The sequence below is a fragment of the Rosa chinensis genome, chromosome 4 (genome assembly GCF_002994745.2).
Source record: "Rosa chinensis cultivar Old Blush chromosome 4, RchiOBHm-V2, whole genome shotgun sequence".
Taxonomy (NCBI): domain Eukaryota; kingdom Viridiplantae; phylum Streptophyta; class Magnoliopsida; order Rosales; family Rosaceae; genus Rosa; species Rosa chinensis.
Genome location: NC_037091.1, coordinates 44,908,434 through 44,980,522, shown reverse-complemented (window position 1 = coordinate 44,980,522; position 72,089 = coordinate 44,908,434). Strand labels below are relative to the sequence as shown.

The window sequence follows — 72,089 nt, the reverse complement described above, 5'->3', positions numbered from 1 at the left end:
CCGCCCTAACCAGGAAGGAAACCGCAAGTTTGGTGTGGATACACGTGGTGGTAATGCCACACGTGGGAGAGGGGGTCGTGGTATCCCTAGCCATAATGGTGGCACCATGGGTCGTGGTGGTAGCACCAACCCTCCTAGGGAACGCCCGCAACGTGCACAACGTGCACCTCAATTAAAGGGAGGCAACCGCAATGATGAGTGTCATCGATGTGGATCAATTGAGCATTGGTTCAAGCAATGCAAGGCAAGTGAGGAACTAGCTGCAAGATACAGGGCATATAGGGACCTGAGAGAGCAAGAAGTGTACCTTGCAGAAGAAGAAGAAGATGGTGGAGATGTCAATCTCACCATAGAGGAATTCAAAGCTGAAGATGAAGTGCACAAGGATGCATCAAACTTTGATTAGATTAGTCCTTTTATTTTTCCAAGAACTTTTGTAATGGCAATTTGCCTTAGTCAATAAATGACAATTGTATTAACTCTTTCTTATGTGGCGGACCCAATAAAATGTGATGTCTAGGAAAGTCATTGAGATTATTGGTACTTAAGAGAGCCTTGCTCCACCAACATCTCTCTCTACTTTCTTGGTCATATTTGATTGGAGTTACCAAACGGATAGAGTGACTACAATGTGTCTTACTTTGATTTTATTTTGGATTAGATTTTGGAAACTTTGATGTAATCATTGGCTATTAATAAAGTGTCAATTCTTTTACTTAATGTCTTGGACATACCTTAATTCGAACTTTATTATATAAGAGCCATTGGTTTTCATGTGGAAACACATTATGAGAATGGACAGAGTTCCTTTGCATCACCTCTAATGACTACGGACATAAACGAGTATTAGAGAAACTTATGTGTCGCTCTAGTGGGTTGTATGCAACCACTATTTGAGTTATTGAATCCAACTATGTCATGAGAGATGACTTATGGGATTTTGACACATATAGGCTTTGACATGATGATCTGTGTATAAAAGACTTTACACGGACATCCATTTTCAGAACGAAGAAAAGTAAGAACCAAGAATTGGTTCGAGGAGCTGCACATGGGCCTCATGGCGCCATGATTGTGCAAAGACCGGCCATACATGACCGGCGCCGCCTACCCCCTACGGCAAATACATGGCATTGACGCCATAAACTCCTCTCTCTACTTCTCAAGTCTATTATGACATTATGGCTTAACCAAAAGCTTCATTGGTTGATTATAAAGCCCATGTTTCATTCTGTAAAGCCTGTTATTTAGGATTGAGACCATTCTATGCAAAGGAGATTGAGGAAATACTTCCATTCTCACAAAGAATCTAAGGGAATTCTATGGATTTGATTAACCAACTTGCGGACAGTATAGATGTTTTATGGTGTTGGTTGATACGCAAACACGCTGGTCATGTGTTGTGCCACTATCCACTCGTAATGCTGCTTATGCTACACTCTTAGCACATAACATATGGCTACGGGCTCACTACCCAGATCATCCCATTCAGTCAATTTGACTTGATAATGCTAGAGAGTTTACGTCGACAATTTTCGATGACTATTGCATATCATTGGGTATTGATATCAAGTATCATATTCCCATGTACACACCCAATGGGTCTCGCGGAAAAGCCACCATTAAAACGACTACGATGGTAGCCCGGACATTGGTAATGTGCACCAATATTTCCTCTTGGGTTATGCAATATCGCATGCAGCTATGCTAATTCGTCTATGACTCATAGCAACCACTCAACTTTTATTTGCGTTACAGCTAGTGACTGGGTTTGAGTTTAATATCTCGTATTTATGCATATTTGAGTGTGCGGTTCATGTGCCAATTGCGTCGCCACAGCGCATCAACATGAGTCATTGCAACGAATGCATATATATATTTGTTGGACATGAGTCTCCAACTATAAGTCCGCTATTTAGAACCCTTGACAGGCGATCTCTATTTCGCTGGATTTGTGAATTGTCACTTTGATGAGACAGTCTTCCCGTCGTTAGGGAGAGATTATAACGTCAATGTTCAACAGGAACGACAGGAATTGTCGTGGTCTGTCCCCAATATGTCTCATCTTGATCCCCTAAAAGTGACGAGATCACATATACCTGCTGCAAACATGCCTGCAAGGATTGATATCCCCACAAGAGGACATGGTGCCACCTAGAGAAGATGGGTACTGCACCACTACCATGGATGGTAGTATGGTGACGCCACAAAGGTGGCATAATGGCGTCATAGGCCATGGGTTCCGCTAGAGAGAGTAGGAGACCCATAGGTTCAATGGATTCTCGCCCTAAGAAGCGAGCGAGTTTGGCACAACTTGATCCATTGATCATTGATACTCAAAATCCGTCTCATGAGAATATTTTGGATTGTGGTTATGTCCAAGAGACATCGTTAGGGGACGCCTCAATGTTAGAACCAATTCCTGAGAATATAGAGATCTCTACGAACTACACTAGTGTACATGAGGACGTGGAATTATTGAGACCAATGACATCGAACCTTACTCCGTTGAAGAATGCCAACGTAGAGAAAATTGGCCTAAATGGAAAGATGCGATCCAGGTTGAATTGGATTCACTAACGAAGAGGAATGATTTCGGGCCTGAGATGCCAACACCTCCTAACATAAAACCTATTGACATTAATAGGTCTTCGTTAGATAGTGTGATGAGAAAAAGAGATGGCAATCTCACCTTATGGCGCAAGGTTTCTCACAACACCCTGGAATTGACTACGAGAAGACATATTCTCTCGTAATGGATGTCATTGCACTCCACTACCTTGTCAGTTTGGTAGTTTCCAAATAACTGAACATGCAGCTTACGAATGTGGTCACTACGTATCTTTATGGGGATCTAGATACGGAATATAATGAAGGTTCTTGTGGACTTTATTTACCCAAGTCAAGTGGCTCTAGACCACGGAGCGCATTTGCAACGAGGTTGAAATGCTCACTAAAATGACTACTTGATTGGGAAGAGATATGATGAACTATGCCCACGCGTTTCCATGACAAGTTCCGGATTTGCAATAGTCGTGGTTTATGTTGACAAACATAATTGGAACCCTTGAGAGTTAAGGGAAACCGCTGAACACCTGAAATCCAAGTTTGAGAGGAAGGACCTTGGGAAAACACGGTTCTGTCTAGATTCAGAACTTGTATACCGTGTCAATAGACATTTTTGATAAAGTCAAAGATGCACCATGGTCGTCCGTAGTCTTGGCCCTAAAAGGGATCCGTTTCGTCCCAGGGATGATGACGAAGACGTGTTAATAGCAGAAGTGCTTACTTATGTACAATAGGCGCATTATTGTACTTAGCACAATACAAGACCGGACACCTCAATTATTATGAACTTGTTGGCTAGACATAGCCCCGTGCCAACGCAACACCATTAGATTGGTATAAAGACAATCTTTCGATATTTGAGAGGTACGATTGATATGGGCTTGTTCTATCCCTACAGAGAAAAGAAATGACGGAAGTATGGGATCGGATCCCACAAGGCAAAATGCCACCTTCCGTGCTCCTCCTCTCCTTCATCAAAATGACAGCAAGCACTTCTAAATATTGAAGTGAACCATATCCAATTAGAGGATAATGTAGCGGACTTATTTACTAAGTCGTTACCAAAATCCACCTTCGAGAAACATGTGAAGAGCATTGGATTGAGAAAGTTATCCGAACTCCCATGATTGTAGCAATCAGGGGGAGATATTGACATCAGGGGGAGGCATGATGTCTACATGTTCGATCTCGAAGAGTGAAGGACGTGTTGTGCTCTTTTTGTCCTTCGACCAGGGTTATTTTTGTCCCACAGGATTTTTGTTACCTGGCAAGGTTTTTAACGAGGCAACAATCAAAGCGTCATCACCAAGTTTGAGCGGCACTAGGGGGAGTGTTGAAGGATGTCGAAATTATGTGTGCCTCTACAAACTAGGGTTTAGAGTTGTAATAGGAATATGTTCTAGGTATTCAATTGTAATCAGATTCTATTACCTTTTTGGGTACCTTGTAACTCCCTATTTAAAGGGCTCCTATTATCAATAATAGACACAATTCTATTCTCCTACAACAAATTTTGCTTTTGGAATTAAACAGCCTAACTCTCTAGGAGGCTAGAGAAAAGCATAACAAATCATTTGCAAATTGAAATTGGTAGCCAAAACAACATCCACGATAAACGGTATTTTTCTAAAACTCTTTGCAAACTGAAACCAGGATGTAAAGGAGGATCACAAGAGTCAATGGGATTGAGGAAAAAGTTGACAGAGTCTATATTAATTTCAAGCAACCTGAACCCATAATTCCAAGCCATAAGGAGGCCAATAAAGAGGCCCTAATCACTAGCTATCCAGAACCCAAGTATGCAGTAAGATTATTTCAAATGAAATTAAAAAGTTCACATCTTTATATGCAATATCAAAACTTGATAAAAGAAACAGTAGAGTAGAAAAAACAAAATAGAAAAGCATACAAGAAGGTCAGGTATCTCAAAGCCAAAAGTTCCTTTGCAAACACTCCTCGCTTGTTTAGAGCATAGACTCTCCTGAAATACAAAAAAGATGGGAACACTTATAGTACTTTCAGTAAAGGTTATGTTAAATTCAGTATTAGCGGCAAGTGAAGAACATACAGTTGGGTAATATGGCAGGTGGTGCCACTGGCATAAGTACAGTCGCAAATGATGGCTGGGTTATTAGGAGAGCTCTCAAATTCGGTTCCATTGATGGCTGATCCACCGCATGGCTCTCCACTGATATTCCACAGTGCCACCGCTTGAGTATCCCATTGTGAGAATATTGAGTTCAACACTAGAACTAAGGAAACAATAACAAGAACAAATTCATGTACAGATACAGAGACAGTTCAAGAGTCCCAAGACTCAATACTTTATGGGCTAAAAGAGTTGAAATTCATGTGTGAGAACCTTCAAATGCGTGTCTGGGTGATTCTTCTTCTTCTTTTTCTTCTTCTTCTTCTTCAGGTTCTCGTTCCATGCCTAAGCACAGATTGTCAGATTGGAGACCTCCACCGTCAAATCGACAAAGCAGATAGACTGAAGGTGACTTGCTTTCACTCTCTTTCTACGGAGCAAAACGGACCCTCGTTCTCAGTCTCTCTCGTCTCCACCTCTGTTAAAACCCACACAATTCACTCACCTTTAGAATTCTCAAAGCTTCAGAATATGTTGTCTTGTTCAGGGAACGCATATATCCCCAAATCTCCACCCATCTATAATTCAATTTTCGATTGATTACCGAAAACCCTAGAATTGAAAACCCCCACCATTTCAATTTACTATTTGAGAACCGATTGTGAATCAGTGATTTTCGCCAGTGCCTGAGATTTCTTTGACAGAATGGTGTCGGTCACCCCTGGGATGTTGTCTTTGTTCACAGAAGCAATCGATTTCCTCAATTCGAGAGAGAGATTGAGAGAAGCGTTCTTTGCCTTCTTTCAGTCTTCCGAGATCTGAGAGAGAGAGAGCTTGCTAGTGGAGGTGATGGCGCCGGCAAGGGGGCGGAGGAGGTTAATGAGAGAGAGAGATCGTAGTGGGAATGAGCAGAGGAGAGGGAATCAGTGGTTGGCCGTGGAAAGAGAGTGGGAAAGGAAGGAGGGGAGGGCTAGGGTTCGGGGATTAGCAAGAGAGAAAATGGGTCGCCAGTTTTCAATTGTGAAGTTAGAGATAAAGTGAGTTGGAAAAATAATAAGTGTGGGGGGAATGAAAATTTTGTTCCCCGCGTTCCTCAAAATTTTTAACTTAGTCCTTCAGCGCGTTTTTGAAAATTTTAAAATGAAAATATAAACGTTAGTCAACAGTAAAAAGCGATGTCAGTTATATGCATATAAATCGATTTTTGAGGAATCGATGTTAATGACGTTGTTTTACATCGCGTGTATTTCTCACCGATTTAATTGTCATGATGTCTATGAGCATAATTCTAGTAGTGAGAAGTTCCGCTAGCGGTGTTGCCCTTAGAGGAGACTGTCTTCCTTGCAAGATGAAAAGGGAGAAGTTCCGCTAGCGGTGTTGCACTTAGCGGAGACTGTCTCGCTTGCAAGATGAAAAGGGATAAGTTCCGCTAGCGGTGTTGCGCTTAGCAGAGACTGTCTCGCTTGTCAATTGATATGGCTGTTTACGACGGTTGAAATGGATAGACGTTTCGTCTGACAGAGTCCGATACATGCATGTATGCTATGTACTGGGTTAGCGTGTAGGTGCACATCATCTCCGCATGCCTGTCGCTTCGCCATTAATGCGAGTTAATATTGCTTTTGTAACCGAGGCAACGCCCCGGTAAACCCGGATAGTGGTTGCGATCGTGGGGCACGTGTATAGTTCCAGTGTGACGTCATTTTTTAGCGGACGGCTTGGATTTGCCTGATGTTGACATAAAAGAAGGGGAACTTAGAGAGATTTGGCACTTTGTGAAAACTTCAAACTTGAGTCGTCGCCTCCAAGCTTTGCTCTGTGAGAGTTTGAAGGAGTGAGTCTTGTAGCTGATCATTGGGGCGTTGATTTTTCGAGAGAGAGTACCATCCTAGAGTCAGAAGCAGGCGTTTTTCGAGCACACAAATCTCTCATACTTCAGGTTGGTGTTCTGACTTTAGCTTTTGTCTGTTGTTTTGGACTTCTGGATATGTTTGCGTCTGAATATGTTCTTGTTCTTTGTTGTGATAACGTGTTTAAGGGTCTAGAAAGGCTTGTGGGTAGGTTTTGGCCTTTTTGGCAGAGGGTTGATGGTTTTGAATTTGCTAGATGGTTGAATCTGGGTTTAGAGGGGTATACGTTGTTTCTTGTTTTGGTATTTTCTGGGTTTTCTTTGAACTTGTGTTCATGGTGTTCTTGGATAGAATCTGACATAGGTGTAGTTTAGATCCATTTGGAACTATCTGACGTGGGGTCAAGGGGTTGACCTTTTATTCATTGATTTTCTCCTAAAACTTCCTTCAAGAAAGTTGTAGAGTGCCACGATACGAGTTCGTGGATATGTGGAATGCAGAAATCGGAGTTCGTATTAAAAAGTTATGATCTGCGGAAGTTATTACTATTTCGGGAAATTTCTCTATAAATTGGATTTTTTGGAAAAAAAATATTCACTTTCCCATTTTGGAAAGTTTCTGGAAAATCTCTCCCTCTCTCTCTCAGCCAACCCTGATCCGGTCGAGAAACCCATTGACCTGACCTGGAATTATCTTCTAACTCCGGCTACCTCTGGCGGTTAAACCAACGCCAACCGACTCGAAATCTTCTTCTCTCCATCCCCTAGCCCGTGACTTGCTCCCAAATGCACTGGAGACGGTGGATGGAATGACAGAAGAAAGAGGTGGTGCCGACCTGGAGCGATCTCCCTCCTCCAACCACGGAGGGGCATGAAATTGGTCAAGTTTTGACGCTCTCCTCCTCCTGATCACAACCATACAAGCCTTGAATCTCAATTCAAAGTATGGTGGCCGAAATCACAAATTGAAGTTCCACGGTGGAGATTTTTCTGGCTTGTTCTAGCTTGATCTAGGCCGAGTCAGCCTTAGTCCTAGGTATGGAAGTTGTTCCTCTTATCAAACTCTTCATTTTGATAGTTGGATAAACCTGGTTTGGAGGTTGATCTGGCGACATGTGGAGCCCACATGTGGCTACTGGTGGAGGCGTGTGGCAGGGCGTCTGGCCTCCTTTAGGGCAATTGGTTGTCATTTTATCATCTACTCGTTGATACGAGCGTTTTCATATATGATTTGTAGCATTTGGGTTTTTCCGTAATTTCAATTAGCTCGGTTTTCGATTCATGAGGATCCGACCTTTGGATTGACTTGTCATTTTGACATATTGATCTTAGGAGTATTCAGGAGATTTTGGGTGGTCTCGGGTGCAGTTTTGTCTTGATTGGCGTTACTTTTGGGTTTTATTTCAAACAGGGGTTTCAAACTTTAATCGCTTTGTGTTTCGTGTACTGAGATGAGACCGTATGTGATTAGGTACTTGACAAAGTTGTCTTGAACGAGTATTTTGTGATTGTGTTATCTCAATTATGTGAGAAGACGCAGTGGGATTTAGAGGTGAGTAAATCTCACGAGGTTCATTTATGAACTGAGTTATGTTATTATTCAGAATTATTTGTTAAATTGTGAAATCATTTTCGAAAATAAATATTTGTTTTAAATTATATAAACTTGATCGTCTACGGTTCATAGATAAGTAAAATGAGGTTTTATGATAAAATAATTTTTCATGGGTTTTGTATTTGTGAACTATAGTTGGTATTAGTAACATTCTTCAACAGATGACTACGTGTGTGTGTGTGTGTATATATATATATTTACATGGACTATATTTGTTAATGTCTAAGATTCAACGGTGGCTAAATCTTGCTAACGCTGGTCCAAGTCCGGACCGCTACTGAAGGAGTTGTAGCGCTAGTGTCACCTGTCAAGTAAAATGCAAAGAGCATCAGAGGGAGACCGCGGTTGGTAGTTTTCTCTACTCTGATGCCTAAGTCATTCAATGTATTTATGTTAACAGAATAACGTTAGGTAAGTAATAAATGCGTAGTTAATGAGGAGAGAGGAATAGACCTTTTATAGGTGAGGGAGAGACTGATCTCTTTCTTGTCCTCGATGTGGGTTTGATGTGCTTCAATTCCCAGCTTCTGATGCTTCAGCGAAGTGATCTTGGCGTAACGCGTATGAGCATGGCTCATTGTAGCTAATTATGCTTGGGCAAATGCTCATGTAAGTACAATATTTATTGGTGTAGTTGTGTAATAAGGTGGAATTAACATGTTTTGTGAGTTCAATGTTGCTCTTGTTGTGATTTAATTTTCTAAGGAAATGAATGAATTTTGATTCTTTTGAATGGAAACAATTATATTATTGACATTTCGTATTTGAGAGTTTACTTGTTAAATTGTGCTGGTGGTATAAGGGGTGAAAACAATATATCAAAATTGATTTCTATATGGTTTTTGAGATGGGAGTTGAGCTTTGAAAACAATATTTGTTGCAGTCAATTATATTGTTTTGGAAAGTGTTGAGATTGTGTAACATTTTGAGTCTTGTGTGACTTTTTAAATGTTTTGTCTTTATATCGAGGGTCTTTATACCGAGGGCCACAGTAGTGACCGAGGGTGGGTTATCGGAACCATGCCCTTGGCATGGGTATGGTTAGGATTAAGTTAGACTCTAGTCTGTCTGCCATTGTATGTCATGGGAGGTAACAAGCAGGTTACTTGCGACTCATGAGTACGTGTTTTTAAAAGAAAGTTTGGGGTGTATTTTTTCTTTTAATTATCCGAGGAGGGACTTGATTTCATATTAACTTTAGAGTTGAAAATAATATGATTTTGTCATTTTAGTGATGTATGTTACCCTTAAGAGGTAAGGTTGTCGAGTTTTGAAAACAAATCATTTTATGTGATTATTTTAATGGAGTTAAAGGGGTGATTTCATGGCTTCAACGTGAGTTGTTTGAATTCCTTATTTATATTCTCTTTTCATTTCTATTGTTTGATTTTAATGTAATCTCCTGAACTAAACTTCATGCAGGGATTACTATGATTTATATTGTTTGATTTCCTTATTTATATTTCATTTTCATTTCTATTGTTTGATTTTAATGTAATCTCCTGAACTAAACTCCATGCAGGGATTAATGTGATTTCTATTGTTTGATTTTAATGTAATCTCCTGAACTAAGCTATAAGCAGAGATTACTATAATTTTGAATTGTGTGCCTTTTTGTGATCTCCTGAACTAATTTTCTATGCAGGGATTACTGGTTTTTATTTAGTTTTAATTTGTGAGTGCAGTTGTAGTTGAGACTCGTAGTGAGTTCAGAAATGTTTTATCATGTGATTGTGGTGATAAAGGTTTCCTGCTGAGAGGAAATAAGAGTGATTTCTTGGATTTTTTGTTGAGATTACCAATGATTTTTTTTTTGTCACGGTGGTGACTTGTGTTTTTCCTTAAAAAGAAAATGATTTCGATTTTGAAAAAAATCATTGTGTTGATTTGCTTTCTTGAGTCGAAAATGTGATTTTGTGGTTGTTTGAGTTTACTCACATGAGCTTGCAAAAGCTTACCTGGTTTGTTATTTTAAGCCGGTGCACTATTCCATAGTGTAGGGGTTATTGTGCAGGTCAGAGTAACGAGTAACTGTCGTTGAACCTGAGAATTTGTTGTTGTCGTAGCCTGGATATAGAAGTACGTTTGGTTTTAGTCTTTCACTGTGTAGTGAGTGTGGTGGGTGTGTTTACTCATTGAATTGTTATTCAGTTTAATTTGTAAACTCTTTTGTAATGTGATATATGACTCTAAAGAACGAGTCAGTATTGACATCGTGAGTCTGGTTTGTTTTGTTGCTTAGTTTAAATGAAAATTTTTCTGAGTGTTTTTTTGGACTTGTTAGGTTATTGCGTTTTGGATTTGAATTTTTTTATTAGAAATTCGGGGCTTGACAAAGGGATACACGGCCCGAATACGGACATAATGAAGTATCCTGCATACTGAACTCAGTATGTATAGGGAAGAGTCCCAGTAGACTACATATTAATACCCCGAAGGGCACCTTCTGTAGAAAGAAAGGTTGGGCCTATATATGGCCACTATTAAGGCTTGTAGTATTCGAGTTTACCGCGAATAGCCCAAGTAAGGACGGAGAATCCTTCTTAATCTCCTTTACTTGAAAGGCAAGCAATCCAACTAGGGTTCAGATTGCTCAAAGACACTTTCACCTCGACTCTTGAACTCCTATATAAGGATGCACAATGCCTCCTCTTGGGTAACGCACATCTTCTCCTCAACTCATAGTCTACTGCTTTGAGATTATACTGACTTGATTATCGAAGAGCTTTACCCGGTACCACACCGAGCCTAGACATTGTTTTGTAGGTTTTACAGCAGCATACCGAAGACCAGCCGCATACCGAGAATGGCTCCTAAGCCCTCAAGTTTGGTACATGTTATCTCCAACATATCAGATACAGAGATAATCCATAGAGTAGATTGATGTAAGTTGTCTACAATACGTAGGAAGCTCAGGAGGAATTGGTAGCGGTTAATTTTTTTTAATTTTTTTTCCGGCTTATTATTTATTATATTTTTTTCAGTACAAGCAGAAGTAAAGAGAGACGAATGAGCTTTGCTAGCGTTAGCCTGCATAACCCAGCTCTTTAGAAATTCTGACATGTTAAAGCCTGCAAAGGTGTTTGCCTCAAAATAGTCTCGGCCGAAATGAGGGCCGAGGGACTTGTGGTTGAATCGTCCTTCTAAATTGCGCAGGCGTGCCGACTCACGGCTGAATGGCCGACTGAGGTTCAGATCTAATTTGCGCTTGTATCCGACTACTTTCAAGTGATTGTAGGCCGAGGAAGGAACCCTCTCGGCCGTTAGGTTCTAGTGCCTCTGTTGCAAGGACTTCGATTAAGCATCAATCCTGACTGGGATCTTCTATCACGTTCACTTCTTGGGTAAATTCAAAGGTTCGGGTGACAAGCGATAGATCTATCGAGTGAAGGTACTCGCAAATCACGGTGAAGACGAAGGTGAAGTGGACTCGGTTGTCAAAACGTTGTGAGGTGATATGTGTGTGAACGGCGAATCGCATCAATCCAATCTGGACTGGCCGAAAGAGATCAATGGATGATAATTCTATGTTACAAACTACTCCTAAGTGCGAGAAGTAAAGTGCGGATAAATAAAGAACAAGAAAGTAAAGTGCTTGAATGTAACGACTGAAATAAAAGTAAGAAACTAAAAATGAAAACAAGTTATGAAAGTTGAATAGAAGGCAAAGTACCTATGAAAGAGTAAGAGAAAGGTTTGAGTAAAAGTTGTATATTGATTTGTTTGTGTGGTGCAGGACCCTTTACAATGAGTTACAATGTGCTATATATACAAGTCAGAAACCCTAGCTAGCTTGTCCTCCAAGACGTAGAAATAATGTAGGATTCTCCTTCCTTCTAGGATTGATTTGTCTCATAAAATCCTGCCCTGGCTGATATCTGAAATCTTCACAATCGAAATCCATAATTGATTCGAACTTTTTCCTTTTGAGAATTCCTTCCTTGAATGACTTCTCAGCCGAACTTGTCACTTGGGCTTGGCCGAGCTCTCCTAGTCCTCTTCTAGGCTTGTTTGTACATTCACCCATTTCTCATTTGGAACGCCTAATAGCTTGGCAGAGTGGCCCATTTTCTAACCAAAGTATCAAATTTCGGCCAGGTGGCCGAACGACGCACTCTTCTCAGTTATATGATTCACAAACTGTTACCTTGGCCAAACGGCACGTTCAATTCGAACAAATGACCTGTCGTTTGTTCAGCCGACTCTCCAAATAGCTTAAGATAGAAGTTGCTAAATTCAGGTCCAAACATTGCCCCCCCAGTCTCATGAGTCTCGGCTCTTAAACCGAGTGTTATGAGACTGAATAAGGCCGAAAACACGGCCAACTTGTGCTACTTTTCTTAAAGGCCATCAGGCAAGGCAAGAAAATCCAAACTTTTCAACCGAGTTATGCCAAGCTAGTAAACTTAACCAAACCACCCGTAACTAAAGGACTCGGCCGAGACGTCTGGATTTGAAATTTGGGCTGAGATGTCCAAATGGCAATTTCGGCCGAGACACCCAAGTTGCAAATTCGGCCGAAACAGCCCAATTGCAAATACAGCCAAGACCACCATCCTTGGCCAACGTATCTAAACTTCAAAACTTAGTTGAATTGACTAAGTCTTATTTCGGTGGAGTGTCAGAGTCCTTATAATTGTAGTTAATAAATATATATATATATATATATATATATATATATGTATGCACATATATATAAATATAAACATGTTATCATCCCCAGATTATATATTATTCTATTATATACTATATACATATGTATTTATATATATATATATATATATATATATGGGGCATGATTGGATAACATAGGCCAGCCGTCCCAGAAGAACTTCACTCATTTCGAGCATACTTCTATCTTGCAAGTTCAGATCTTTCTAAGCACCCTTAAAATTCAAAATTCCCTCACCACACAGAGCAGACAAACAATTCATGTCTCGACTGAAGGATCCACGAACCTGATCTAGGCAATCCAATGAGCCCAGACGAGATTTCTTCTTACGGTCCGTCTATTTTATGAACGAACCGTACGCCGGTGGTCTTGGCAGTGGTTCATGGTTTGGTTTCGGGCGTGCTGCAAGGCGGGTTACGGTCGGGGCAGGGCTCCGGTTTAGCTTCAAATTATTCACAATTCCCCCTTCTCCTGAGGTAAGCGGCTTTTATCACTTCTTGATTTTGCGAATATGCTCACTAGGGAGTTGAATTTACGGCAACAAGCTCTTTGCTCCTTTCCCATTTTTCTGCATATTTTCTTACTTTTGAACATCATGTTTACCTGCTATCTAAATTTAAAGATTTGAAGAGTCCAACCTTTAACCAGTGTTGATAGCTACATGTGAACTTCTCCAAATTAAGAATGATGTGTAATACTTGTAATGAATTGTGCTTCTGCTTGTATTTGATGAGTAATTAGCCCTGAGATTCACATATCTTGTACTGGGAATTTTAATCCCCAGATTATGGTTCATTTTGCTGGCGACTTCAAAACTTAGAATACTTTCTGTTGTGCTCTTGCAGAGGACTGATTGCTGTGTTACCATATCACTAAAGGTGCAGCCCTTAATTGAACTTACCAATTACCACTTGCCATTGTTGCATTGCTTATGTCCTTTTTGTTGACAATGAACAACGGGTACCCATCAGATTAGTGTTTTCTAATGATAGGAAGAGAAGCGTAAATCCATGAATCCTAACTCAAATTGACTGGCCAATGGTCTTGTGTCCAAAAGAGTAAACTAAAGTTGAATTTTGAACAAACTGCAGATTTTGGTCTCTGTGTCAACATAGAGTGAAATCTGTCATGCACTGATTGTGATGATTTTTTTTATTTTATTTTTTATTTTAGAACAGGTCCGGGGAAGCCTTTTGGTCACAAAACGAAGTGTCCTATGGCTGATGATGCTTCAGAACATGAGGACGGGTCAGAGGGTAGTGATGCCATAAAAATAAAATCGGCCGAATTCGCAACCAAGTTTATGAAGGCTTTTGATGCTTCCAAAGACACACTTCAGAGCCCCGTGGTTTGTCGGCTGACGAAAAATAAAGAGCCGCAAGGAGAATGTATACTAGGGCCGCATTACGGTGCGGGCATGCCATCGGCCGTAAAGAGGTTCTAGAAAGTTCGTTAGTTGATACATCTTGTCTCGCACATAGAGCTAGTTGGTCCACATGGAGTATTGAATTGAAGCTTCCTCAAGTTTGGCCGAAACTGACGCCTGAGTGGACGAAATGGGTGCCAAGGATGGAGCATTTCTTTGGCCAAGAGCAGAAAAAATATGGAATATATGATAGCATAAAGATGACTGAGCAGGAGATTCAAATGGACCGGCCTCTTCTTGCAGCTAGTTTATGCTTCTGGTCGTCTGCCACCAATACCATCAACCTGCCTCTTGGCCCAATGACCCCTACCTTGTTAGACATGGCTGCAATATTTGGGTTTCGGCCAAATGGTGTAGCGGTTTGTGCCACCGCCAAATTTCCGACTTCCTTCCACACTAGCTTGAAGCCCAAAGCGGTCAAAAATGACAAGAAGGCTAAAGATGAGGCAGATGCTAAGGCAAAAAAATTACTCAACTATAGCACCTTCTATGCCACACATGCAGTTAATGAAGAGGTGACAGAAAATAGGAGACAACCCCCCAAGCAACATGAGCACGCAGCTTTCCTCCTCTACTGGCTTTGTAAGTTTGTATTTTGTGCCAAATCCAATAAGTGCACTATAGAGTTTGCTGGTATTGCAGAAGCACTAAGTGCGGGTATGCCCCTAGCTCTTGGACCATTTGTTCTAGCTCGCCTCTACCGTACTCTGCGCAATGTGGTGATTGATAATATGAATTTGGACATCGGAGGACCATTATGGATGTTCCAAGTGTGGGTACAATTCTATTTTCATCAATTCGGTCACCATGCCCTCCATTTGCCCCTACCATGACGCTTGGCCGTCAGATTATCCCCCTTGGCATTCATTCACATTCGGCAGCGGAGTGCTTTGGTTTCTTCTTTTCAAAGAAAGGCATGTCCATGGATGAGTTTGCCATATGTTACAGCCGAGATCACCCTTCTTGTCTTGCGATTGACATATCAACACTATGGGAGAAGAAATTAGACTTGGATGTGATTCTATCATGGGGAAGTATTCTGATTCCTCGGGACTTGAACTACGGCCTCAAAGGTACAGTGGGTCAGTATGGTGTTGAGGTTTATCTTCCCAATTTCGTTGCACGTCAGCTTGGCTTCATACAGAGTTGTTCGGCCTTATTCTTGATGTCAAGAAACCACTTCTCGTCATGGAGAGATGGGTTCACACGAACTTCTCCGTGTTCGGCCGTTGGTAACTACTATGAGGAGCAATTTGGTAAGTTTGAGAGGTCCAGCCTAAAGCCTCGTTGTCCTAATCATAGAGCCACCCCACACTTCCAAGCTTGGTGGTCAACTTTTATCATGAAAAATCTTGGAAAGGACTTGGCTGGGACCCAACGTGCTGCATTACAAGGACTTCCGAACTTGCTAGGCCCCAAGGAAGGTAAGTTATTTTGGCTTGTTGTTCTATCTTGAGCCAACTTTTCCTTATATTGATCTCTTACCTCTTTGATCCAGGTAATGGTAAGAAGAAAGCATCGGATGGCAAGTCAAAATCAACCAAAGGATCCTCTAAACAAGGTAATCTTCAAACCAATCTTTCCGATTTCTGTTTACATATTTTCCTTCTAATGTGTTGCAACTCTTCAGGACAAACATCGAAGAAACGTGGCTCAACATTGGGGTATACTCAAAACGCCAAGAAAACAAAGAAATCATCCGATGTGATGGAGAATTCGGTCACAAACCCGACGGACACTATGGTTAGTGAGGACATATTTTTTTAGGCTAATATGGATGACGGCCACGATGCTTTGGCTGAAAACCAAAATACGTCTGAATTGAGGATATGGCCGAAACTGGTGACGCCTCGATCAATAGCGCGGACTCGGCTGATAGCGAAGGTTTTTCGGAAGAAGCTCAATCCAAAAGCAGCGATCAAGAGGTAAGTTCCTAATCTAGAGTTGTGTGCTTCTCTCTCAACTTGGTTATACGCTTTGTGCTTGGCTAAGAACCTTCCCTTTATTTTGATAGAGAGATGGCCGCATTGATCACTCTTTGCCCCCACTTGAAAACTCCATGATTGAGATTGACATGGACGTAAGCCTCCCTTACTCCTTTCTTGGATTTCATTTCTTGCTTGTCTGAGATTATTGACCTCTTTCATTTCACAGGACTTGGGTGAGAACCAACTTCACAACACATCGAGCATCGGCCAACAGCTTGCCATATCAAACAACTTTTCCAAGGATGTTGAAGACACCGATGCACGTGGCTGAGAAACACTACTTATCCATCAGACATTGGTTCAGATAAGATATTTCATCCTGCCTTGGTGTTTAATTTTCCAAAATCCTATACGAAACAACTTGAAACGTTGTTATCTATGTAGGTGGGAGAATCCCGAAGCAGTACAACCCTAGAATTGGCTCTTCTCAACCAAGCTGAACCACATCCCCCTATGTTCAGAACACTTACCTCTCCTCCTAATGATGGGATGTGTCAAAGTGAGCAAGCTATCGTTTGCACTCCATCTTCTGCCTAGCTTGTGGTGAGTGCCCTGGTAACTTCAAGTCTGGTTTGCCTTTAAACGAATTAATTCAGTTCCATTTTTTTTCTTAGGATCATACAACGGGTGATCTTGGTTTGGACCTACTTCAATAAATACTCTAGACAACACCACGAGTCCTGAAGAGGAAAAACTTGAAACAGCCGAAACCAAAAAGGCACTTGAGACGGTCAGACAATTTTTGGGCTATGATGTGAGAACAGTGACCGAGGCTAGTTTTCTCTCTTTCAAGGAGGCGGTTGAAGTACTTATTTCAGCCAAACATTTCTCTCAGGTAGAGGCTTATGAAGTTCATGCTCGTTTGGCTGTCGTAAATTTTAGTCTCTCTCCTTGTCTAGAAGCCCAAAAAGAGTTTGAAGCCAGCGAGAAGTTGAAAAGTGAGTACGATGACATTCGCCAATCCACCAATCTTGGCCAACTCCAGAAGTTGAAGACTTCTTTGGATGAGGGAAGGCAAAAAGTGCTTGATCTGAGGAAGCAGTTGGCCGAAGCTGAAAAGCAAGTCAAAGTCACTTCGGCTGCCATCCGAACCATTGTTCTCCAATAAGATCTCACCAAGTATAGCTTGATTCTGTCATCGGTCAAGTCGTATAACAAGAAGAGGGGCATCTTGAAGCGAAAGGTCGACCAAGGTATGCAAGACTTAGAAGATGTTAAAGAAGCTCTTCGGTCACTCTTGCCCACTAATTAGTTACTTTAGGATGTGATATTCATCTCGGCTTATATTTTGTACATGGCCTAGGCCCGTAACTCAGCCGGTTGACACGTTTTTGTAGAGTTTGGTCGACCTTCTTTGTATGACTCAAACGCTAATTTTGTGTATGTGACCGTTGATCACCCGGCCGTTATTTTGTCAATTGACTCGGCCTCTTTTGACTTCATATATTTCGGCCACCTAAGTCTTTTTGCTTGTCATGCACTTTAATTTTGAGCTTGACCAAATCAACATCTTGAACTCGGCTGAAACTCTTGTTCACTTCGACCGAGATGACCTCAGTCGTCTCGCCCAACACTTCTTGTTTAACTCAGCTAAAATAATTACTTAACTTCGGCCAACACTATGATGGTTGGTTCGGCCGATACCTCCTATTTAGCTTTGGCCAACGAAAAACTCTAGTCAACCAAATCAACAACTCGAGCTCGGCTGAAACTCTTGTTGACTTCGGTCGAGATTACCTCACTTCGGCCAAGATTACCTCAGTCGTCTCGGCCAACATTACTTGACTTCGGCCAACATAATTATGGTTGGTTCGGCCGATACCTCAACATTTTAACTTTGGCCAACGAAAAACTCAACATTTTAGTCAACCAAATCAACTACTCGAGCTTGGCTGAAACTCTTGTTCACTTCGGCCGAGATTACCTCAGTCGTCTCGGCCAAAATAATTACTTGACTTCGGCCAACACAATTATGGTCGGTTCGGCCGATACCTCTTATTTAGCTTTGGCCAACGAAAGTAAAGGTAAATTTCAAAAATATGAGTAAAGGGATGTAAAAAGACACTAAAATGTTGTTCATATAAAAACATCAAAATAACAAAGGCGGCCGAGTTTACAAACCCAAATACTCGGCCGATGTTCTATAGATAGTACATTACGATTCTTGCTCCCTCATCTCCCATGTCGTGGGGTAATATTTCTTAAGAAATTGCCTGTTGATAGGCATTGCATGCAGCTCTCCATCTTGATCCCTAAGTTGATATGCACCTTTTCCTAGCACTTGATCGATGATAAACAGGCCTTCCCACCTTGGCGACCATTTTCTGAAACGTCTATCTTTAGTTCCAATAGGCAAAATGACTTTCCAAACTAAATCTTCCTCAGCAAATGACTTAGACTTAACTTGCTTGTTGTATGCACGAGCCACAGCCTTTTTCTGTGCTTCCATTCGGTTGTAAGCATCCATTCGCTCTTGGTCGAGTTCTTCAAGTTCCTGAATCATTGCCTGAGTGTAGTCGTCAGCCACCATTTCATTTTGAGCAGCGAATCTAAGTGATTTCAGTTTCACCTCGACAGATAACATAGCATTGTGGCCATACGTTAGTGCAAAAGGCGTTGTTCTTGTGGCTGTAAGTTTGGACGTCCGAAAAGCCCACAATGTCTCGGATAGCAGATTGTGCCAATCTCTAGGATTCTCTTGAACCATCTTCTTGAGTATATTTATAATGCCTTTATTACTATCTTCGGCCTGACCATTTGCTTGGGCATAGTAAGGTGTCGAGTGAGTTAACTTGATACCCAGACTATCGGTGAGTTCATGCATTGCCTCGGCTATGAAAATCGAACCCCGATCGGCCGTTATGGTTTCAGGTATCCCAAACCTGTGTACAATGTTTTCCTCCACAAACTTGATCACTGTCTGACTTGAAATAGTAACGTATAGTTTGGCCTCTACCCATTTAGTGAAATAATCAGTGGCAATCAAAATCCATATGTGTTGTTTTGATGATGGTGGTCTAATACTCCCTATAATGTCTATGGCCCAACCTCGAAATGGCCATGGCTTAACAATTGGATGGAGGACGTCGGCCGGAACCTTTTGTACAGGTGCATGAATTTGACATTTCTTGCAGCTCTTTGCGAATTCAATGCAATCCTTTAGAATTGTTGGCCAGTAGAAGCCATGTCTTCGAATTAACCACCTCATTTTGATTCTGGCCTGGTGTGCACCACATATCCCCTCATGGACATCTCTCATGACTTCCAAAGTCTCTTGCCCCCTTATACAAAGAAGGAGTAGATCATCGGAGCTTTTGCGGTACACTGCTTCCTTGTATATAATGAAATGTCCAGCCAAGTACCGAGTCTTCCGATCATGATTACCTTGAGGATTTTTGTGGAACTTGATAATGGGGAGTCTCCAATCATCTGGCTCGACGTCGATAACAAAAACATCCTCTGAGACTCCTCTCTCTTCTAAAGCTGGGAGGGTTCGTTTGGCAATCTTGATGACTCGGGAGTCGTCTCCTTCGGGGATCCGTAACCCTGAGGCTAATTGGGCCATCTCATTGGCCTCCATGTTCTGTCCCCTTGGGAGGTGGGTGAAAGAGATCCGGTCGAACGTGTTGGCGAGCTGGTCGGCTAAAGCGTGATAGGATAAAAGTCCCCAGCTTGTGCATTTGAACTCCTTATTCATTTGGTTAATGACCAGTTGAGAATCCCCGAACACTAGAACTAGCCATGCTCCCATCTCTTGGAGAACCTCCAAACCAACAATAAGAGCCTCATATTCTGCCTGATTGTTTGTGCATGTAAAGTCTAATTGGAAGGCGAACTGAAACTTTTGTCCTTCAGGCGTTTCAACGACAACACCAGCTCCGGCTGAAAATTCAGTACTAGACCCATCAAAATACATGGTCCAGTGGTTATTGGTCATGGAAGCTACATATATGATCCCAATATCAACCTCCTCGTCTCCTTCAAACTCGGTCGAAGGGTGATGAGCAAGAAAATCGGCCAATGCTTGGCCCTTGACTGACTTTTGAGACACATATTGAAACGTGAACTCAGACAACGCCATGGTCCATTTTCCAATTCAGCCTCGTATGATGGGCCGAGTTAGCATGTACTTAACTAAATCAGTTTTGGATATGACTGGGACGACCGAGGGTAACATGTAGTGCCGAAGCCTGATTGCTGAAAAGAACAATGCAAGACAAAGCCTCTCAATAGGTGTTTACCGAGTTTCCACATCAGAGAGGATCCGGCTCAAGTAATGCACAGCACATTCCTTGCCATTGTCGTTGTCTTGTGCCAATAGGCTTCCTATTGAGTTATTCGATGCCGATATGTATAACTTCAAAGGCCTCCCACGTACTGGGGGTACCAAGACGGGTGGGTTTGATAAGTATCGTTTGAGTTGGTCAAATGCTGCCAGGTGCTCTGTTCTCCAAACAAACCTTGGCTTTATTTTTGTCAATTTCAATTCCCTTTTTATGAACTACGAAACCAAGGAACATACCAGTTGATACTCCAAAAAGACATTTGTCAAGATTAATTTTTAGTTTGTGAGCTCGCATCCGTACGAACGTCTGTCGAAGGTTGGCCAAATGATTTTGCACCTTGGCCGACTTTACCACAATGTCATCAATGTATACTTCGACTGTGTGGCCAATTAGGTCGTGAAAGATCATATTCATGGCCCTTTGATAGGTTGCTCCGGCGTTTTTGAGTCCAAATGTCATAACGAGTCACTCAAATGTTCCTATTGCGCCTGGGCATCTGAACGCCGTTTTGTGAACATCCTCCTTAGCTATAAAAATTTGGTTGTATCCAGCGTGCCTGTCCATGAAAGAAAGAATTTCATGTTTGGCCGCACCATCCACGAGCAAGTCGGCCACGGGCATTGGGTACTCATCCTTAGGTGTGGCCAAGTTTAGATTTCGAAAATCAACACATATGCGCATCTTGCCATTCTTTTTTCTTACTGGCACAATATTAGATAACCATTTAACATACCTAGCTGTTCGAATAAAACCGGCCTTTAATAAACGTTCCATTTCTTCTTTAATTTCAGGCAAAACCTCGGCGGCACATCGCCGAGGAGGTTGCTTGTAAGGCTTACAATTGGACTGTATAGGCAACCTATGTTCTACTATGTTTCTATCTAAACCTGGCATTTCATGGTAACTCCATGCAAAACAATCATGAAACTCAGTCAGCAAAGCCTTCAAATCTTCCTTCATCTTGGGTGGCAGGAGTTTGCTGATCCGGACTATCCGAGGCTCCTCGGTGGTCCCTAAATTTAGTTCTTCTAGTGGGTCTTGAGTTTCAGTAAGGTCGTCTTCCAACTCAGCCGGTGCAGGGCCGATGTCTTCTATCTTCAACTCATCCTTTGGTGCTTCTTCTGAGATAAATTCTAACAAATTCATGGCTGAATCATTCTGAAGAGAGTTTTCGGCCCAATGAGCCAACAATTTCCTTATTGTCGATTCAACTGCAGCCGATAGTGTCTCATTCTCTGGGCCACTATCCATGGATTATGGGATCAAACAGGTCCGCCAATGCTGGCCGCTCTGAGTCCTCGTGGACTTTCTCGGCGCCTAGGGCCAATGCTCTTCGCATTGTTATCCTTGTAATTCGGCCAGTACCATCTTCCCTCTAAATTTCTGAGCACCCAATTTCTTCCTCATAGTATTGGGCATCAATTGCGTTAGCCGAAGCTTTCAATGGTTGATAATCAGCTTCCACTACTTCCACAGCGTCCCCATTCCAGAATACCAAAAGCTGGTGCATGGACGAAGGGATGCACATACTCTGATGTATCCAATCTCTTCCTAGAATAGCATTATAGCAAGGCTTGGAATCTATGACGAAGAAACTGGTCATCATGCTCTTGTTACCTACTGTGACTTCCAAAGGGAGAATTCCCTTGGTTTGCTTCTTACCACCGGAGAAATCTCGGATGGCAATCTCGGAGGATACAATATCTTTGTCAGTCTTTTTCAACTTCTCGACAACCGAAATAGGAATAACATTTACAGCTGCTCCACCATCTACCAATACTCTTGATATCGGATATCCCTCAAAATGAGTCGTAATATACAATGGCTTGATATGCTTGGACATAGCTGGTGTTGGCTTTGGAAAGTAGGCTTTGGCCAAGTCTTGGACTGGAGCTGGGCATTCACTTTCTTCTCGGACATCTCCCTCCATCCCGTCCGACTGTCCTGGCTGAGCCTAAAACTCAAGTGGAAGCACATACACCATATCAATGGCGGTATCTTCTTTATCTTCGGTTCGAGCCGACCGTACGACCTTGACCTCATTCCCATTCCACAAAACAAGAAGTTGGTGTATTGAAGATGGGATACAAGTATTTTGGTGGATCCAATCACAACCCAGTATGGTGGTGCATGAGTTGTCAGTGGGGATGACAAAGAAACAAGTTGTTGAGCTTTTCCTTCCTACAGTTACCGTCAATGGCAATGCTCCTCTGACTTCAGCCTCTTCCCCTGTATAGTTGTAAATAGAAATATCAGTTGGAACAAAGCCGTACCTGGCAGGGTGGAGTTGACGTATAATGGAGCAAGGAAGGATGTTGACAGCTGATCCCCCATCCACTAAAATCCTCGAAAATCGGTATCCAGCTATATAAGCATCAATGAGGATGGGATCTTTGACTTGGGTCATGAACTCACTTGGCCGAGAAAAATATATTCCGGCCGAATCTCTTCCTTTCTGCACCTGGTCAGAAGCATTTTTTGTTGATGACCGAACGCTAATCATATTCACGTCCTGAGATGTTGGGACAATAGCTTCCTCGGCCTCCCTGGCAGAAGGTTGGATACTTGTCTCGGTCAAAGTGTTCATGGTGGTATGGGCCTGCAGATTGGAGGTTGGGACGTCAGGAACCTGATCGACATCATCGTAGTCAACCTGTTCCTCATAATCCCCTATGTCATCATAATAATCCCCCATATCTTCATCTAGTAGGTCCTCATTCTCCTCCAATAGGCCCTCATCGCCTTCTAATATGCCCCTATCACCCTGGCCATCGACTTCCTGATCCAAGTCATCTAAATGCTGGTCTTGTGTATCATTTGTGTTAGTGTCCTCTAACCATTTGGCCAGGTCTTAGTTTGCTTGAGCTTGTTGACGATTTTCTTCTTCTCGGACATGGTAGTCGAAGCGCTTCATCAGCTGTCTTTCCTGAGTAGTCATCCCATACATCTCGACCGCAGATTGGATCTTATGGAACTTCTTCAAATACTTCAAATCTCTGTCCGAGATCGGGATTTCCTCATCACCGACTTTAAGCTCTATGCCTTCTTGGACAGCCTGGTAAGCAATTTTTAAACCAAGGCTAGAATTCGAGTCCAACAAAAGGGTTGCTGACTTTGGGCATTCAGCGATCATATGTAACATATCCATCTCCTTGTTTGTTGGTCCGTACAATGCAAGAGCAGAATTCTTTCGGTGATACTCTTTCATTCTCCTAAGTCCCTTAGCTGAAAAGGGCGGGTTCAGGTCCTTGTAAAGTTTTACGAAAGACTCTTTATTGCCATTCGACTCAGAAATTTCTTTTTCCTCTTCACCCGATGCCGGTGTACCTGATGAAGACGTGGGTGAACACGGGGCGTGAAGAATTTCCCATCTTTCTCTATCCATCTTCTCCATGCATCCCTCAAATATGAATGCCAGTTTTTGTTCCTCAATTGTTAGGCCGAACAATTCTTCGGCCGAGTGCACACTAAAGTATTCTCTCAAATATTGTAGGTCGCCTTTCGAAATGGGAAGAGAATTATAATCAGCGTTTATTTCCTGATCTTCCAAATAAGCTTGATACTTGGCTCTCACGCCTCTTCTCACATCAGGCGCCCAGAGTTCTTCGCATATGTCGCAAACCCTACGCACTAAGTTTAAAAGCTTGTTTTCCTCCTTAGTCAAACCATACCAATCGATGGCCGAATGCAAAAGATGATAGTTTCGCACAGTTACAAGTCATTCGGCCGTAAAGGGTGGATCTCGACTCCTATCCACTACAACCAACGGTTTTGGGCAAGGGGCCTCTCTGAAGTGAACCTTCAATACCCCCTTCCTACTTGAGTCAATTTCCATGTCTTCAGTATCCCGAGTCGATTTATCCACAGGAGGATCATTGCTCTTTCTCTCGTATGTTCTAATCTTTCTCAGTGCCGTTTCATATCCGGATCTTTTAATGGATCGTGGAGGTGAAGTTCTGGTTGTCTCGCTCAGTCGGGCTTTCTTAGCTTCAGCTACTTGCCTTTGCTGTCTTCTCAACTGTGTTTTTGTCATGAGGGCAATCGGTTGGTCCCTTGAAACACGGCCATACCAACGGTTGTCAGAAACCAAAGGAGGCTTGAAAGTCCTTAGTGGCCGGGAGTTTCCATCACGGTTATAGCTATCACGACTACAACCCTCGTCTCTAGGATATCTCCCTTTGTCCCTTTCGTTTCGGCAGTAATATTCTTCATCATAAAATGGCCGATCAAAGTTCAGGCGCCTCCTAACTGGCTCCCTTTCGGAAAATCTTCTGTCCGGTTTATCAAGACGATGGAACACACCCTTCGGACTTCCCCTTGGACTGTGCGGACCATACTTGTCCGATGCATCTGGGGTCAATGGTCGCTTTGTGGTAACTTGAGACCTGAATCTCTGTTTGTTCACCTCGGCCTTACCTACTTCGGCCGAGATAATTACTTTACCCCGAGGTTCTACTCTGGAATGCACCTTTTCGGGTGTATTCCCTATTCTGGCTCCTGTTGGTGCACTCTCGGCTTTCTGAGCCGAATTAGAAGTTTTATCAACCTGCTCTGGCCTCTGGAGTTTCAAAACTCCTTCAAGCATGACTTCTTCCTGGCACCGAGTACATAAAACAGCTACTTTTGGTGGCTCAAGCTTGATACTCCCAATAGTGAGTCCTCCGACCGTTGGCTGGGCCAATGATTGGAGCCTACCAGTAGTCTTGCTAGCATCTGCCTTTTTGCTTGGAGCATCCCCATCCTTGGGGACTCTGACATATACCATGTTCACTTGAGCTTGGGGAAATGGGTTGGTGTCAACCTTCATTGCTGGCTTACTTTCAGGGAACTTGAGAGTTCTTGCGTCAATGAGATCCTGTATCATATCACGAAAAATAACACAGTTGTTAGTTGCATGCTTCCATGAATTATGATACTTGCAAAAAGTCTTCCCCTTGATCTCTTCGACCTTGGGGAGTATATGGCCGAAAGAAAGCTGAATCATTTTCTAGGCTAAGAGTTGATCAAAGATCAAATCGGCCTTAGCTATATTGAAAGTGTAAGTGCGTGCATTAGTTTTTGTCGTGTTTGTGCTTTGGGTTAGTGGTGGTTTGGTTTGCTTTTGGTCAACCTGTTCTAAAGATTTGCACACACGGGGCTGCTTAATCACCATTTCGGCCGAATCCACTTCAACCGAGTCTTCGTTTAAGTCCGCACCAAACCGGTCGACCGCATTAACGGCCTGATTCTTGTAATATGTACCCTTTGATGCTGCCCGCTTTTGAGCTTCCTCCCTTAAGATGGCATCATACCGGTCGATTCTTGTCTCGAGCTCGAATAGATCATTGAAGGTAACACCTTCAAAATGTTCTCTGAATTTGAAGCTCAAACCAGCTACCGCCATATCTACGAACTCTGATTCAGGCAGTCTTACTCGGCATCGTGCTCTAGCTAATTTGAAGCGGCTTAAGTATTCTTGTGCAGTCTCATGACTCATCTGCGACGTCTTGGCTAAGTCAGCCAACCTAATCTCTTGTTGTGCTCGATAATATTGGTCATGGAAAGCTCGTTCCATTTCCCTCCAATTATTGACTGAGTTGGGTGGGAGATTGATGAACCAAGTGAAGGGTGGTCCCGTGAGGGAGTGGACGAATAGCCTTAGCTTGTTGTCATCAGAGCTAGCTTCTCCGCACTGGGCCGTGAATCGGCCAATGTGTTCTATATTGGATTGATATGCATCTCCAGAGAACAATGTGAATGAGGGAATGAGATATCCTGCTGGGTACGGGATGGTAACAATATATGCAGGATACGGTTTAGCATAACTTGGTCTCTCCACCCGTCTTGGTAAGACTCCCATAAGATCTTCAACTAAATTTTGAAACTCATTTAGTCAAACCGGTCGGTCTTGACCTCCTCCTTGATGATTGTTCTGCTGATGATTTTGAGCCACATTGTTGTTTACTTGGTTCTACTGAGGGATAAATCCTTGGCCGAATCCTATTTCGAGTGGCATGCCATAAGGCGGATACAACATTCTTGGCTGCTGTTGCATATTTGGCATCCTTGGCTGCTGTTGCATATTCATTTGGTTTGTAGCAGCCATGTTGACTTGGTTTGGTTGGATTTGAGCCTGCATGTTATGCTGGTGTCCCACGTTTTCGTGTGCTCCATTATTCCCGTTAGCCATCAATTGTTGGTAGATGAGGAGCGGGGTGTTATTGAGATTTGCCATCTGGGTACTAGTGTTATTGTTGATGCTTGCTGCCAAATCTCGACCCAAACCATCCACTGAGAGCCTTAACTCATGGACAGTCCTCCTGGACTCGTCGGCCATCATTCGAGTTATCTCCTCGGCCGAAGGGTTGAAATTTGGATAAATCCCCCATTGGTTTTGTCTAGACTGTGATGAGTTTTGATGTGAAAGAACCATTTGTCCTGAAGGCATTCCAAATGGTGTCACAGACGTAGATTCGGTCTGAATGCTTGGTACGATCATGGCCATACTTGACATTCCTATGGTTAAGGTGTTGGTAGCCCCTAGGACGGCCTGGGTTGCGGCCGTAGTTCCATGACCAGTCGTGACCGTAGACGTGACCGGGGTTGAGGTACGTGATGGTGTCACACTACCTGACGTCCCTGGTCCACTACTCATGGCTGAAGTTGTTCTTGTATACTTTCGCTTCGGACACTCGGCCGAGGTATGGCCGACTTCGTTACACTTAAGACAAGTATTTACCCGGTATTTTGTGTATGGATTAGGGTGCATCCAAAAAATGACACCTTAGTGTTTTAGTCCCACTGGGCGTGCCAAAAGATGTTTACCTCAAAATCGTCTCGGCCGAAATGAGGGCCGAGGGACTTGTGGTTGAATTGTCCTTCTAAATTGCACGGGCGTGCCAACTCACCGCCGAATGGCCGACTGAGGTTCAGATCTGATTTGCGCTTGTATCTGACTACTTTCAAGTGATTGTAGGCCGAGGAAGGAACCCTCTCGGCCGTTAGGTTCTAGTGCCTCTGTTGCAAGGACTTCGATTAAGCATCAATCCTGACCGGGATCTTCTATCACGTTCACTTCTTGGGTAAATTCAAAGGTTCGGGTGACAAGCGATAGATCTATTGAGGGAAGGTACTCGCAAATCACGGTGAAGACGAAGGTGAAGTGGACTCGGTTGTCAAAACGTTGTGAGATGATATGTGTGTGAACGGCGAATCGCATCAATCCAATCCGGACTGGCCGAAAGAGATCAATGGATGATAATTCTATGTTACAAACTACTCCTAAGTGCGAAAAGTAAAGTGCGGATAAATAAAGAACAAGAAAGTAAAGTGCTTGAATGTAACGACTGAAATAAAAGTAAGAAACTAAAAATGAAAACAAGTTATGAAAATTGAATAGAAGGCAAAGTACCTATGAAAGAGTAAGAGAAAGGTTTGAGTAAAAGTTGTATATTGATTTGTTTGTGTGGTTCAGGACCCTTTACAATGAGTTACAATGTGCTATATATACAAGTCAGAAACCCTAGCTAGCTTGTCCTCCAAGACGTGGAAATAAAGTAGGATTCTCCTTCCTTCTAGGATTGATTTGTCTCATAAAATCCTGGCCTGGCTGATATCTGAAATCTTCACAATCGAAATCCATAATTGATTCAAACTTTTTCCTTTTGAGGATTCCTTCCTTGAATGACTTCTCGGCCGAACTTATCGCTTGGGCTTGGCCGAGCTCTCTAACTTGATGCATATGCTCTCACAAGCGTACGAATAGTATCAAGTAAAGGAAGTATTTGGACCTTAGTTTATCGTACCTCAGGGATTAGGTGTTGGACCTAACCAAGATAATTGGCGGTAGGATACTAAAAGCACACAAGAAAAAAAATAAAAGTAAAATAAAAACTATAAACAATCAAGGCACCAAGCCTTGACAATGCTCGGCTTAGCTCACACCAAGCTTATTCAAAGCCGCTAACTTGTAGCCTCAAGATGGGTATACACAAATGAGTCGATTGATTCAATGTTTGAGAGTTGATTTGAACTTAACAAAAAATAATAATAATAAAATGCAAAGCAATTAATAAAAATGCAAGGAAATTAAACTAGAAAAGTGTGAACAATATAATGAGAAAGTCGGGTGCTAGGGAGGTTCCTTCACCCAAATCTCATGTGCCGAAAGCTAATCTAATATAGATGCAAATTTCCTACTTTGGCGGTAGTCGAATCCAAGGCTGTTCAAGGCTCAAGGACCGAAATTCCCTTTCATGGTATTCCTACTCCGGTTCAAGGGTCGTAGGAACTCACTTGGCATGAATTAAAGCCAGTTCAAGGATCTCTAATTCACATCAAGAGGCCTAAAGATCGAAGAATTAGACTACTTAGCGACCCACCTGCGCATTCACGCAACGGGTGTAGATCACCATGCTTATAATCCCTCGAATACGAAATTGAAGGTTTCTAGCTTAGGAATTAGAGGGGGTCATGCATCTAACTCCATCCTAGACATGCTCGAAATGCACACCCTAGAGTTGACTAGGCTCCTAGACATGCATTTTAACCCAACAAAAATAGATATAAGCATCCATCATATGAAAATTGCATCATTAATTACATTAAAATAAGCATCTTTTACACAAGATTTGGACTAGGGCACACAACCCTAGCCCCCAACAACAAATCTACTCACTACCCATCATTAAACAAACATCAATATACATAATTTAAAGAGGAACAAAGTGAAGAGAAGTAGGAGTAACAAGAACAAGCCACAAATTTCTATAAAGCAATTATGGCTAGCCTTGATTTATGGCTCCCCACTTTTACCCAAATTTAATGGTGATGAAGTTCTTGATGCTTGGGCTTCCCCTTTGAAATTTGTGGAATTGATGAGAAGATGAGATCTTAGTGAGGTAGATCTTGGTGAGGAAGTGTGAATCTTGGTGAGGTGGATCTTGGTGAGGTGAAGTGAAAGATGAGAAGAATTGGAGGTGGGGTGGTTTCGGTTGATGAAGGAAAATGGGAATTTGAATCTGGTGGAGGATGGGTCTGATGGGATATATGGGGTGCGGCAGAATTGTGTATCCCTGGTAAGAGGATTGGGGTGAATGGATATATATGGGTCGTGTCTATAATCCTTCATTAATTAAAAACGTGGTCGTTTTGAAGCTAGATAGAGTAAGAGTTGATTAAAGATGGGTGGCTGGCGTCTTCCTAAGAGAGAGGACCAGGGGACGTGTCGTTCACTGGGAGTAGAGGAAGACTATATGATGGTGCGGCTGGGTAACTTAATTAAGCCAAAAAGAAATGAGGGTGCAGCTGGGTAACTTAATTAAGCCAAAAAGAAATGAGGGTGCAGTTGGGTAACTTAATTAAACCAAAAGGAAAAGTTGAAAACAGTGCGCAGCTCCCTTTTTGGTTAATTAAACCAAATTGGTTTAATTAATTGTTAAGCTGTACCATTCTTCAATTAAACTAAAATTAATTAGTTTAATTAATTCTGCTATAACTCCTCTCAATGTACTTGACTCAAGCTTGACTTTCGTCCTTTTGTCGGAAACCTCATTTTGCTCCAATTTGGCACAACTTCTTCCGAAATCCACAACTCCGCTTATTTACTACAATATAAATAAAAATACATTAATTACATAATAATTACTTTGGAGATTAGCTTAATTCTAGTGTTTAGAACGTAATTACGCGCATAAAAATGCGTGTAATCACACCCCCACACTTGAATTTTGCTTGTCCCTAAGCAAACTAAATGAAACATAATCCGAAAATCTACTAACAAATATAAAGATAGTGTAGTATTAGCCTTTCCAACCATAACCCTCAAATAACTAATTATGTACATGACCATGAAGTCGACAAAGCATAACATAGAAACTATAAATTTGTAAGGCAATTACCGCTCACATAGGTTCACTAAATATTACCGCTCAAGTGTTTAGGGGCTATATGTGTTTCACTCAAAAGCAATTTTCACAACATGCGCCGTCATATGCTTGCTCTTCGATCTCATCTCCTCTAGGTAGCCCATAACATTCAAGATCAAGAGGTCTTTTATTTGGTTATAATGGGGTTAAGGGCAAGTGGCTAAGAGAAATGAAGGATAAGGAAATACAAAGTCCATGTAAGCCAGTGAAGCAACTCTCTCTTGTAGAGATTTAAGACTTTTGCTTTCGAATGCTAACTCACTTACTCTAAACCCAATGTACAACCCACACTATACTACGTAATACTTTTTTTTTTTTTTTTGCTTTACACAACTTTTTTTTTTCTTTTTCTTTTCTGCTTTTCTTTTCCTTGAACTTTTTATTTTTTTTTATTTTTTATTATTATTTGTTTTTTATGACTTTCTTTTTTATACAAATCACTCACCCCCACACTTATTCTTTTGTAACCTCATACTTTTGACTTTTCTTTTCTTTTGAAGCACTCAAACATAAAGTCATTCTCTCGAATCACTTCACCAACTATCATGGAAGGGTAGGGTAAAAGTGTTTAGGCTAGGTATGGATTTGTGGTGCAAATGAACAAAAAGGCTAAATATATAAATAGGCTCAAAGTGGCAATCTAGTGGTAAATATTTTTGGGCACATGCTTCTTTGCCCATGGTGGTATATAGTCCTAATGCCTCCATCCTTTCTATCATGTCGCAAGCTAAAAGTAGCCTCGAGAGGTCTCAAGTAAGTTCTAGATACGCAATGTCATGAAATTGTACACACATGAAAGAATAAGTGAATGAACGATGCATACACTATAGATATAGGCACAAAAGCTCACAAATAAGGGTATGCAAGTCAATCAAATCATCTATATGCTTATCTAATTATGATGAACCAACCTAACCTTAGGCTATGTGCACACATATAATTAAGCATAGATCACATATACACTCAATTATAAGACAAATTCAAAGTCCTAGATCATGCTCAATCTATCCACAATCATAACAAGTTAAGTCCATGTCTCGTCATTGGGGTTGGAAAAGGCATTAACCACTAACTTCTAATTACAAAAAGCTATCTATTTATTTATTATTATTATTATTATTATTATTTTTAAGGGCGCCCAAGCCCTCACCCCCACACTTAAAATCAACATTGTTCTCAATGTTGTCAAGTAAGCTGGAAAGCTAAATCCAAGTCGGAATTAGGCATGAGAGTGAAGTCTGGGCGAAGGCACAAGAAAAACATTCACAAATATACTAAACTAATTGCGGAGAAAAGATACGGAAAACCCCTTTTTGTAGACCTTCCATTGCTCACGACCTTTGGAGAAGAAGAATATAAGACACCAACCTCAAAGCACAAGGCCTTGACTTCCTTAATGTATGATCCATAATAGCTCTAGGTGCTCATGAAAGATCGATTCCATTGAGAAATATATAGTGTCCAAAGAGCAATGCGTCACAAATAGGCCACCAAAGAATAAGGACAAGGTCCTCCATTAAGCACATGGCCTTGACCACCAACTCACAACCCAAAATCATCCTCCATGACCTTCCACAAGAATTGCAGCTCAAAATATCTCCTTATTCTCCACACTCCAAGCACCTCCCAACCTCCCAAAAAGGTGGCTAAATATCCTTATTGATGCAAAATGAACAAGAAAGAATCATAAGTAATGCTAGGGTTGCCTCCCTAGCGAGCACTTTGTTTAAGGACTTCATTGCCGGTCCATATGTTAAGGGTGAGTTAAGGGACATCTTGGAGGGTGACCTCCTCCTCTTGAGTGTCAAATGTGGTGTCCAAGTAAGGTTTCAATTGATGCCCATTTACCTTGAAGGGTTCCCCACCATGAAGATTCTTGATTGTGATAGCACCATGAGGGAAAACTTCACCTACCTCAAAAGGTCCGCTCCACCTAGATCTCAACTTTCCGAAAAATAACTTGAGCCTAGAATTGTTTAGGAGAACCTTTTGCTTAGGAAGAAATGCTTTCTTCACCAATTTCCGATCATGTATCACCTTGGTCTTCTCCTTAAACAATTTGGCACTCTCATATGCCTCTTCCCGGATCTCCTCTAACTCACAAAGATCAAGCTTCCGCTTCTCACTACTTGCTTCCAAGTCAAAATTCAAAAATTTGATAGCCCACATAGCTTTGTGCTCAAGCTCGACCGGAAGGTGACAATTCTTTCCATACCACAAGCGGAAAGGAGACATGCCAATAGGAGTCTTATATGCGGTCCGATAGGCCCATAAAGCATCATCAAGCTTAATAGCCTAATCTTTCCTAGAAGAGTTGACCGTCTTTTCCAAAATTCTCTTAATCTCCCTATTTGACACCTCCACTTGACCAGAAGTTTGAGGGTGGTAAGGTGTGGCAACCTTATGCTTGACTCCATATTTCCTTAACAAGGCATCAAAAGTCCGGTTGATAAAATGTGTACCACCATCACTAATAATAATCCTAGGAGTCCCGAATCGAGAGAAAATATGCTCTTTCAAGAACTTGGTGACTACCTTAGCATCATTCTTCCTTGTGGCCTTGGCTTCAACCCACTTCGAAACATAATCAACCGCGACTATGATATATTTGTTCCCATGAGACTTCGGAAAGGGTCCCATAAAATCTATCCCCCAACAATCAAAAATCTCAACCTCCATAACGTTAGTGAGAGGCATTTGGTCCTTGGAGGAAATATTCCCGGTCCTTTGACATCTATCACATTGAAGCACGAAAGAATGACAATCTCGAAACAAAGTGGGCCAAAAGAAACCGGACTGAAGGATCTTGAAAGCTGTCCTCCTCCCACCAAAATGACCTCCACACAAAGATGAGTGACACAATGAAATAATCTCCGAGGCCTCCCATTGAGGAATACAACGTCTGATCACCTGGTCTTTACCCACCTTCCATAAGTACGGGTCATTCCAAATATATGACCGAGCATCTCTAAGAAACTTCTTTCTGGCCTGTGCATCATAGTTATCCGGAATGAAAGTACAATTTCTAGCCCAATAGTTCACAAAGTCTGTAAACCAAGGCATCTCAATGTCAACGCGGAATAAGTACTCATCGGGAAAATGCTCAATCAATGGTATATCAGAAGAGTCTCCGCCATGCTCAAGTCTAGACAAATGATCTGCAACAAGGTTCTCTCTACCCGGCTTATCCCTGATCTCTATATCAAACTCCTAAAGCAATAGCACCCAACAAATCAAATGAGGCTTGGCATCCTTCTTGCTCAACAAATATCTCAATGCCGCATGATCCGTGTGAACAATCACCTTACTCCCAAGAAGATAACTCCGAAACTTCTCCAATGCAAAAATAATAGCAAGAAGCTCCTTCTCGGTAGTAGTGTAGTGGACTTGAGCATCATTCAAAGTCCGGGAAGCATATATATCACATGGAGTGCTCGCTCAATCCTTTGACCCAAAACAGCCCCCATAGCAAAATCTGAAGCATCGCACATCAACTCAAATGGTCTAGTCCAATCAGGTGCAACCATGATAGGTGCGTGAGTCAACTTCTCCTTAAGTAGCTCAAAAGACTGTAAACACTCCAAAGTGAACTCAAATGGCACATCCTTGCCTAACAAGTCACACAAGGGCTTGGTGATCTTAGAGAAATCTGGAATAAAGCGTCTGTAAAAGCCAGCGTGCCCAAGGAAACTCCTAACTCCTTTCACATTCTTCGGTGGTGGTAAACTAGAAATCAATTCAATTTTCTCCTTATCCACCTCAATGCCATGTGATGATACTACATGCCCTAACACAATACCCTCTTCCACCATAAAGCGGCACTTCTCCCAATTGAGGACCAAATTGGTCTCCTCACACCGTTTTAGAACAAGGGTCAAGTGTCGAAGACAATCATCAAAAGTATCTCCATGAATCGAGAAATCATCCATAAAAATCTCCATAAAGCGCTCAGTCATGTCATGGAACAATACCATCATACACCTCTGAAAAGTGGCGGGTGCATTGCAAAGTCCAAAAGGCATCCTCCTATATGCAAAAGTACCAAACGGGCATGTGAATGTAGTCTTCTCCTGGTCTTCCTTAGCAATAGCAATCTGATTATACCTCGAATATCCATCTAAGAAACAATAGTGGCTATGACCTGCTAATCTCTCCAACATGTGATCAATGAAAGGTAGTGGAAAATGATCCTTCCTTGTCGCTCCATTAAGCTTTCTATAATCAATACAAACCCTCCATCCATTCTGAACTCGCTGTGGCACATCTTCACCCTTTTCATTCTGCACTACTGTAATTCCTCCCTTTTTAGGGACAACTTGAACTGGTGAAACCCACGGCGAATCAGAAATCGGGAAAATAACTCCAACATCTAGAAGCTTAATAATCTCCTTCTTCACTACCTCCATCATGGGAGGATTCAACCTCCTCTGAGCTTCCCGAGTGGGCTTACACCCCTCCTCCAAGTAAATGTGATGCTGACACTTGGATGGACTAATGCCTTTGGTATCGGCAATAGTCCAACCAATAGCTCTCTTATGCTCACGTAACACCCTCAAAAGCTTATCTTCCTCAACTTTACTCAACTTCAACGAGATAAAAACAGGTAATGTGCTCTCCTCCCCTAGAAATGCATATCTCAAAGTCGAAGGTAAAGTCTTCAGCTCCAAATCTGGTGGTGTCTCATATGAAGGAATAGGCGGTGTAGTAGAAGGTGGCAAAGGTAAAACTGGTGGAACACGTCTAGGAAAATATGGTGTCAATTCCTCTAAGTGTGCAATAGCCTTAACATGCTCCTTACTCTCAAATTCGGTTCCACCTTGAGCAATACAAGTCTCCATGTAATCCTTTGATGAATGCTCAATAAAGTTCTTCCCAACAATATCATCCATAACATCAATCCGGAAGCACTCATCAAGATGATATAATGGACTCCTCATAGCATCAAAAATTCGAAACCCAATAGTTGTGTCAAATACTGTCATGGTGAGTAAACCCTTCTTAACATCAATCTTGACCCTGGCAGTCGCCATAAATGCTCTACCAAAAATGATAGGTAACTCATCATCATCATCCTCATAAGGAAGGTCCATGTCAAGTACAACAAAATCGGTCGGCACATAGAGCTCATCTACCTTGACAAGAACGTCCTCCACCACTCCACGAGGGTACTTGATACTCCTATCCGCCATCTTAAGCTTGATCTCTAGACTCCAATGACAAAGTCTTGTACACATCATAGGGCATAAGGTTGATGCTAGCCCCTAAATCTAATAATGCTCGATCAAAGCTTCGCGACCCAATGGTACAAGGAATAGTAAAAGATCCGGGGTCACTAAGCTTAGGAGGCAACCTCCTTTGAAGTACGGCCGACACATGCTCACTCAAGTACACATCCTCATTCTCCACAAACTTCCTCTTATTAGTGCACATGTCCTTCAAGCACTTTACATAGGCCGGAACTTGCTTGATGGCATCAAGTAATGGGATATTGATGTTAACAGACTTGAATAGCTCAATGAACTCTTGCTTTTGTATCTCCCTCCGCTTCTTTTGATCTTGAGCCCTCTTAACTTGAGGATACGGAAGTCTAGGCTCCGATGGAGTCAAATCAAGAGGTGGAGAAAAAGTGAGACTCCCCCTTGAACCCCTAAGGGTGGTCACCGTCCCACTAGGGTTCTTAGCCCTCAAGGCCTTGCCTAGTGTAGAATGGATCGGTCTACTCCTATCCCTAGAATCCAAAGGCAAATGAGAATAGTCTTCCTCCTTATTACTTCCCCCTTGATGTAGATCCCGATGCTCAGTAGATGATGAAATAGGTGGTGAACCATTAGAACTCAAATCCGAAGATGTAGTCTGACTAGTAGAGTGATCCCTAGAGGTGTTTTCGGCCAAGCTAGGATCCATAGCCTTCATGGCCTCACCTTGCTTAGTAGGGCCGAAACCTTCCTCATTCCTAGAACTCAATCTTGAAAACGAACCATGTGTATCAATAGAAGTAGATGAAGTAGCTTCCGCCTTATTCCTCCCCCCTTGATGAAGATCCCTAGATGATGATAAAAGAGTAGTGGGGCCAAAATGCACATGCTTAGGCAGTGCGGATGAAGAATTAGAAGCTTGAGACTTTGAAGATGTAGAATGAGATAAAGAGGTCTTCCTTCCTTGTGCACCTCCGGGAAGTACATTTTCTTCCTCCCTGGCTTCCTTATCCACCCCCTTATTTCTTCCTTTTGTATACAAAGTCACATCACCCACTCCAATTCCTGGGGGTACATTTTCTTCCCCCCGGTTCCCATCCTCCTTTGAAATAAAAGTACGATGCATATGCACATTATCATTAGCAACATGACCAAGAGGTACATTTTCTTCCCCCTTTGCTCCATATGAATGCAACAAATTATCATCATCACTATCAATGCAATTTTCTACTAACACATGATCATCATCATTAGAATATGGAAATGAAGAGTGGGGATCATGTATAGGAGTGGGAACATACGTATCATAAGAATGTGATATGGGAGAAGTGGGAGCATACATATCATCATACACATTAAAATGGGAGTTAGGAGATGTAGGCATTCGTACCTTATTGTCATAAATCCTCCCACTTTGAAGTTTAGTAATAGCCTTAGCTTGCTCATGTCTTGGATTTGGATCCGGTTGTGTAGGTAATGCACCTTGTGGGCGTGAACCAAGCTCTCTAGCTAATTGACCCATTTGAACTTCTAACTTTCCCACACTTTGAGCAAGAGAACTTTGACTTTGTGTAAGAACCGAAATATTTTGCTCCGTCTTCATTTGAGATTTTGTCAATGCGGTCAGTAACTCTTCCATATGGTTCTTTGTAGGCTCTTGAGTAGTATTAGGCACCCCTTGAAGAACTTGCCTATTTTGGAATCCGGGAGGTACATTTTGTGCATGAGAACCATAAGAACCTCCATGAGAAGTACCAAATGAAGACCCTTGGCCATGAGAACCAAGAAATGAAGAATGTGGTCCTGGTTGCCCTCCATAAGAATAAACACCACCTTGTTGTGCACTAGAAGATCCTCCACTATCTTTCCATGAGAAGTTTGGGTGATTTCTCCACACCGGATTATAAGTACTTGAATAGGGATCATTCCTTGGTCGGTTTGGAAAACTACCAACCGCTTTAGCATGCTCATCAACAAAATCAGGATAGCTAGAGGCAAAATGACACTCACTAGTAGCATGTGTAGGCGACTCACAAAGTAGACATAGTGATGAAGGCATAGAGGCGGCCTTTACATGATGTGTAGGTGCACCATACTCTTGAGCTTGAAGAAGTAGATCAAGCTTCCTCTCAAGCTTTCTATAATCCGCACTAGAGCCCTCTTGAGCAACCCGTGTCTCATGAGTGCTCTTGGTGTCATAATATGGATCTTTCCTCAATCTTTCTCTCCTAGAGTCATGATCATCCCATTGCCTCGATTGTCGACCCAAGTGCTCAAGTATATCCCATGCCTCGGTTTGACCATGGCTATGAAGTGAACCTTGTGCGGCAACATCAACCCTCCTCCTCTCATGTGGCAACAAACCACCATAGAAGCCATCAATCATCATTGACTTAGTCAAACCATGATGGGGACATGCATTGCAAATATCCTTATACCTATCCCATGCCTCCCAAAATGTCTCATGATCGCGTTGAGCGAAGAGTAAGAGCTCATGTCTCATGCTAGTGGTCTTGTGTGGTGGATAGTAAGCATCTAAGAAAGTATTTGTCAACTCATCCCATGATCGTATACTCCTTGGTTGTAGCTTCAAAAACCATCCCTTTGCACCATCTCTAAGCAAGAAAGGAAACAACCGCATCTTGAACTCGCCTTCCGGAAGTCCACCATTTGACATAGTGCTCACAATCGCCTCAAAGTCTTGCATATGGTTGATGGCCTTCTCGGATGGCATCCCACGGAAAATAGGCAAGATGCTCAATTGTTGTGGCTTGATCTTAAAGTCAACATCTCTATCTGGAAGTACTAAGCATGATGCCATATTGGTCATGGAAGGTCTAGAGAACTCCCTAATAGGTCTTTCCGCCATCTCTCTAACCGGTGATCTAATCGGACTCGGTGAGGGATCTCTTGGAGGTACTCTTGGCCTTGGTGGTGTTCGTGAACGATGCCTTGGTCTTTGTCTAGCAAGTCTTTGCAAAGTACGACCACTTCTCAAATTGATAGGTAGTAACGTGTTGCTCATGCACCTATAAAGAACCACTAGAAAATTAAGCACCTCAATAACCAAATAAACACAAAACATTAACCAAGTTTGCCAACCACAAGATTTGACAACTAATTAATTAGAGGGTGAGAAAAGAAGGAAACTTAACAAGTAGTGAAAAATAAAATTAGAAACTAAACAACTAAACAAAGAAACAAGAAATAAAAGTATGCTAAAAGTGACCCTAAATGCCAATTACCAAGGGATTAAGATCCGAAGACCCTAATCCCCGGCAACGGCGCCATTGACTTGATGCATATGCTCTCGCAAGCGTATGAATCGTATTAAGTAAAGGAAGTATTTGGACCTTAGTTTATCATACCTCGGGGATTAGGTGTTGGACCTAACCAAGATAATTGGCGGTAGGATACTAAAAGCACACAAGAAAAAAAATAAAAGTAAAATAAAAACTATAAACAATCAAGGCACCAAGCCTTGACAATGCTCGGCTTAGCTCACACCAAGCCTATTCAAAGCCGCTAACTTGTAGCCTCAAGATGGGTATATACAAATGAGTCGATTGATTTAATGTTTGAGAGTTGATTTGAACTTAACAAAAAAAATAATAATAAAATGCAAAGCAATTAATAAAAATGCAAGGAAATTAAAATAGAAAAGTGTGAACAATATAATGAGAATGTCGGGTGTTAGGGAGGTTCCTTCACCTAAATCTCATGTGCCGAAAGCTAATCTAATGTAGATGCAAATTTCCTACTTTGGCGGTAGTCGTATCCAAGGCGATTCAAGGCTCAAGGACCGAAATTCCCTTTCATGGTATTCCTACTCCGGTTTAAGGGTCGTAGGAACTCACTTGGCATGAATTAAAGCCGGTTCAAGGGTCTCTAATTCACATCATGAGGCCTAAAGATCGAAGAATTAGACTACTAAGCGACCCACCCGCGCATTCACGCAACGGGTGTACGTAGATCACCATGCTTATAACCCCTCGAATATGAAATTGAAGGTTTCTAGCTTAGGAATTAGAGGGGGTCATGCATCTAACTCCATCCTAGACATGCTCGAAATACACACCCTAGAGTTGACTAGGCTCCTAGACATGCATTTTAACCCAACAAAACTAGATATAAGCATCTATCATATGAAAATTGCATCATTAATTACATTAAAATAAGCATATTTTACACAAGATTTGGACTAGGGCACACAACCCTAGCCCCCAACAACAAATCTACTCACTACCCATCATTAAACAAACATCAATATACATAATTTAAAGAGGAACAAAGTGAAGAGAAGTAAGAGTAACAAGAACAAGCCACAAATTGCTATAAAGCAATTATGGCTAGCCTTGATTTATGGCTCCCCACTTTTACCCAAATTTAATGGTGATGAAGTTCTTGATGCCTGGGCTTCCCCTTTGAAATTTGTGGAATTGATGAGAAGATGAGATCTTAGTGAGGTAGATCTTGGTGAGGTGAGATGGATCTTGGTGAGGAAGTGTGAATCTTGGTGAGGGGGGATCTTGGTGAGGTGAAGTGAAAGATGAGAAGAATTGGAGGTGGGGTGGTTTCGGTTGATGAAGGAAAATGGGAATTTGAATCTGGTGGAGGATGGGTCTGATGGGATATATGGGGTGCGGCGGAATTGTGTATCCCTGGTGAGAGGATTGGGGTGAATGGATATATATGGGTCGTGTCTATAATCCCTCATTAATTAAAAACGTGGTCGTTTTGAAGCTAGAGAGAATAAGAGTTGATTAAAGATGGGTGGCTGGCGTCTTCCTCAGAGAGAGGACCAGGGGACGTGTCGTTCACTGGGAGTAGAGGAAGACTATATGATGATGGTGCGGCTGGATAACTTAATTAAGCCAAAAAGAAATGATGGTGCGGCTGGGTAACTTAATTAAGCCAAAAAGAAATGAGGGTGCGGTTGGGTAACTTAATTAAACCAAAAGGAAAAGTAGAAAACAGTGCGCATAGAAATGGGTGCCTTACGGTGAATATTGGCGAGAGATAAGAAAGATATGTGTGCATGAGATTTTCAGTGCGAAAGGGGTTGAGTCGTATAGGTCTATTAGAGAAGAAGAAGTCGTGAAGATGATTGATTCAATCTCTGACGCATCAGCTTCATCTTCTCCTGTTAACCTTACTGAGAAGTTGTTTGCTCTCATGAGCAGTATAATTTTCAGGATTGTTTTCGGGACAAGTTTCCAAGGGAGCGATTTGGAGCATGAAAGATTTCTTCGAGTGCTCCTTGATAGTCGAGATATATATGCTTACAGGCTTCTCATCATGCGCAGCTGAATTCTTTCCTCCATGTGTCGGGTGGATCATAGACAGGATCTCCGGTAAACATAGAGAGTTTGACAGGGTTTCCAGGGAAGTTCATCGCTTTTTTCAGCAACATTGATGATCATCTCAGGCCTGGGAGGACACAACAGGAGCATGAAGATATAGTTGATGTGCTGCTTAAAATGGTCAAGACGCAAACTGAGATTGGAGCTGCTCAGCTTGGTCATAATAACATCAATGCAGTTCTCTTGGTAAGCTGCGAACTAATTCAAATCACGGCCTCTTAATTTTTAATTAATGACGAAGTAAGATTAGCTAGGTAAATAGAATCGTCTGTATGTTGTCATGTGTAATTCAAAACTAAATGATTTTGTTTCAAACATCGTACTAGTGTGGACAATTATTTGCGTCATAATTAGATCCAATTGGAACCCATATGCCCAATATAACTCACTCTGTACTATATAAAACTTGGGCATCCCAATCGAATCTATTTGATTATCTTAAAAAAAAAAATCGAATCTACTTGTTTGCCTCAATTAGCTAGTTGTCTATAAGTAGACTGAACTCAAGATCACAACCAATATGATTATGAACCCTTTAATGTTGATCACTAAGAGCCATGTATACTTTTCAATAAAAATTTTACTCAGTTGAACTTAATAGGTATTCTATTTTAATTCAAAATTAGAGAATAATGAGGAAGTTGGAATGAGTTTAACTGAGTAGGTAAACAAGATTTTATCACTAATGATCTATATATAGTTATATGCATGATGGTTTTTCTAGTCCGACCAAACCATGCCATACTCTATGAGTCTATGTTAAAAGTTGTCTTCATGCATGTTATATTGCCGATTGATTTTGAGTTGAATGTTAGTTCAACTTTAATAGATTTAATATTTTAATAATTAGTTAATTACTATGGTATTTGTGAATCAGGATTTGTTTTTAGGAGGAGTAGACACCACTGCAACTGCCATGGTTTGGGCAATGGCAGAGCTAGCTACGAATATAAGAGTGATGAAGAAAGCACAGGAAGAAATTAGAAACTGCATTGGAAATAAAGGAAAAGCCACTGAAATTGATACAGAGCAGCTGCAGTACCTCAAGATGATAGTGAAAGAAACACTTCGACAACATCCATCAGGTCCCCTACTTCTTCCAAGAGAAACCATGTCCCACTTCAAAGTCCTCAGCAATGATGTTGACCCCAAAACAACAATCCTTGTTAATGATTGGGCAATCTCACGAGATCCAGAATTTTGGAACAACCCAGAAACGTTCATTCCGGAAAGATTTGATGATAGGTCTGTTGATTTTAAAGGGCAACACTTTGACTTCTTGCCGTTTGGAGCTGGTCGAAGAATCTGTCCAGGGATTTTATATGGCAGCGACGGCAATGGAGCTTGTACTTGCCAAATTGTTGTGCTGCTTTGATTGGAAAGTGCCTGATGGAATGAATGAGGAAGATATCAAGATGGAAGAAATAACCCATGGGGTAACTATTTGCTTGAAAAATCCTCTCAACCTTGTCCCTATGAGATATTCTTGTTAGAAATTATGATCGTGAAATAAAAGTTTTGGATTGAACGGGTAACATCTTGAGAGAGGGGCTTCCTCTTATCTTTAGAGTTTTCAACACTTTATTTCACATTGAGAGTTCACCGTCGATCAGCTCCAATCTCACCACCCACATCCATGTTTTCTACCTCCCTCCCTTCCAAATGCCCTCTCACCCTCACCCATAATTATTAGCCCCTTGTACACCCTCTGTGGTGGTTGCACACCAAATGTGGTGTTCATATATAGACGTTCTAATTACTCCTTTGAAAGTACTAGAATGGCCTAGAGAGGGGGGGGGGGGGGGGGGGGGGGTTGTGAATAGGCAATATTCTGGGATGTTCGTACAAAACCGAAACTAATCTCAAGGATTGTAATAAGATTGCTATCCCAATACAATGAGAAATTGAACAAGCAGAAATCAACATATCAAGCAAACACACAGATAAGAACCAAACAAAAACACAGGAGCTGTTTGCGCAGTAAAAATCCTCAAAGTGAGGTAAACTGCGTGGCCTTAACTCTCGAAAGGCCAAGTGCTCAAGCACACACTGTGTGATAGTTAGTCAAATTACAAAGTAGACTTACAACCTCTTGGATAACTCTGGACTCGGTTACCTCTAGCTATACGCATTCTAGCCGGTTGAACTACTTCACCTCAATTTGCTTACTGCCCTTGTGCTTCACACGTCTCAACTCGTCGATCTTCAAATCTTGATTGTGCTTGAAACCTAACTAAACTCGTAGGACTTCCAAGACATAAGAATGATATGGATGACGTATGAATTCTTGACTCACTAATTCACTTAGACATGGAACAAATGAATTAATGAGCAAAAACCCGCTTTGCCTTCTGGAACCAAGAACCCTTTTTAATTATGCAAAGCTCAACACATGAAACCTAATGCAAAACCTATATATGCATCAAGAGCGGACTCCCCTAAAACAATTAGGGTGTGATAAAGACTAATTAAAGTAGATTGATATCTAATAGGAATCTAATTTCCTAAAAGATAACAAAACGATTTTTATCCTAGATAAAACAGATACATGCTTTAATCAGTAAAGGACTAAATCAGTGACTTAAAAACTGAAATAAAAACTTGATGACTTTCCTTTAACACATGACGCATCGACAACGTACACTGAGGGAATACTAAACAGATGACCTTAGGATTGAAGCATAGCTAACAATCCTGGAACTCAACCATGCACAATGTAATGAATGAACCTTACCACAAACTTCCATACGAGTCAGTAGGATCTTGTCTTGCGTTACACGCCTTGAACTTTAATTCCAATTATTATCATTGATCATTCTTTTCACACACTCTCTTAAGCTAGAACTCTCTAGTTTTGTATAAAGGGAATGCCAACATACAAGTTCTAACATCCTTGATTGATTTCTTGTCTTTTCCTTATCAATTTATCCAAAAAATTTCAGATCTTTACCCTCCATGACCCAACACCTCATATCATTTCTCCACTACCTCAGCTTCCATGAAAGTTCTCCTGGCTACCTTATAAAAGTGAAAATAAATTACCTAAGCAAATATTGTTGCTCACGCAAGGGTTTCACAACCACCATTCTCCATTCAATAGTTCTTTGCTTTTAACTTATGTCCTTATTCAATGGCCACGACTCCTTCAAGGATGGTGCATCTCTGGCCGGTGAAGAAGAGAAAGTTGGTTTAAGGTGTGGTTTTAGATTCTCCATCCCCTATTTCAGATATGTCTTTTGGGGTATATCAGTTACGGAGTTACTTGGCGGCTTATGGCAACTTGGTGCAGCTTCTGACAGCTTCAAACAGTTGTGATGGCTCCATGCTGTATTTCTTTTAATTTAGGTATTATCACTTTTTAGGTTTAGTTTCCTTCTAGCTCCATTGAATTCAATTGGAAACTGAATTTCCTATGTGTTTATCCTTATGTATGGGCTTATTCATCAGATCTAGTTTAATGTATCTTTTCCAGCCTCTTAGGCTTACCTTGGGTTGGCTTAAACGATCCCCCTATTACCCAAAAAAAAAAAAGTTTTGGGTTAGTAATGAGACATCTCTAAGTCCTACAATTCTATTTCTCATGTTTGTTAGACTTTTTTAATAAATTGCTTGATTCAATTAAAAAAGAAAACTTTTGGTGAAAATTTGAAATAGGTTAATATTTATACACACACACACAGGGGGACTTGTATTTAGAGGGGTCAAGAACACCCCCCCTACCCCCCCCCCCCCCCAAAAAAAAAAAAAAAAAAACAATGATTTCTTGAGATCCATCTTATGCAGTCAGGCCGGGGTATGGGAGTTCACTACAACAAAAATGGTCTTTTAAGACACACAATGTGCGCCGTAGAAAATAACTTTACGGCACAAAGAAGCCTGTCGTAAAAGACCATGTCGTGAAAGACAAATTTCTCTTGTGGCACACAAAATGTGCGCCGTAAAAAATATTTTTTGCACCTCGTAAAACACTCTTTTGTGCATCGTGAAAGATGTTTTACAACTTTTATTTTGTGTGCCATAAAAGACTCTTTTGCGTATCGTAAAAGACCCTTTAGCGTATCGTAAAAGATGGCTTCATTCACACTTCTAATATACAATGCTTTCTATTAAACCCTTTCATTCAAGCATAGTAAACAAAAGCATTCATGTAGTAAATTATATCAATTAAATAACTTCATATTACAAAATCATAGTATAATTAAACTGGTTTTCAAATATAAAACATGCTAGCTAGATTAGAATTGTCTTTAAATTGATTACATGAGTACTTGAAAGGGCTGATTATAGCTCGACAATGACTTTTATCACGAAAAATTCCCCATAAGAAATTTTATGTACTTGGACTTGTAACAGTATCTGCAAGAAAAAAATTCCAGGCAATCGTATTAGGGCCCCAAGTAAACAATTACAATCGGAAGAACACATAGTTTTGTGTGCATGTAACTAAATGCATAAAAACTACTGAAGACACCAACTTCACAATGCAGGAAGTTATCCTAGTTAATTATATTTAAGACACAATAGTTTGTGACTTGGCCCCTAGCCTCCTTGAAACCCTACAAATTTTCTTGCTACAGTTATAATTAAACAATATATTGATGGTAGATAAGCAATGTATCTAAGATATCAATAAACAACCTATCAAATAAAAATTCCCTAAAAGTTATCTAAAAGGCCGAAATCTCTGCAAGAGATGAGGCATTCTATGAGAAAGCTTACTTAGTGAGTCTAAGACTCTAAATGCAGCTGTTAGATGTAAATATCAGCAAATCTATCATTTAAACATAGCAAATTATGTAGATTCATTAAAGTTTGTAAAGTTATAAACCTTTTCCTGGACTGGATATAGGTGAAAAGTTCAAGTATTTGAATGAGTGTGGATATAATTTGTAGGTCAACTTGTTGTTAGAAATTTCAATTATTGTTTCGAAACTTCAATTTCGTCAAGAATCTGACATTTACGAATTTGATATATTTTAGTCAATATTGGTATTTAAAACCTAATTTCGAATATATTAAAGATATTATTCCTACAAAGTGTTAGCATTAAAGCCACCCTCAAGTGCAAGAGATACAAGTTATAGAATAGGGGATTAAGTAAGGATGTCGAACCCACGAGGATTGGTAAATCCTTTCCTAGCTAGGGAAAACCTAAGGAAAAACTAGAAGAATATGCAAATGTACAAATATCACAAACAAAGGCTCACAAGTGAACCAAAGTTCATGGTGAGTATGTGCAAGATGGTGTGTAGAGATTTGATTTTGATTTTGAGATTGGTTTCTATTCAAATTGAAATAATGAAAGCAAGTAATACAAACTAAGCTAAACAAAACAAGTTGTTATCAAATGGATGGGAGTTAGGGCATCGGGTTTCACCTTTTGCCTCCCTTGCAAGCACTAAAGCAATTGAATATGAATGATGCAAAGCTAATTGTCCAACTACCCTCTTAGCATCCGGATATGACTACTAAGGCTTAAACCCCTTTCATTTATTAACTCTAACAGGATAAGTCTAGAGCTAACTACCTAGAGGCAAATTCAATTACCGGATATGTCTCAATCCTTTGCCCCTAAATGCATAAAGCTTAGAGTTTAGGTAACCAAGCAAGCAAACCAATCCTATCTCTAGGTGATTTTAACTCACTACCCTCACATGCACACATGGTGTGCTTTCATGCTCCCTTTTTGCCTAAAGGTAATCAAACTCTAGGAAAAACTTCATGTCATGGCAAACACATAACTCAAATTGATCAAGTCTAAGTAATGAATTCAACTATTGACTTAGCATGTGAGAATGACAACATGAATTTGCATCAATTTATAAACAAAAGCATCAGTACAAGCAAGTTTGGCTAGGGCTTTCAACTCTAGCCCCAACTAGTTCACTACTCACACCTAGCTAGATACACAACCTTCAACATTCTATTAAACATCAAATACATAAAGAGATAGGGAGTAAATGGTGACTATTGATAATGCCGAAAGAGGTGGTGGAGATGGGTCTCCAAGAACATGATGTGGTGGTAGTCATCTCCTTCTCCTTACTCCAAGCTCTTGATATTGGTAAGAATAGTAAAATTTGGAATCTCTAAGGTGAGTTGTGGTGTTGAGTGGTGGAGGAAATGGAGGTTGTAGTGGTGGAAATAGATCTTGGATAGGATGAAGATGATTGAATGGAGTCAAGAATTCTGAATAATTCATCTTTGGCCTCTCTTTGATCAGCTATGTGTGTCCTCTTTAGTCCCAAAGTGTGCAAGAGATGCTCTTACACCATTGTCCCCAAAATGGTCCCAAATTTGCAAGGTGACAAAAGGACAAGGTGTATAGAGATATTTGAATTTCAAGTGATTGGAGATTCTCACAACCATGGTCCTCCTTTGCTGGAGAAAGGACTCTCCATGAGTGGTGGCTTGCCAGAAAAGTCGTCGAAAAAGTTTGCCGGAAAAGTCGATTTGCAATTTTCTTCCAATCTCCGTGTCTTCTTCCCCTAACTTCAAATCTCCGCATTTCAAGCCTCAAATAGTCATTTTATTCTCAATGCAAGGTTTCCTACAAATAAAAGGAAATGGATTAAAAAGGGTAAAATAGCATGGAAGACAAATCAATTTTCATAATTATGGGGCACAATTGCATAAGTAATTTGTGACTCAACACAAAACATTAGTAAAGGGTCAATATCATGTAGAAAGCTACAAGTGAGATGAGAATCATATGCTGACCACCCAAATTTTTTTTTGTTTTCGACACCCTCCTTGTAGATTGTTCGTTGTATCCCAAAGGCTTCTAGATCCAGAGATTGATCCACTAGGGGCCCGGACAAACCAACATAGCATTGCAGCCCCTCTATAGCACTTTTATAATTCAATAAATAACACTAAACCAACCTAGTGCTTGAACGCAGAACGTGAGAGTTCCACATCTTGAACGTTCTCATAGAAGACCCATTGCATCCACTAAAGTATTTACCATGGTTCCATGCCCACTGTTTAGTTCATGTGTTCAAGTCTTTTGTAGTTTTGTCCCAATTTCTCTGTCTCTTTCCTCTACTTGATCAATTATTGTTTAGTTCATGGACTCAAGTCTTTCATACTTTTGTCCCAATTTCTCTTTCTCTTATCTTATCTTAATCAATTACTAACATGTGTTATGCCATAAGTTAAACAATTAGGATAAAAAAGAGGTTAGTTTAGCCGAAAAAAAAAAAAACAAAACAAAAAATGGACATTTTTTTTTGACGACAAGCTATATTAAATAAAATTAAAGAGTACATGGAGTGATGCAAAAGCATCGAAAGAAAAATAATAAAGCATAGCAAGATGCACAAATGCATCTATAATATAGAAAAACTATAAAGGATAACAAGATGCACAGACGCATCTAGAATGAAAGGTAACCAGGATGTGACTTGATGACGAACACCATCGTTGCACTGCATATGTCACGAGAGCAGTGAAAATATAGTAGTAACCGTAACTGTAACCAGTGATATGATCACCTAAGAGAGCTAATTCACTCACCGAGAGTTCGAAAGTAACCGAGTGTGTCAAAAACTCAAAAATTAGCAAACGAATTCCCAAGAACCAGAGCCAATACCAGATCAATATGAGTAGCTGTCTTGGATTCAAGATCCGGATTTGAAAGCTACCCGGGTCCCAAATACGGATCCAAATCCGGCCCGCAGCCAAAATCAAGTCTACCAAGGCAAACTTGACCAAGACCCAGGCCCAACTTATCCTAATCTGGGCACCCAAAACCTTGGGAACGCTAGCTTCAGCCTTTCTCTGGACACCCAAGCGTCTGGGCATCCATCCAGCTCTGCGTCGCCACCCCAGCAAGCCACCCTGCCGCGGTCTGATGAAGCCAAGCTGACACCAGAATAATAATCCGGGAACAACCTGAGGGCCCAAACGCCAATCCTCCTATCCGTATGCCCCAAAGAACTCGACCGCAGTTGTAACCAAGGCCACCGCCGGAAAGGATCTGAACGCAGGATCTCCTTCCACCGCCGCCGCGACCTATCGGCACCCACATATCGAAATGCCACCATCAAAGAGGATCTGAAATCAGTGCCTCTATCCATGACAAAATAGGGATCCCATATCTGGTTTGGATCCACCAGACCAAGGCGCCGCCTACCATCATCTCTGAAACAAGGAGCAGCAGCGGTACGACCCAATCCCTGAGGGAATGAATCCCATCTCCAAAACGATGAGATTAGGATGCAGCAACCCCAAGGCTGAAAATAAGAGATTCTCGAATCCAAAGGACTCGACAGCCAAGGACCTTGAGCGCCATCATCGCAGGCCAAGGAAATCAGACGACGAAACCCTAAGGTTAGCCGCCGCAAAGGGGAGAGAGCGAGAGCTCTCATCAAGGTTTTTTAACAAACAAACAAAAAATGGGCATAGGTTCAAGTCTTTCGTAATTTTGTCTCAATTTATGTGTCTCTTTCCCCGTCTTAATCAATTATTGACATGTGTTATGCCACCTTAACATAAGTTAAACAATTAGGACAAAAAAGTTGTCGGTTTAGCCTAATAAATAAAAATACTAAATTGGCATAGGATAAAGAAGAGTGGAGGAAAAAAAAAGAAAAGACAAGTTAAATAGCGACTTAACTCACTATTCTCTAGTCAAACACGTGTAGTTGTGGAATTATACACAAACCATGATCCACTGATTTTCCAGAGTTATAGTCACACGAAGGAGATGGATCAAATATCAAACTGACAAATCACATAGATAGTTTGCATACTTCTCCATTTTCAATCTATGAAATTCTTGATCCTTGTGTAGTCTTTCGATTTCAAGCAAACGTCTAAAGAATCCACATGATAATTAGATATGGACATGAGATGCAAAAGAATCTGAAAATTGAAATCGATTAAGCCCTTTAGATATAACAGTTTCTTCCACCATGAGCAAAAGATAAAGAAAGAGCAGACCGGATGTTACGAATATGTGCTTTAGAGGTTGAAAACTATAAATTGTAAAATTCATAGGACTATGTTTGTATCATTGTATGGTGTTGTAGATGCGGGCAAATTTTTAAATATTTGCGATATTCCTGATATATTCCCCGATATCTCAATTTTTCGACGGACCGATATATCTTTGGGTGTAAATATCTTATCTTCTACCGTTTCTGCGAAATTTCTCCGACATCGTCAAATATCCCCAATATATTAGATATTTGCGATATATCCCCGATAAAGTGAAGAAATATCTGTAAAATTTGAGGTAAAAAAAAAAACTCAGTAATTCTCTAAATGAAAATCTGTGTGAAAAAAGATCTCCTCAAGGCAAATCTGAGTGAAGAGAAATCCCCTCAAGGTGAATCTAGGTGAGTAGAAAATCCCCTCAAGGCGAATCTAGGTGAGGAGAAATAACCTCAAGGCGATTTTGGGTGAGAAGAAATAACCTCAAGGCGATTTTGGGTGAGAAGTAATTCACTACAGCAACTCCAGATAGTTCTGATGATGGTGGAGAGGGTGGAAGCAGAACACGTGGTGGAGGTGAAAGATATGAATATGGACAATCTTCTGTGGATGGAGGATTCCAATTTACCTATGAAGGTAATTTTGATCATACCACCCAAGATGAAGACCACGGAGTGAGAACAGCTGGTCATGGTGCTCAAGAGAAGACCCGATATGGAAGGAGGACTAGAGGTGCAACTGATGATCAAAGTACCCCATCTGATGTTTCTTCAATTGCCTTAAGTTTTGACTCTATCAGTTTAAGCACAGAGCGCAGTGGGATCTCAAATGAATCTCATGAAGGCAACAATTAATTTGGTTATGATGCTTATGGATATAATCAATATGGAGAAGTATATGATCAGTCATCCAATTGGTTCATCCTTATTATCCCCTTATAGGGGAAATAGTCGGCAGCTCTAAAGAGATCTATAACTATCATGTTCATCACTACAATTCGCACTATATGGGCCATATGTCTTGGTCTGATTATTGCATTTTCGTAGACCAGCGAGCGGCTTTTCAACTGCCTAGAGTCTCTTTTTGGATGTAGATGAAGTTGACATTCATATGTAATTCTAAATTTCTAATAAATTGACTTTTTTCAAAAACGATATATTTTTCTCCTCTATCCCTAATATATCCCCGATATTTTCGATATCTTCCTTTTTTAAAGTACTGATAAATATGAAGATACCGATATTTAAAACTTTGGATGCGGATTCCAAATGGATCTCATATGGTTTCCAGAGAGATAGGACGGAGACACAGACACAATTTTTTATTGCAAAAGTCTAAAATAAATAGAAAGGTTAATGGAGATAGATTGTGTTAGGTTGTCTTAGGTGCCATAGCATGTGTCACGCATTATTCCCTCAAAATAAGACAAGGACTGTCGGCCCGTGTGACTACATATGAATCTCAAATGGATCTCATAGATCTTTTTTTTTGAAACGATGGATCTCATAGATCTTTAAGAAAGAGAGGATGGAGACGGAAAGGTAATTTTTTATTGCAAAAGACTAAAATAAACAAAAAGGTTAGTGGAGGACTCTCTCAGCCTGTGTGACTACTATTCCCCAGTGAGATTGAGATTCAGGGTAAGAAACTAGAGGTCATCTGAAGACCACAGAAAGATTTTTATCCTCTCTGTCCTTACTCCCGTTGCCGGAGGAGTAGTGAATAAGGTGGCTTTACTTGCTACTGATCAATTAAGACTCGAAATTATCTGCTGTTTCCACAAAGAGCTAAATAAGCTCAAAGAATCCTCAACTCTAATTGGAAATATAATCCATGATGCTGCTCACAAACTTGAAGATGGGGATCTGCGGGCAAGGGCCGAGTGGATGAAGAGACTTATAAGCGTACCTTATAATGCAGAAGATATCCTCAATATGAAGTTTATCAATCAGCTTCTTCTGGAACAATCTTCTTGTATTTCATCTCAAGATGGCACGCAAGATTCACAACATCAATACATCCTTGGATGATCTCTACAAGCAAGCAGCTGGCGTGGGACTCGTCAGATCAAATGGAGGTGCAGCAACAATTGAAGGTAGGCGGGACCGCGGGACCTAGGATTGAAATATCTGCAGATATTTCTGATATATCGCCCAATATCTCTATTTTTCGACGAACCGATATATTTTAGGGGTTAATATCTTATTTTCTATCGTTTCTTCCAAAATTTCTTCTACATCGTTCAATATTTCTGATATATTAGATATTTAGAATATATCATCAATAAAGTGAAGAAATATTTGTAAAATTTGATAAAAAAAAAATATAAAATAGAAAAAACTCAGTAATTCTCTAAACACAAATTTGTGTGAAGAGAGATCTCCTCAAGAGAAATCTGGGTGAGGACAAATCCCCTCAAGGAGAGTTCAGGTGAGGAGAAATACACTCAAAGTTATTCTGTGTGAGAAGTAATTCTCTAAATGCAAATCTGTGTGAGGGGAGATCTCTTCAAAGCGAATATGGGTGAGGATAAATCCCCTCAAGGTGAATCCAATGAGGAGAAATACCCTCAAGGTGATTATGTGTGAGAAGTAATTCTCTAAATACAAATCTGTGTGAGGAGAAATCTCTTCAAAGCTAATATGGGTGAGGACTGAGGAGAAATATGCTCAAAGCGAATTTGGGTGAGGAGTATTTGGCTATGACCTCAAATGAGTCTTATGAAGGCAACAATTAATTTGGCTATAACGCTTATGGATATAATCAATATGGAGAAGTATATGATTAGTGATCCAGTTGAATTCATCCTTATTATTTCCTTATATTAAAAACAGTTTGCAGCTCTAAAGGGATCTATAACTATCATGTTCATCACTACAATTCGTACTATATGGGTTATATGTCTTAGTCTTATTATTGCATTTTTGTAGAGCAGCGAGCGGCTTTCAAACCACCTAGAGTCTTTTTTTTTAATGTAGATGAAGTTGACATTCATATGTCTTTATATGTAATTTCAATAAATTGACTCTTTTAAAAAAGATATATTTTCTTTTATATCCCTGATATTTCTGATATCTTCCTTTTTCAAAGTTCTGATAGATTTATAGATACAAATATTTTAATCCTTGGGCGGGACAAGGAAACAACGTCATTCCCATAGAAAAATGAATTCACCCGAAAAGATGCGAAAATTGTTGGAAGGGATCAAGTTGTGTTAGATATAATTGCATCCTTGATTGACTCCAACAATCAAGAAAATATTCCTTCAATGATGGGTATTGTAGGATTAGGAGGCTTAGGTAAAACAACTTTTGCTCGCTCAGTTACCAACCTACTGAAAGAAGGTGAAATGAAAAAGTACTTTAACAGGTAAAAAAGTAGAGAAAGGAAAAAGTTGAGGTGGGTGATTGTAGAAGAAAGAGAGAGAAACCATGGATCTGTTTCGATTCCAAGGTGATTTGGAGAGCTTGAGTGATTTTCCAGCTTTGGAGGAGGAGGAGGAGGTGATATAATAGGAGTGGGTGATAGTCATTTTGAAAAAAAAATGGAGAGAGGAAAAAAAGAATTATCTAAATAAATAAATAAATAATTTTAAGGACAGATTAGTCTGGGTTATTTTGGTCATTTCCTCCTTTATTTTTCTCCACACACTTGCCATGTCAATTTTTTAACGGAGATGTCATAGAAATTTGACGGAGGTATGTCGTTAATGGCAACATAAGACTCCAGGTATTACACTGATAGCTTTGTGAGTCTGGATATCAAACTGGCAGGTGCAACAATAATCGAGAGACTGTTGGTGCATTTTTCTCAAAATAAAATGTTAATTCAATAAGAGAGAATTTTTCGAGCAATACCTGAACTAAAGGTCACTGTGGATTAACGTGCCTCACTTTATAACTACACTTTAATACTTGGACTATAAAATCTGACTACATTTAAATACTCGCCGTTAATAACACCGTTAACCTTATGTCATTATTCAATTTTTAAAGGGTAGTTTGATATTCTCTCCTCTCTCTCTCTCCCTGGACTATAAAATCTGACTACATTTAAATACTCGCCGTTAATAACACCGTTAACCTTATGTCATTATTCAATTTTTAAAGGGTAGTTTGATATTCTCTCCTCTCTCTCTCTCTCTCTCTCTCTCTCTCTCTCTCTCTCTCTCTCTCTCTCTCTCTCTCTCTCTCTCTCTCTCTCTCTCTCTCTCTCTCTCTCTCTCTCTCTCTCTCTCTCTTCCTTCCTTCCTTCCCCAGCCGAGTCGACTGAGCAAGTCACCACCATCTCTGTCACCTCAAAGACGCCAAGTTCACCACTATCTCCTTCGCCAAGGCTGCCGCCGCTCTGGCGTCAAATCTAATCTTCTAGGCCGTGGAAACAACCTTAGCTTCATGCTCCACTTCAAGCCTCAATTTGGGGCTTTTCCATCAAGAAGTCGCCATAGTCCTCAACATTGGATAAAGATGCTGCGTTGGTAGGAAGGCGTCGTTTTGGTGGAGAATTTGTCTATTAAGATCATGGAGGGACCGGTCATGGAGGGATTTTTCCTAGGAATTGAAGATTACTATTTTGCGGGGTGTAGCCACTCTGTTTTTCAGTATGGTGGTGTCGTCGAGGACTTTGATGCCATGAGGAATTGGGCCATACTGAGCTTCCAATGGGGAGTGAGGGTTCCGGCGAAGTTGAAGTGTTATGTCCCAAACTTAAATTTATAAGTTTACTAGTCTTTCGGACGGTAAACGACGTTTACTTTTACTTTTGACTCTGTTTCGATCTTTTAGGGGCCCATTAGTACTAGCTTAATGTGATAGTATTAAATAGTATGAGAGATTAAGAGATGTGATATGAGAAGATCAAAGAAATTGTAGAGATTATACAACAATAGAGTGGTTATAAATTATGAATATAACAAAAACCATACCGACCAATTCAATAAACTTCGTGCGCAACTCTTCACCTGTATTAAGCAGTACCAGTCAATGTTTTCAAAGGCGATTTTGAGGCAAGCCCGGGACGTGCTTCGGTGTGAGGCCACCGGAAAAAGCCTCGCCGGTCTAAACTGAGGCTTGCTGCTGGAAAAGCGTCCGCCCAGGTGTCGGGGCGGCCATTTTTGTTGAAGGCGAGGTCTGATGTGGCGGGAGGCGGAAGGAAGAAGATGGAATAGCGTGTATTTTTGTTTCTCCTTTCCTTCAGCCAAAATGACGTCGTTTTATACAGGTCCCTTTTCTGAAAATTTCTTTGGGCCAATCCAATATAGGTAGGTAACATGCAAAAGATAATTGCCCATTTACATATTCAAAGCCAAAAGCCCAAACAATTCAATAATCTGATAATATATTTATTTGTTTATATTTTTATATATTTGCATATAATTTATAAATGTAATATATTAGAATAATATTTGCGGGAAAACTAGTCGCCTCATTGCTTTGAGGCACTCGCCTCGCGAGGCACTAATAAGACGCCTTCGCTTTCGAATTTGAAAACATTGGTACCAGTCATCATTTCTCAGTTATTTAAGAAGTCTTCACAACAAGAAATCAGATATGATACTGCAAGATAATGTGACTACAAATAATTTCCACCCACTCATAATTTCCAATTTTCCAGGTGAAATTCGCAAGTCTTATATGTGGGTCACATATTTGGACAAAAAAAAAATAGTTATTCAATTATGAATTATGCAGATGGTGTGCTTGCTCAGTTAGGACTTGGGAGCAGCAGCTCTTATATATACACGACCGACTTAGAAATTAAGAAACATCAAGGTAATCACAAAAGCTCCGTTAATGGCTGACAACACCGTCCCACTAATCTTATGGATTCCATTTCTCCTCCTTCTCCCTTTACTACTGCTTTTACTGAGAAAGCAGATCAATAAGCCACAAAAGCACTTCCCACCAAGCCCTCCTAAGCTTCCCATTATAGGCAACCTCCACCAGTTTACTCAATCTGGTTCATCACTTCATCAAAACCTATGGAGACTATCACAGAAATACGGACCACTCATGCTCTTACACATGGGTCGCAGACCTACCCTCATAATCTCTTCAGCTGAAGCAGCAAAACAGACGTTGAAAGATAATGATCTCCACTGTTGCAGTAGACCGGCCTCCTTGGGATCTCGCAGACTCACATTTAACTATCTAGACATAGCATTTTCGCCTTACGGTGAATATTGGCGAGAGATAAGAAAGATATGTGTGCATGAGATTTTCAGTGCGAAAGGGGTTGAGTCGTATAGGTCTATTAGAGAAGAAGAAGTCGTGAAGATGATTGATTCATTCTCTGACGCATCAGCTTCATCTTCTCCTGTTAACCTTACTGAGAAGTTGTTTGCTCTCATGAGCAGTATAATTTTCAGGATTGTTTTCGGGACAAGTTTCCAAGGGAGCGATTTGGAGCATGAAAGATTTCTTCGAGTGCTTCTTGATAGTCGAGATATGCTTACAGGCTTCTCATCATGCGCAGCTGATTTCTTTCCTCCATGTATCGGGTGGATCATAGACAGGGTCTCCGGTAAACATAGAGAGTTTGACAGAGTTTCCAGGGAAGTTCATCGCTTTTTTCAGCAAGCGATTGATGACCATCTCAAACCTGGGAGGACACAACAGGAGCATGAAGATATAGTTGATGTGCTGCTTAAAATGGTCAAGAAGCAAACTGAGATTGGAGCTGCTCATCTCGGTCATAATAACATCAAGGCAGTTCTCTTGGTAAGCTGCGAACTAATTCAAATCACGGCCTCTTAATTTTTAATTAATGACGAAATAAGATTAGCTAGGTACATAGAATCGTCTGTATGTTGTCATGTGTAATCCAAAACTAAATGATTTTGTTTTAAACATCGTACTAGTGTGGACAAGTATTTGCGTCATAATTAGATCCAATTTGAACCCATATGCCCAATATAACTCACTTTGTACTATATAAAACTTGGGCATCCCAATTGAATCTATTTGATTATCTAATAAAAAAAATCGAATCTACTTGTTTGCCTCAATTAGCTAGTTGTCCATAAGTAGACTGAACTCAAGATCACCCTATGAACCCTTTAATGTTGATCACTAAGAGCCATGTATACTTTTCAATAAATATTTTAGTCAGCTGAACTTAATAGGTATTCTATTTTATTTCAAAATTAGAGAATAATGAGGAAGTTGGAATGAGTTTAACTGAGTTGGTAAACGAGATTTTATCACTAATGATCTATATATAGTTATATGCATGATGGTTTTTCTAGTCCGACCAAACCATGCCATACTCTATGAGTCTATGTTAAAAGTTGTCTTCATGTTATATTGCCGATCTTTAATAGATTTAATATTTTAATAATTAGTTAATTACTATGGTATTTGTGAATCAGGATTTGTTTTTAGGAGGAGTAGACACCACTGCAACTGCCATGGTTTGGGCAATGGCAGAGCTAGCTACGAATATAAGAGTGATGAAGAAAGCACAGGAAGAAATTAGAAACTGCATTGGAAATAAAGGAAAAGCCACTGAAATTGATACAGAGCAGCTGCAGTATCTCAAGATGATAGTGAAAGAAACACTTCGACTACATCCCTCAGGTCCCCTACTTCTTCCAAGAGAAACCATGTCCCACTTCAAAGTCCTCAGCTATGATGTTGACCCCAAAACAACAATCTTTGTTAATGATTGGGCAATCTCACGAGATCCAGAATTTTGGAACGACCCAGAAAAGTTCATTCCAGAAAGATTTGATGATAGGTCTGTTGATTTTAAAGGGCAACACTTTGACTTCTTGCCGTTTGGAGCTGGTCGAAGAATCTGTCCAGGGATTTATATGGCAGCGACGACAATGGAGCTTATACTTGCCAAATTGTTGTGCTGCTTTGATTGGAAAGTGCCTGATGGAATGAATGAGGAAGATATCAAGATGGAAGAAACAACCCATGGGGTAACTATTTGCTTGAAAAATCCTCTCAACCTTGTCCCTATGAGATATTCTTGTTAGGAATTATGGTCATAACTCGTGACTTTTCTGCTCGGGTTGATTATCGTTCTGCTTCGTTGGTTCCGTTTTATTGTTCAGGCTAGCAAGCCTACTAGAATGCTGTTTTTTTCTTTTGTATTGTTTCTTCTTGGATGTGGTTTTGGCCTAGTCCCCCACCTCTTGTTACTGTAATCTGATTGTTGCTGTTTATTAGTAATATATCTAGCAAGGGACAGGAGGTGGGCTCCCGGTTGTAGTGGTTCCTCTTGAGGATGTGCGGGTGTCTCGACACCCCTCTTAGACTACAACAAAGGAGTAAATATCGCTTAATTCTCGTTAGTAGTTAAAAAAAAAAAGTAGGGCTTCCTTTTATCTGAGTTTTCAACACTTTCTTTCATATTGAGAGTTCACCATCAGCTCCAATCTCACCACCCACATTCTCTCCTACCACCAACATCCAAAGTTTTCTGCCTCCTTCCTTTCCAAATGCCCCCTACGGCCCTACCCTCTGTTTGGCTCCAAAACCAGTCGCCGTGCAAACTGTCTCTTTTGAGCGTGTGATTGCGCGGGCGTGCCAGCACCGTGGGGTGCAGTCGTCGGGGGAGTCCCTTGACCTGACTTCTTCTTCAAGCGTTGTGGACGAGGAGAGCACCAACCTCGCCACAGGGTTCTTTTCTAGCCTTCCGAGAAAGGACTTCTTGCCTTACGGATAAGGACTTTGGTTGTGATCTCTTCGCGTTCACCGTATCGATACTTAGTGTTGTAGACTAAGCAGAGCAATCACTGGGAAGTTGTGAGAAAGCACGGGTTTTGCTAAAGCGTGACTTTAGCTTCGCTGGGTTGCGAGGGCGTTACCCTTGCTTCGCTGGTTGTATCGGTGGCAGTAGCACTGACAGTCGGCTCGCGAGGAGAGTAGGACTGGAAGCACGGTCGCCGGGTTGATCTGGTGAGGCTGACAGTCGGCTCGCAGGGAGACTAGGACTGGCGCGCGATCACCGGGTTTCAACAAGGTTGAAGGTTTGCTCCGGGGAGGCTTTGTAATCGCTGGGATTGATTGATTTGACAGAGGTCTCCTTCTGTCCTTGAAACCTAGTATTTATAACTAGGGTTTCGACTGTTCCTTGCCATAGAAGGATTATTGATTGAAGTTTCCTATTCAATCTCTGCTACTTGGCTCCAATAAGGTTTCGTTTTCCTTATGGATTACGGAATGGGCGAAGCTGTAACCCAAACCCAAGCAGGCTTATTTTTGGGCCGCAGGTATCGGCCCGCTATGCTAAATCCATTAAAGGATCTTGCCAAAAATACTTTTGGGCTCAAACACCCTCACCCATGATTCCTAGCCCCTTGTACACCCTCCGTGGTGGTTGCACACCTAATGCGGCGTTCATATATAGACGATCAAATTACTCCTTGCTTGATTTCTTGTCTTTTCCTTATCAATTTACCCAAACTTTTTCAGATCTTCAGCCTCCATGACCCAACACCTCATATCATTTCTCCACTCCTCAGATTGCTTCCATGAAATTTCTCATGGCTACCTTTTAAAAGTGAAAATAAATTACTTAGTCAAATATGGTTGCTCACGCATGGGTTTCACAACCACTATTCTCCATTGTAATAATTCTTTGCTTTTAACTTATGTTCTCATTCAATGACCACGACTCCTTCAAGGATGGTGCATCTCTAGCTGGTGAAGAAGAGAAAGTTAGTTTAAGGTGTGGTTTTAGATTCTTCATTCCCTCTTTCAGATATGTCTTTCGGGGTATTTTGGTTACGGAGTTACTCGGCGGATTATGACAACTTGGTGCGGCCTGTGACGGCTTCAAACGGTTTGTGATGGCTCTATGCTGTTTTTCTCAACTTGGTGTTTCTCTCTATTGAATTCAATTGGAAATTGAATTTCCTATGTGTTTATCCTTATGTATGGGCTCATTCATCAGATCTAGTTTAATGTATCTTTTTCAGCCCCTTGGGTTTACAACGGGGTGGCTTAAAAAAATAAACAAATTAGTAATGTGATGTCTCTAAGTTCTAAAATTCTGTTTCTCATGTGGGTATATGTATCACATGGAGTGTTTGATCATATGAGTGAACACCACCAAATTCTCAGCCCACTTACAAAATGAATAATGAGGTTCTGTTCAACTGTTGGCATGGATCTAAATCTACTAGTAGAGAACAATGAGATAGATAGAAATTTAGAATGGTTCTATTTACCTCAATATTCTCCACCATTTGATTTAGATCTAACAACAATCGAGCACAACTGTATAGATTTTTTTTTTTTAATACGTATAGAAAATGGGAGCTTCTATTCATACCTCCAAAATTGGTATTTAGATCTCCCCACTTAATAGACCTCCAACTTACTTTTACAAATAACCAATATGCTATTTACACCTCCCTAATTTTCCCATAATACCCATCATCTAATAATATCAATAAAAACTTTTTTTTTAAGTGTTCTATTCATATACCTCCAAAATCGGTAGTTAGACCTCCATCAATTTTTGAACATTTCACAATATTATATTACTCTTGATACAACTAAGCTTAAAAACAATAAATAATAATAATAATAATAAATAAATAAATAAAAAAGCTTTCAGTTGATAGCTCTCTCTCTCCCTCCACCCCTTCCTTTTCTCATTGCTGTATTTTGTAGGCATATGCATCTTTAGAGGCCAAGAGTTCATTTCTTCAACTTCCTAAGATTCCCTCATTTCATATATTTGTTCGATGGGAACAATACTCTCTAATGGATAAGTATGATTTTAAGAGAAAGTGGTCTGTTGGTGTTTTGGTTAGAGAATATTGCATATCCAAAATTGACTCGAGGAACTACAAAGTAAGGAACTGATCTGTTGATGAAGACCATAACAAAAACAAAAGGGCAAAAATGGCATGAGAATGACCATTTGTTGATTTCATACCTCTAAAAGGGAAAAGACTTTTTAAATTTTTTTTTCTTTCTCTTTTGTGTCTTTATTGGTAATTTGACATGAGTTGACAAAGTCAACTATCTCTTAAAAAAAGAAAGAGGTCTAAATACAAATTTTGGAGGTATGAATAGATTTATGAAGTACAAAAAAAACACTCTTAGTCATATTTGTATTTTGTTTAAATGACCTGAAATTTAGTATTATATGGTCTAGTGGGATTAGTTTTCAAGAGTTGGGCTCCCCTAAATCCAATACTTAGTATCCAAAAGTCAAATGAATGATTATATTTTTAAGGGTTAAATATTGTTTACTCCCTGAACTTTCAGGGAAAAAAACAGTTTAGTCCCTGACTTTTTAATTTCACACGTTTACTCCCTCATCTCTCAATTTTGGACCAATAGGTCCAATTTGTTATTCTCCGACCAAAAATGTCTATTCTACCCTCAAAATTTTTAATTAATTAATTAATTATTTTTGAAAAGATTTTTTCTCTTTTGTTTTGTTTTTTTTTCCTTTTTTTGATTGAGCAGATGAAGAGAGGTTTTGTGTTTCAGATTAATTTGGTCGCTTTAGAAATTTTGATGTTGAAGGAGAAGAGAGGTGGAAGAAGAAGAGATAAACAAAAAAGGAAAAAAAAAGATAAAAAAATAAATTAAGAAAAAGAAAAAAGATGAACTGAGGGTATAATAGACATTTTAATAGAGTTTTTTGACGGAATGGACCTATTGGTTCAAAATTGAGAGATGAGGGAGTAAACGTGTGAAATTGAAAAGGCAGGGACTGAACTGTTTTTTCCTTGAAAATGCAGGGAGTAAATAATATTTAACCCTATTTTTAATAATATTCTATAAATTACTATATAGAGCCTAAGTAACACAATAAAATATTAGTCTTAGAATAACAATGATGTAATTTAATTTGGAACATCAAAATACATCATGTGCAATACATTCTTAACGAGTACACTTTCTTGACAAATTTTGAAAGAAAAACCCTAAGAGAACGCACCTCATGCGCACCCTAACCTACCCCTACCCTTCTATGCATTCTTGCTCGTCCAGTTGTTGCTCCATGCCTACGTTGGTCTCTAGCCTCGTCGGCGTGTGACGAGCGTGGCCGAACAAGACTTGTGTTCATGGGCGACTCAATGGTTAAGCAGAGGGTTCAAATGATGTGGAAGAAACCAGGAATAGGTTGGTGGAATGACTGTTGGTGGTCCCACTTGCTAAGATTCGTGTTACCCTCGTGCGGTCACTACCCTGCCAAGGAGAATGCTTGGCCAGATATGTGGACAGAGGCAATCCTCTGAAGTCAATAGCTGGCATGAACCCTAGTACACCTTGGCACCTATATAAAGGGGACGGGGGATCTCACTCCATGCTCGAGGTGACTCTTATTTCCTCTATTTCTACTCATACTAAGATTGGCTTCTGCTTTACTCATTCCTTACTTAGGCATTGGAGGAGTGAAGTTTGGAACACTGCAGACTTTCTCTTAATGATTCTTCTCTATTGACAGATCTCAACCAAAGGATTTAGGAGCGGAGATAGTCTCAAGTTACACTCGTTCATTTTCGGCGCATCCAGATTCGTGCACTAGATTTGGTGCATCCGTGCTATTCTGGACTAAAAGCCAAGGTGCTTTATGGCTAAAGACGCACCAACTCTCACGCCCTCCCTCCTCTACCGGATAACGAGACACCAACCCTGCAACGTAGGCTCTTCCTCGATCACTTTGGAAGATCAAATCACACACTTTGGAAGCAAACAATTGATATAATGATCTGCTGGAGAAATACAATAGCCAACCGCACAATGACAAAGCCACTACTCAATTCGCCTACAGTGCTTAATCTTAACCCCCATCCTAGTGGAAGATAATCCACCTTGAGTATTTGCTCAACCCAAAGGAACTGCGGAACAAGGGTGCTGCTCCTCTTTTTAAACATGTGGACAAGAGCGAGCAAGAAGCAGACTCAGAAGAAATAGTTCATTCACAACGTAAATGGCCAACCCAATTTACAAACGTTCAAACCACACTTTGCTTACAATGGATGCAAGATCTAGAGGAAAGGATACATCGCACAGAGGTATCACCACAGTTCACCAGACCTAAACCTCAATTCACCAGGAGTCCAACTCCTTTCACTTAGTGGATTCTACAACCTGTCAGTGTTCCCGCCCCAAAACCTCTGAAAATAGTGCCATACGTTTGAAATTCGGATCTTTACACCCACCTAGAGTACTTCGAGTTAGCCATCCAGGAAAAATATCATGTGATGCAATCATCTTTCACCTATTCCAGGAAACTCTATCCAGAGAGGCCATGGGTTAGTTTCATGAACTTCCCCTGGATCAGTAAATTCCTTTCAGCAATTAGAAGAGGCTTTCCTGACGCAGTTCGAGTTGATGGCATATAGCTTCCAAGACTCAAACCAATTGTTCAAAATCCTACAAGTAGATGATGAGTCCATCTACTCTTATGTCACACGATGGCGGAAGGCGACGTCTCAAGTCAAAAATCTAGACAAGGGGTGGTGACAATTGCCTTCAAGCAGGGCCTACAGAAAGTACTTTCCTATATCATCTAAATGTGGAAATAGCAACACTTACCTATGATGAGCTTATGGAACGGGCCATCATACACGCAAAAGCATAATATAACACCTACAGCTACAACCTTCCACTATCTTTCCTAGCCACACAGGTTGCACAACCAGCACCTGGTCATATTTCCACCCAGAGAAATGATAAAAAGCACGAGTGGCAGCAGGACAAACGTGACAACTACCAGAATAAGCGTATGCGCAACAAATACTATGGGGAAGATAAGCCACAACATAATAGCAAATGGAGAGATGAGCCACAAGAACTACCCACTCCTAGATACAAAGTATTCACAATAATAAACACAACCTATGAAAACATATATGATCAATGCAAGGCTGAGATTCCCCCACCACCACCTAGAAAATATGTGAAGTAGGGTAAGCCAAAAAACACTAGAAAATGGGGCAAATACCATCAGAACGATGGTCATGAAACCAATAAGTGCATTGCACTCAAGGACATGGTTGAGTCCTTAATCCGTGAAAGGCAAACTTCAGTAGTTCAAAACACAGCAAGAGGAGGCACTAGCAGTACCCTGAGGAAGAATCAATATAATCGAGGGCGGCGCCCAATCCATACTACTTTCGCTCAAGATCAGAGAAAACTTTCTAGAAGATACAATTGGCGTGAGGTAGCTAACATCTGATCTGATAGGCCAGTCGAGACCCCTAAAAGTGGTTAGGAACCCATCATATTCTCTAAACAGGAAGAGAGAGGCATACAACTATACGATGACAAACTATTCCTAATCGATGTCGTTATAGACAAATGGGAATTCAGCTGGGTATAATGACAACATATCAGTAGTTAATGTCATCTTTAATAATGCATATAAGTAGCATCAGCGGCCAAGCAGCAGATTGATCCAAGACCATGAACCCCTCCTCAGTTTTTTTAGAGACACTACGCATTTGCTTGGCTCTGACTCCATGAGCCTGAGGCTTGGACAAGGGGCCAGGTCCGCAAAGATCTATGCCAACTTTATCATGGTAGATTGTCTCCAATTCTTACAATGCTATCCTCGGCCACCCATCGTTAAACAAAATGCGTGTGATCATCTTTGGATTCATATTGCTCTTGAAATTTCCCACCTCAACTAGAACATGCACCATCCGGGGAAACCAGCAAATAGCCAGGGAGTGTTATTCCACAACTATAGCTCGCTCATGAGCCCAAACAGAGATAATGTCAATAATGGACCTCCCCAAACCAATGGACAAGCCGGAAGACCCACGAGACAAAGCTTAAACCCAATTAGTATTGGATTCAGAGGAAACTATGATTAGCATACCAATATCAGACGAGCATCAGAGCAAAAATTTGTCATTAGGGCATAACTATATCCGGATGTCCGAGATGACTTAATCAAACTACTAAAGGAGTACTTCAAGGTCTTTGCATGGTCTTACAAACCATAATCATATCCGGTCAAGCAGAAACGCAAGGTGTTCGACGAAGTGAAATATCAAGCCATCCAGGCTGAGGTAACAAAACTCCAAGACATTGGTTCATTCGTAAAACCAACTATCCACAATGGAACTCTAATGTCTTCATGGTTAAGAAGGCGAACGAAAAATGGGGAATGTGTGTTGATTTTATGAACTTGAATAATGCCTGCCCCAAAGATAGCTTTCCTTTGCGACGAAATGACTAACTGGTCAACGCCACAGTTGGACATGAACTTCTCCATATAATGAATGCATACTCCAGATATAACCAAATAAAGATGCACCTGAACGATGAGGAAGCGAACACTTTCACCACGGACAAAGGTCTATACTGTTATCAAGTAATTTAGGAGCCACTTATCAGCAACTCATGAACATGATGTTCGTGAAGCACATTGGCAAAATCATCGTTGTATATATGGACGATGTGTTGGTGAAGAGTATTAAGGCCAGTGGACGCGTCAAGAATCTCCTGATCATCTTGGAAATGTTGCTAGCTTATTTGGAGTCACAATAAGCAAATTCCTTGGATACATCATCAGTGACCGTGGAATCGAGGCCAATCCACTGAACGTCCAAATAGTACTCAATATGAAGCCACCAGAAAAGAAAGAAGACATATTTGTCTTGACCAGAAGGTTCACAGTTCTATCTAGATTCATTTCTAGGTTAACGGATAAATGCACCCCATTCTTCAAGTTGCTTAAACAGACTCACAACAAACTCGTTAATTGACGCCAGAATGTGAGGCAACATTTTAGGGAATCAAAGCATATCTAGCTTCTGTTTCGCTTCTTGCCATCCCAAAGCCAGGGGAAATCCTATACATTTATCTATCTGTGTCATCTTCCGCAGTTAGTTCTGCCCTCGTTCGCCATGAAAGCATAGATGAACTGCCTATATACTACACAACTTGTGACAAGACCCACCCCGAATTCCACCCTGGAATCCGAAGTGGCCCTGCGGGACCCACCTTTAAAGGAGATTTACCAAAAATTTTGGCATAACCTCCCTTAAAAATGGATAACCCAAAATCCTGCGGAAAACAAAATTCACTTCTAATAATCCAACCACAACTCCTGGAGCCACCCTGCTCCCAAATTCCACAAATCCCATCTCAAAGCTAACAACATCAAACATAATCTCCAAAAGGTACAAGTTACTACAATCACCAAAGTTAGGTCATAGACCTCAAATACAATTCATACAAGTTTGGGTCACACATCCCTTAGTAATCAGAGCATTCTAGGAATATAAGTTTAACATAGAGTACAGTAGGCTAAATAAATAACCTACAAAATATGATGACGGAAGCGGATGCGGTCACTATGGCTCACTTCAGAACGCCGAGCAGCAACACTGAAAACTGGGCATTTGAAACCGAAGGGCCCAGGGAAAAGTATATAAAAACGTTAGCGTGAGTGGACAAAATAAAAGATTTTTAAACCAAATGGAATTTATACTTTCCCATATTTATTTCTTTAAAATTCCCGATGCATGCAATGATTAACGCAAATAAAACAAAAGGAGTCCCACTCATGAAAGCTGACTAGCCCCGCTAGTCACAAACGAATAAAAGAAAAGGTTGAAACTCCGATACTCAAAGAAATAGAACCAGCCCCGCTGGCCAAAATAAATCGGACTAGCCCCGCTAGTCGAAAATAGTATAAAGAGTAGGGGAAGATGATAGTCATACGAGTGAGCCACCCAGGCTCGGGTGATAGCCTCCCAGGCTAAAGTACTCCCATTACTCCCTAAATAGGCATAAACCAATGACGTGACCCCGCACGCCATAAAATCTTCAAATAATCAAATAACCAAAACCCTTCCTAAAATTAACCATATACTCGGGAAATTTATACTATAAACAAATTATAAGCTCGGAACCAATTAAATAAATGCATGCATCATTCTTTGAAAAATAAAAGTCCACTCACAATATATGCTCAATCCTGACGTCGCTCGGTATTTTCCTCGTACGAAGACTCCTCTTGTCCTGTACGAATAGCACTCGTAAAAATACATTTATAGGACGACAATTAACTTTACGATAATTAGAAATTGAAATTCATAACGTCCCCCCCTTCCAAATCCAACTCCTTAATTCACAATAAATCCATCCACAATATTCCATCAATATCCATTCATCGATAAATAAATTCTAGAGTGAATTCGAAAGAATTCCGGCGATCGAATTCACCTAAATCGTTAATTAATCAATTAAACTCAATTCGTAATTCCTCCGATTTCCACCAAACTTTATGTATAAACTTCTACAATCGTTAAGGGATTTATGGAGCCAAAATAGAAAATAAATTGCAGCTCCACGTGCCACCACGCGCCACCCACAGTGGCCGCGCGTGGGGTCCACGCGCCACCGGCCAACCACCACCAATGGCCACCAAATTTTGGCAGCACCTCCTACTCAACAAGCCTAATCTCTTTCTCAACTACAACAAGTGCCAATTTTACCTGGAAGAGCTCCAATTAAGCCGGTGAAAATTTTCCAGAAAAATTCAAGAACCCTAGGATCGGGTTCGATCGATTCGACCTCCACACTGCAAATTGAGAAGCAAGACCTTAGGGGAAATCATCTCCAGCAAAAACCCGACCTTCGACGCCGGTCTGGTGACCGGAGAAGACCGGAATCGCCGGAAATCGGCAAAAATCGCAAACTGAAACCGTTACCTTCCCGGCGCGAAATCAAGCTTCTCCGGCCAAATCTTCCCAAAACACCACCGCCAATGAGTCAAGGGGGAGGAAATGAGCCTGGGGGTAGCCGGATTCCGTCGTGGGTCGGCCGGAGGAGGGAGAAATCGGAGGTAAACCAGTTCAGGCCGAAAGGGGAAGGGGTCGGGGGAGAAGAGAGAGGGAGAGTCACCGGGTTTCCGAAAATGGAAACCTACAGTGGTAACTTTCCATATTTATATTTTTGTTATCATAAACAGTAACTTTCACATTTTAAGCTATAACTTTCACATACAAACTCCGATTTTTACGTACCACATATGCACGTGCTCGGTTTAACGTCCTCTACAACTTTCATGAAGGAAATTTTCTCAAATTATTAACTCATAAAAAGTCAATTTTTAACCACCCCCTAAACGTTAAAATTATAACCGCGAACGGTAACCATAAAGAATTCATGTAACTCAGTAAAAAGGGTATATCAGATGTGGGGTGTAACAACTTGAGGCTTCACAGATGCTGAGACACAGTATACCCTGTTAGAGCAGTTGGCCCCAACTCTAATCATGTCCGCCAGGCATTTACCAACCTACTTTCAATCTCATGCCATTCATGTCCTTACCAATCATCCGCTTAAGCAAATCATGCAACGCCTTAAAAATTCTGGAAGACTAAGCAGATGGACAATTGAGCTGAGCGAATTTGATATCGAGTAACAAACCTTGAATAGCCATGAAAGCCTAGGCTGTGACAAATTTTATTGCAAAATTCACCGGAAGGAAGGACACAAATAATGACATGGAAACAGCTCCCACCCAACCCTAGCAATCACAATGGGACTTACATGTCGATGGTTCCTCCTACCAGACGGCCAGCGGAGTGGGAATCATCCTCACTGGACCCAAAGGACTACTCGCCGAATACGCTTTGAAATTCAACTTTAAAGCCTCAAAACAATATTGTCAAATACGAAGCTCTAATAATAGGATTTTTACTTGCCATTGACTCTGGAGCAGACAACATCAATATCTTCAGAGACTCTCAATTAGTAGTCAACCTAAATTGGTTGAGTCAAATTATTAATTTCTTAAAATAGATTGCTAAATTTTTATCATTTACCAAACTTATTCATCAATATATTTAGTTACACATGGTCAGCAAACAGTCGCCCAAGAATCCAAGATGCCTCACCTCAACTTTCTTAATTTGGTTATACAATAATTCATACTACAGAATTGAAAGATAGTTTTTGGATTTAGGACCAATATTAATTCATTGAACGCTAGCTAACACCTAAAGATCACAAATGATGTATACACCTGTGACAGGATAATGGTTTTTCTAGTCTGCTATGTCATGGTCTTCGATCACAATATAATGTATTGGACATGTCATTGTCAAAAAGAATGAAAACTATTTTGATCCATTTGTTCTCGAACATTTTTTTTTAACCTTTTTTTTTATACCCCACCCCTCCCCATCATATATAGGCTAGGATTTCAGCCTCGCTATTATGCATATGCTCTTCCCAAGATTCGCCAACTGTTGACACCACCGTCTCTTGCCTTTGACGTCATCCTCCTTCAAGGTCGCCTGTTGTGTGACAGGTCCTATGGCTACTCCATTCGTCAATATACCGCAGTGAGCTATCGTGGGGTGAAATCCCTCAATTTTGGCCTTGCCAATTTGGTTCTGACTTGGTTCAGGGGTTGGGATCCTAAGTTGCCACAATTTTATAAAGCATAAACAATAATGAAATTTACAAAGCATGCTTAAAAATAATTATATAAAACGTAATTAAAATTCACAAAACATGCAAAAACTTCCACAATTACATAACACGTAAAAAATAACAAAATTTATGAAGCGTAAATTTAATAAAGCAGCAACTTTTAGAAATTTTTACATCAAAAAAGTTTGATGTCAAGGCTAAAGGGATGCGAGTGTGCACGCGCATGTGAGACAAGGCGTGCAGTGCAGGAGCTGTGCGGGGGTAGTGTTGGGCTGGGGTGAGGCTGCCTTGAGGCTACACTGAGGCTGACGGAGGCAAGGGGTTGCGAAGCCTAGTGAGGCTAACGGAAGAAATTTTTTTTTCTTTTTCTTTTCTAGGTTTCTGTTTTCTCAAAGGTAGGATTAGAGCTCGTGCTGATAACATGTTTTAGAGAAAAGAGATTTGAGAGAAAGTAGATCTATTTCATAGATAATAGGAACCTCTATATATAGAGTATTACAGGTACAATCGTCTTGCTTAGCAAAGATTCTATACATAAATAGGAGATCAATACAATATGTTTTCCTATAACATCTAGGGTAAATAACCATGTTTGGGCCAGACACATAAATGCTAGATTTCCTGCAGCATATAGAGTACTGAGCATGCGAAAACAAATTAGTCCTCGTACAAAAATTTAATTGTGTCGTTACCATTACTCCTTAGTAAGCCATGTGGGCCACTTCCTTCGACCAAAACCTAAGTAAACTAAAAGAACAACATATCAAAGATTTAAGCGTTGTCCCAAGGCTCAAATCTAGGGTGAAACCTGAACTCCAACCCGGCTTGCATGTAGGAGTCACAAAATGAGGACCATCAAAAATAGTTGATCTTGACTAGTGAAGAGCTACCACTCTAGCCCTAATGCAAAAACCTGAACCAAAACCATTGCGAGTATCGTAGCCAAGAACTCCACATAAAGCAAATCTGATTCACCAATACCTTGAACCAGATCTTGACCATCACCATAAGCTGCCTTTTTTAACCACATTGATTGACAAACTAGTCAGAAGAACCGATACAAGGTTGAGGAAGCCTCTGAGTAAGCTCGTCCACCCTTTCACAAAGTAGATCAGAAAAAGTTAGGCTAGGGTCCTACAATATAAAAAATTGGCCTTGTTGATATAATACGGACTTTACTACAAGATCAAAAGAGTCAAGACTGAAGATATAAAAGTGGTAAAATGTAAAAGGTGAGCATAGGACTAATAAAGTTTGGTAAGAATTGGTAAATCCACCTTGGCTAGCTTTATTTAGTAAATGATTTTGGAAAATTTACGTATTGTTTTAGAGAAACTGAATTTGAGAGGAATTTGCTGTGTGTTCTCATTGATAATAGGGGCCTCTTTATATAGAGGATTACAATGCATAGAATCTCAATCATACAAGGAAAATAATTCTACATTGATTAGGATTCTAGATCCTTCTAATTAAATCTTATTACCACTAGGTCAAGTAACCTAGAGTTTGGGCTAAACACAAATTAGGTTTTCCTTGAACACTCCCCCTTGTGTTGCCCAAACGCGGTGCTTCTCTCGTTGTCTCGTTAAAAATCTTGCCGAGTAACAAAAACCCAGTGGGACAAAAATAACCTCGGTCGAAGGGGAAAAAGAGCACAACACACCCTTCACGTTTCGAGACGAACATGTAGACACCTCCCCCTGATGTCTGCACCTCCCCCTGATGACTACGATCATGGGAGTTCAGATAATTTCCGCAAGCCAATTCTTGCCACATGTTTCTCGAACGTGGTATTGGGCAATGACTTAGTAAACAAGTCTGCCTCACTGTCCTCAGATCGAACCTAGTTCACTTTGATCTCGAGGAGTGTCTGTTGTTGCTGATTATGCTTGGTGTTGTCGCTTTTGATGTAGCCTTGCCTCATTTGTTCAAAACAAGTAGCATTATCCTAAATGCTCGTAGGCTCATCTGTGGTAGACTTCAAACCACAATTGTTCGAACATGCGTAATTATGGATCCAATCCATATACATTCACGAACCACTTCGTGAAGAGCAATGATCTCTGCATTGTTCGAAGATATAGCGACTAGGGTCTATTCTGTCGACCTCCAAGATGTCACGGTCTTTTCCCATGGTGAACACTTAACCAGTTTGGGAATGACTATTGTGTGGGTCAAAGAGATACCCAACATCAGCAAAACCTTCCAAAACACATGTCGTTTTGGGATGGGGATAGAGAACGCAGGCCAGCGTTGGCGGCGTTTCTGGTGTGTGATGGGTCCGAATCCATCATCTCTCTATGGGGATAGAATAAGCCCATATCAATCGTACATCTCAAGTACTGAAGGATATCTTTTACACCAATCTAATGGCGTCGCGTTGGCGCAGAGCTATATCTAGCTAACAAGTTCACAACATATGAGATGTTCGGTCTTGTGCATTGGGATAAGTACAATAATGTGCCTATTGTACTAAGTAAGACACTTCTGCCTCTAGCACATCTTCGTCATCATCCTTTCGACGAAGAGGATCCTTTTCAGGATCAAGACTACGGACGATCATGGGGGTGCTTGAAGGCTTGACCTTGTCAAAATGCCTAAGCATCTATCGACACGATGCTCAAGTTCCAAACCGAGACATAATCTTGTTCTCCCAAAATCCTTCATCTCAAACTCGGATTTCAAGTGTTCAGCGGTTTCCCTTAACTCTTTAAGGACTTCTAATGAAGATCATGTCCAACATGAACCGCGATAGAATCCGAAACTTGTCATAGAAACGCGTGGGCATATCCCTTCCCAATCAAGTAG

General features: G+C 40.8%; 2 protein-coding genes, 1 non-coding gene and 1 pseudogene across 3 annotated transcripts; 3 read left to right on the top strand and 1 right to left on the bottom strand.

Annotated features, from left to right (window-relative positions):
- Positions 1-32,162: 32,162 nt before the first annotated feature.
- On the bottom strand, positions 32,163-32,633 carry LOC112199388. The gene has a single exon (XM_024340415.1). The coding sequence runs from the start codon at positions 32,631-32,633 to the stop codon at positions 32,163-32,165; it is 471 nt and encodes a 156-aa protein (XP_024196183.1).
- A 5,359-nt stretch (positions 32,634-37,992) lies between these two features.
- LOC112201202 lies at positions 37,993-38,099 on the top strand. Its single transcript, XR_002936658.1, has one exon. It is a non-coding gene; the product is annotated as a small nucleolar RNA R71 (small nucleolar RNA).
- A 2,836-nt stretch (positions 38,100-40,935) lies between these two features.
- On the top strand, positions 40,936-42,642 carry LOC112200689 (annotated as a pseudogene).
- Positions 42,643-55,509: 12,867 nt separating this feature from the next.
- Positions 55,510-58,117, top strand: LOC112198434 (cytochrome P450 71B34). Its single transcript, XM_024339559.2, has 2 exons — positions 55,510-56,615; positions 57,266-58,117. Exons 1-2 carry the CDS (start codon positions 55,689-55,691, stop codon positions 57,878-57,880), a joined length of 1,542 nt encoding a protein of 513 aa, XP_024195327.1. The 5' UTR covers positions 55,510-55,688; the 3' UTR covers positions 57,881-58,117.
- The last annotated feature ends 13,972 nt before the right edge of the window (positions 58,118-72,089 follow it).

Excerpts from the sequence above, each read along its gene's own strand:
- LOC112198434 (XM_024339559.2), top strand. The coding sequence starts at position 55,689 with ATGGCTGACAACACCGTCCCACTAATCTTATGGATTCCATTTCTCCTC. Across the intron at positions 56,616-57,265 it reads ACATCAAGGCAGTTCTCTTG|GATTTGTTTTTAGGAGGAGT; the intron begins GTAAGCTGCGAA and ends TTTGTGAATCAG.
- LOC112199388 (XM_024340415.1), bottom strand. The coding sequence starts at position 32,633 with ATGTCTCCTTTCCGCTTGTGGTATGGAAAGAATTGTCACCTTCCGGTC.